Consider the following 72089-nt stretch of genomic DNA (forward strand, 5'->3'; position numbering starts at 1 on the left):
AGTTTTTTTAATGTTCCGTAATATCTAATTATAAATAATCTATTATAATCTTAGCGCCATCTACACGATCATTGTCAAAGTATCCGAAGTAAGAAATTGATATTTTATCAATAGAACATCAAAATGATTAGAAAAATCTTTAAAAAATCGATTACAATTTAATTACTTTTTTGCGTTGTAAATATTAAGCGATAACAATTAAATAATAAATTTAAAAATAACCGGTAAAAGTTGAATTAGTAACCGCTAGGAGCGACACCAGCGAAGCTCAGAGCGTATAGGCAATTTTGATGTAATGTCAAAAAATATAAAAATGGAATGTCAGTCAAGTTCAAGTAAAAGTTTTTGTAGATATTGTCCTTTAATTACGTTTGTAGAAAAAATATTGTATGATATGCGTGTTAAAAAGTACATTTTTAAGGCACTCATGTGAATTGCAGAATTCGCTTCGCTCATTCTGCAAACTTTCAAATGCTTGCCTTAAACGTGTACTTTTAACACTTATATCATAAATAACTATTTTAAAAAACAATGGATTATGAAAACAGTTAATTTTAATCCTATCGTTTTTCATACTGACATGACTGATCAATTTACGCCAGCCGTTTTTATAAATAATGAAACTCAAAATTTTTTTACATCTAAATCTCCAGTACTCCAGTCATTATTAAAAACCTTAGTATCAGACAACTAAAACAGCTTTTAAAAAATAAACATTGGAATGAAAATGTCAACAAAATAGATTCTCAAATTGCATAAGATACATTTATAAGTTAAATAATTAGATACAAGCAGAGCGGGCCCCTGCCTGGCCCGGGCCCTGGTTCCGCGGAATCCGCGGAACCATGCTCAGTACGCCACTGGTGGAATACATATCCTCTAGAAAGTGTCGTTCTTCTTTAGCGTTTCTTGCAACTTGTTAAGAAGGAAATGGAAGGATTTCGTGTCATTCGAAAATATCCGTAGAACTTGATTTCATTATCCATGACACGGGGAAACAGGGTATTAAATTCTCCCTCAATGGGTCTTGATTTCCATGCACTATCCACCCATATTCTCTTTCTTCGCCCCCTCAAAGTTTCCCCTTCATTTTCTTCCTCTAGAGCTGAGGCAAACATTGTCGAATCACGTTTCCGAAATTTTGAAAACATGATAGAGACAGAGAAACGCACCACGTTGAGAAGACTACGGCCGTCGTTCGGAACCACCGCACCGCATCCGTATCGCTGTCTCTGCTGGGTGCTGGCTCGGTGCGGTTATGTGTGTCCCGACCTTTATCCTACCTAGTACGGACTATTATTATATTAGTTGATATTTTTATTGTATATGTGTCCAAATCTTCAATTGTATTTTGTGTGTTGATGTCCAAGACTTGTTTCCTTAAGTTACTAGCGTAATTCTGGGTTTTCTACTGCTTACTATTATAATTTGATAATGATTCCATATACACGTTTGATTAAAATACACTAAGCATCAAAATTAACGCATCACCTTAAAAATGGGACATTTCTGATGTCTCGTATTTCCTAAACCTCTTGTCCGATTTTAGTGATTTTTTTAATATGTTATAGCTTTATTCTTCAAGAATATCGATGTAATAATATTGTTGCTAAACAGATAAGTGTCATTGTATACCGGGTGTAACAATGATGGTGTGTTTTTTCCTCCAAGTTTGGAACACCCTGTGGAATATTTTAGCGTATATAAAATATTTAAAATAAAAGTCAACTGTAGCCTTAGGCTTTCTTAACATTTTGCTTTTTGATTCATTCGCTTACATGGGATAATAAAAAAGTTAGGTACTTTAACAACTAGCAACGTTCTTCATCAATACAGGTTGTTTCTAAATAAGTGCGACAAACGTTAAGGGTCAATTCTGCATGAAAAAATAATGACCATTTGCTTTATAAACATATGTCCGAAAATGCTTCGGTTCCGAGATACGGGATGTTGCATGTTTTCTTACAAACTGACGATTTATTTATTGCTCTAAAACCGGTTGAGATATGCAAATGAAATTTGGTAGGTGTTAAGAGGTACCTACTTATTGAGCATTTTTTTGGCATACAATTAAAAATTTTATATTCACCATTGGCGTGCATACGGGTAATATGACCTGGTAATATGGCCCGTATGCACGCCAATGGTGAATATAAAATTCTTAGTTGTAAGTCAAAAAATGCGCAATAACTACCTCTTGAAACTTAATAAATTTCATTTGCATATCTCAACCGGTTTTAAAGCAATAAATAAATCGTCAGTTTGTAAGAAAAAATTCAACATCCCGTATTTCGGAAACGAACCATTTGCGGACATATGTTTATAACGCAAACGGTAATTATTTTTTCATGCAGAATTACCCCTTAAAGTTTGTCACACTTATTTAGAAACACCCTGTATTGATGAAGAACGTTGTTAGTTGTTAAAATACCTAACTTTTTTATTATCCAACATAAGCGAATGAATGAAAAAGCAAAATGTTAAGAAAGTCTAAGGCTACAGTTGAGTTTTAATTTCAATATTTTATATACGCTATTATATTCGACAGGGTGTTCCAAACTTTGAGGAAAAAACACGCTATCATTGTTACACCTGGTATACAATGACACTTATTGTTTAGCAACAATATTATTACATCGATATTCTTGAAGAATAAAGCTATAACATATTGAAAAAATTACTAAAATCGGACAACAGGTTTAGGAAATACGAGACATCAAAAATGTCCCATTTTTTAGATGGTGCGTTAATTTTGATGCTTAGTGTATTAAATGATATCTGTTTATTGAAATATATACTTTGGTTATATATTCCATATTTCATGACTACAAAAAATAAAAGTCACTAGAATTTGTATTAATTTTTAATGCAGGATCACCGTACAGTGGACATCTTTCTGAATCCGACGAAAATCCTAACAATTCCTCTCTATTAGAGGCAAGCAGTTTCCTGCAACACGCTTTAGATGGGAGAGGAGGAGACGAACGCGAAGCTTTAGCAGCAATGGCCGCTGCAGCAGCTGCCCATGCAATAGCTTCAGGACATTCGACAAGCCCAAGTAATCTTGGACGAGCCCGAAGCCCAAGTCCTAGCCCTACAATGATCAAGTAAGTCCAAAACAAATATATGCCAATAAAAAAGCTGACATGAATATTAATTTAGGTACAATTCAACAAAACGGTGCAACAAAACAAAATTGTTATTTGCAATAATAATGTCACGTCGAATATACACTCACCGGCACAACATTCCGCCACTAAAAATTTTTGATTAAGTTTGAAAATTTATAACTTTATTATTCGTACTCCGGTTTTTAAGGTTCTTGCATTAGTTTGTAGGTACATGTATTGATTTAGTTTGTTATTGTTATAAAAGAGATAATCTAAAAGCAAAATCTTAGTGATTTTAATAATAGCCAATAGTCACTCGAGCCCTCCGGGCTCTCGTGTCTATTGCCAGAAAACAAGTTTTCGAAAAATTGTCGCATTATTGTCAATTTTTATTCTCACTCGCTTGTGATATAAATGTTGATTATTTTTTAATGATTTTAACTTCCAATCGTATAGTAAGATTTTTGATCACGTGTTTAATTCTGTCCAATCAGATTATTATTTCATTGGTAATTTTCTACTGTAGAAAATTACAGTGAGAATTTTTTTAAGTAGATTGTTTCTGTTTAATTGCAACCAGTTTCCTAGTTTTGACAACTGCCACATTTAAGAAAATATCCATAATATACTTTAAGTTCTGCATCTAATGTCAAATTGTCACGAGGAGAACACAAATAGGCAAATTTAAGCGCTCGATTTACTTCGGTAAGATTATTTCATGAATAAAACTGTATTTATAAATAAATTAACTAATGTTTTATTAATATCTTCATCTAAATATTTGCTAAACTGTGCTTTTCACTTTGACAAGTTGAAAAATGTGTGTCACATTGATTGGCATCAATGTCACGGACTGTTTTTATATAAAGACTTGAATTTTATATGTAAGTATTAAAAATAATCTTACGAATATCACACGACAGTAAGAATAAATAAGAAAATAATGCTTCATTTTTAATCAAATTTGTTGTCATTGGGCAATAGCCACTCGAGCCCTGCGGGCTCTCGTGTCTATTGCCAGACAACAAATTTTCGAAAAACTGTCGCATTATTTTCAATTTATTCTCACTCTCTTGTGATATTATCAGAGACATGTAAAGAGAATAGACTTGGCTAGGGATATGCCACTCAATGCATCGAGGTGTAACGCCGACATAGGATTGAGTGGTCTAGCCATCTTTGTCAGTCACATGCGCGGGATCGTTTGGTTAAAAGAGATAGATAGACCACCGATCGACTGTTTACATGCTGTTTCCGCGTTACGCTTTTTTGGGGAGTATGCCGAGTCTAGGCTTAATATGTCAATGGATATTATACCCGAGAATTGGTTAAGAATGACAGAAGCACGTGACACTTGTATAAAGATTGTTTAAGAAAACTAGACGTGTACTTCAATTCATTTTTTAATTCTTCTTCTTCTTCTCATTTTTTGTGTAGACATAACATAACTTTGTCTGTTTTTTTAATGTGCCTCCAGTAAGTTGTCGTTCCATCGTTTTCGTGGTGTTCGTCTTTCTATTGGGGGGTATTCCTTCATAAATCTTCTAGTGAAAATACAAAGAGGGATATGGTAGGTAAGAAGAGTTTGTTTTTTTGCTGCATGCTCAAATCGGTGTAATCAACTTGAAATAACAGAGAAAGTGTCGATTTGATTTTAGGTGTATAATGATCCTAATAACTTTTGTAGTGCTTGAAAAGACCTTTAAAATGAGCAATACTAATTGTCGATTATATGCAAACTACGCGAGATATTCTGCAGAAAAGTTAATAACTAATGTATTTTAAGAAGAAATGAGAAGTATATTTAAACCCTCATCCATCAGAATTTAAATACATCGTTTTCCTTCTACAATACTTTCTATTATAGTGTTATTTCTATGTTTAAAAAGTTGGGCCGGATTAAAATGAATGGTTTTTGAAAAAAATAAGGTCAAATTATTATAAAGGTACTACCTGTTGCAAGATAATTCGGATCAAATTCCGACAAAATATATACGTTTTGTACATATTTTGTCGGAATTCCATCCGAATTATCTTGCAACGGATAGTAACTCGAAAAAGATAAGAGATACGAAAAAAAGATACCACACAAAACTGTAGAACTTTTTCACATAAAAATTTCTTTTTTATTTTTCATTACTGTAGCTCTTATCATTTTCAAGTTACATGGAGAAAAAGGAAGATTTTTAAGAAAATTTAAAAATGCGCTCTATAATTTGATCTTTTTTTTTCAAAAACCATTTATTTTAAACCCGTCCAACTTTTTGAACATATAAATAACACTATAATAAAAGGTATTGTAGAAGGAAAACCATGCATTTACATTTTGGTGGATGGGGGTTAAAATTACTTCTCATTTTTTCTTAAAATACATTAGTTATCAATTTTGTTTGCAGCATATCCCTCTTAGTTTTAATGTAATGGACCTTTAATATAGCTCATCTTAAAGGTCTCGTCAAGCACTACAAAAGGTATTCGAGCATTATACACCTAAAATCGACCGTTTCTCTGTTATTTCAAGTTGAATAGGTAGGTACACCAATTTGAGAATGTACCAAAAAACAAACTACTTTCATCTACCATATCTCGTTTCGTATTAAAACTAGAAGATTTATGAAGGCAAATGTCTCTTTGTTTTTTTATAACCTACAAAAATGTTTAATATAGTTTTTTTACTTAGATGCATAGTTTTTAAGGTATTCGCAAAAAACCGTTCGAAAAGGTATTATGTTTTAATGAATATGGCCAATTTTCAACCACGAATATCTCAAAAAGTATTGAGTTTTCAAAAAAAAATATAGAACAGTTTTTTCTGATGAACTGATGACTGTTTGATGTCTTTCCGATATTCTTATTTTTAAATTGTATGTGTATTTTTAATTGCAGATATATGAGACATGCAAGTTTGACTCCTTCTCCCGCCCCAGGAAGTGACCACCACCATTCCCACAGCGAGACAAATGGAAGTTCGGAGAGAGATCACGAAGAAGAGGAAGATCAGGTCGAAGATCTATCAATAAACAGAAAGGAGCAACACAGAGAAAGAGAATCGACAAGAGTAATAATGCCTCCTATGAATCAAGTGTCTGCAATAATGAAAAAGGAGGAACTACTAATAGACAGCCTCAAAGAAGAGGCACGGAGAGAAGTAACCTTAGACTGTGAAGGCGAATAATGTGTAATAAACAATGTCTGGACTCTATTGAGAAGTTTTAAAACCAGTGTTAAATTTTATGATATATAGTTTATTATTTTGAGAAATGCAACCTCGATTGACTGATGTTCAGTGCAATATGTTTTAATGCCGTACTCACTTTTTACTATTAGCTCTTAGAGTAGAAAATGTGAGGAATGAACTAAATGTGCTGGAGATATTGACATCGGTATTATGTGACATAAAAACAATGACAAGGGGTACATAATATCTGCATTTAAAGTATACAGCGTATATAAAATATACACATTTTATACAAATCAAAATTTAGTTGGAATTGATATAAAACTGTCGTTTTTTGAAAAATTCTATTTTGCAATTATACAGGGTGTCCAGAAACTCTACCGACAAACGAAGACAGAAGATTCCTCAGATAATTTTAAGACAATTTAACCAAATTAGCCTAGTCCTAAAATGCTTCCTAAGGGAGCTAGAGCTCTTTGAAGATGGCGTCTGGTATTTAGTTTTTCTTAAATACCTCCAGAACGCTTCTGGTTAGAAAAACGAAAATTGGTAAGCATTTTTTGATCTTTCAACGATAAATCTATTCCATTCATTGCGAATTTCTTGTACCGGTCATAGGCGTCCGTTTTGAGTAGGATAACGGTTATTTTATCGCGTAACATTTTTGTCTTTAAATTTTAAGCATTTTTGACTCTGGACTATTAAATTCTGAGGTATTTTAGTACTAAAAGGTACTCCTCTTTTAAGTCGGTGGAACACTCCATTTTCTAGAAAAATCGATTTGAAAATTTTTCGTCTCTTGAATTTGAAAAAAAAATCAAAAATTGTTTTAAAAACGGTGTGTTTGACCAACTTAAAGCAGGACTAACTTTTAGTACTAGAATACCTCAATTTAATAATCTAGTGACAAAAATGCTTAAAAATTAAAGACAAAAAAGTTATGTGATAAAATAACCGTTGATCTACCCAAAACCGATGCATATGACCGGTACCAGAAATTCTTAATTAATGAAATCGATTCATCTCTGGAATATAATTAAACGTACAAGTTTTCGTTTTTCTAAATAGTTTTTTTTTTATTTTTTTTGAAATTAAAAAAACGAAAAATTTTCAAATCGATTTTTCTAGAAAACGGTTTATCCTGTCGACCTTAAGAAAGAGTACCTTTTTGTACTAGAATACCTCACACTTTAATAATCCAGAGTCGAAAATGCTAAACAATTAAATACAAGAAAGTTATGCGATAAAGTAACCGTTGTCCTACCCAAAACGGACGCCTATGACCGGTACTAGAAATTCGCAATGGATGGAATCAATTTATCTCTGGCAGATTAATACGCATACCAACGTTTGTTTTTCTATGTGGAAGAGTTCCGGAGGTATTTAAGAAAAACTAATTACCAGACGCCATCTTCAAATAGCTCTAGCTCCCTTAGGAAGCATTTTCGGACTATGTGAATTGGGTTAAATTGTCTTAAAATTATCTGAGGAATCTCCTGTCTTCGTTTGTCGGTAGAGTTTCTGGACACCCTTTATAAGTAAAAATGTAAATTTAATGTACGCCCAGTTAACAACTATGTACATATCTCTTGTGCCTATAAACAAACTATTTATTATCACATCTACAAGTGAACAAATAAAAAAGTTTTCTACAATCGATAAAATCTACCTGAGGAGACCTATACTAAATTTACAATCAAGATACAGTAGAAATAAACAGACCAAGACACGTTAAATGCTACTAGGAGCACTCCCAAATCATAATTTACAATGTATATACATTGTAAATTCCAAATCATGATTAACACAGTTTATACATTGTAAATTATGATTCGGAAGTCCTCCTAGTAGCATTTACCCTGTCTTGGTTTGTTTATTTCTACTGCATCTTAATTTTAAATTTAGTATGTATAAAATAAATAAAATATTAACGAAATCAGTGTTTGCTGTAATCTAATTACAAACTGAACCAGTAGTTTAATAGTAGCTATTTTTGCTCAACTTATATTCTTATTGTAGTTTTTAGTCAGATCTCATTTTTTTTTAATTCTAGATGTTCTTTTTTCTACATTCTTTTTTTTTTTCGTTACATTGTAAGATTCAAATATTCTAAATATTTTACAACTATTCATATAATATTAAAAAATTTTAAGTTTACGTGGTTATTTTGGTTATATTTTATAATTACAATATCTTTAAATTGATGAGTTAGTACATTGTTTAATTTGTAATAAATCGCAGGTACAGAAAAACATATCAAAATAAAGCTAACATACTCAAAATTCTATTAAATTGTTTTGTATTTTTCAATTCAATTCGTCAAATACGTAAATATATTTTTGGCAATTGTTTGTGACCCCTTTTGTAAAGTGAATAGCTTTAACATGTTTATTCCTACTAGAAATTAAAAATAGAGCCTTACATACAGATTTTATTAATCGTGTGGAACTGTGGAAGTTAATAGATAAAAAATGTAACGACAATTATCGAGGCCCAACGTGAGACATGGCTCCAATATAAACGTATTCACCAACAATGCTTGCTACATAGTTCATGTATTAAACTGTTCACTTGAAAAGGATGCATTTGTATCAAAAGGCTACAAGACACTTTTGTTTTCGGTGTTTTATTTTTATATTAAGATTTTGTTGGAGTCTTTGTGCTACGTGTTCTAGAAAGCGCCTAAGAAGTATAAGTATTTTTGAAAATGTCACATATTTCCAGACTTTAGTAGTCCTCATATTTAACTAGTGTTTAACTGTAACGTGTGCCTACATGGAATGCTTGCAACGCATTGAGACCAGCTCATATTTTTGCTACAAGTTCCTCTGCATATAGAGAGCCCGACGATAATAAGACTGATAGATATTAACTAATATTTTTTTACATGAGACTGATGATTTAAAAATAATTAGACAAAGCAAAGAGGATGGTCGCATGCTTGAGCATATCATTTTGCGGGATGTCTTCCCTGCGTATAGACCAAATAAAAGAACATAATGTCCGTAGTTAAGACTTAAATATTAATTATAGGGTCATTCGTAAAATAAGGTTCCATATGCCACTGAGAAAGAGTGCGATGAGCTGAGAGAAATCTGGCAACACTGCCTTATATATCAACTCTCTCTCCCTCTCTTACACATTGCTCAGTGTTGACCTAGCAGACTTCGAAGATGGAGGCCACGGTCACTGTTAGCACCAATGTGAAATTTATTCTGTGATACGTTTTTTAAATGCAAAATTCATTTATTTCATCTATTGACACTCGTCAGTTAATTGAAGTTTATGGGTAAAAGTGCATATTGATTCAACATGTTTGCAACGAACGGAAATTCACGATGAAGATGGAAGCGGAAGGCCTTCCAGATTCATCGTGAATTTCCGTTCGTCCTTCACTGAATTCTCTACACCATTTGCGAACATGTTGAACAGATATGCACTTTTACGCATAAACTTTGATTAACTGACGATGAATGTCATTAGGTGAAATCCATTTTGCATTTAAAAAACATGCAAATAGCATACATTTCAAACAACCTCCAGCTTCGAAGGCGACACTGAGCAATGCAGCCAAGTGAAAGTGGTTTGGTGAGAGAGAGGGAGAGTTGATGTGAAAAGAGGTGTTGCCAGATTTCTTCCTTTCTCCACGGCATAGGGTACCTTATTTTTCGAATGACCCTCGTAATACCAATATTTTTTACGAAAACCCCTTACCAATTGAAAACAGCTGGAACCGTTCTTGAATTAGTAAAGGATTTTGCAGAAAAAAAAATTGAATTACTAAATTATATTAATGACTGGTCGCAGGGAACACATTTACCGGGTGTTATATCTTAAAAAAGATGTAAATATTTTTTTACTTTTATTAATTATTGCTGAGGGGCATTAAGCCAGAAATTTTAGAGGTACTGAATTTTTTTTAAGTAACGTATAACTCAAGATTTTTTCGTCAGCGTCCTACACATTATGATCTCAAATAGGATAAAAAATTATTAAATAATTATAGTTTATATTTTTGAAGTTCTTTTCGATGATTTCGATAAAACATAACGCCAGATTTAGAACTTAAAAACAAATATAATATACAAAAAATAATAGTGTCCATAAAAATAAAAAATTACCCTTACAATGTTATATTTATAAATATATTATAGAATAGGATGTATATTTTTTCCAATAAACTTGTTTATTTATCAGCCATATGATGGCTTTAGGAGTTTTATGATTTCCACTTAGTGGATTATGACTTTCTCGACATTCTCTATTGTAGCTTTACACAATTTAAATATTGCCATTTTGTATTTTTTTGAGGTCCTTTAATTTGTAGCTTGGCTGGTTTATGGTTTACTTGATGCTTATCCCAATTTGGCTGTCCAACACTAATACCATCTATACAGCAACTATAAGGGTTTAAGAGAATCAACTTAATTTTATAGTCCCGTTTAATCTTCCTATAACGTCTTTCATAGCGATGATTACGGAGATAATATATGGTCTTCATAAAAAGAACTTTACATAATGCTTTTTTCTTGTCAGAAAACTTGTATTAAATAAGAAAATAATGTATACTAATAAATTAGAATAAATTGGGATTCTTCTATGAATACTTTATTTTTATTACATAACACTTTTACATAACTTGTAAAAATTATAAACCAGGGTGCACTACTATGTTAGCTCGAAATTCAAAATTGTTCAAAGTATTCATCTTCCTAGTTCGCAAGTGTTCTGTTTGTTTTACTTGTCCATTGTCTTCGATATTCTATTGTATCGACCATTGGTGACATTTTTTGTATTTACAGTACAGATACATACGTGGAAACATTGTATAATAATACCCTTCTTATAAACTCTAAAATGGAGAAGAGTGAGAGATAAAAATTATTTTTAGTAAACGATATGTAGATTACATACGTGCCTTTTCAATGTAACATTCAGCCAGTGGCGGATCCAGAGAGGGGGTCACGGGGTCATGACCCCCCCCCGCAAAAGAAAAATAAATATCAATTCAATAATTCTAAACAAAAAGGAAAAAAAGAGCTGTCAAACAAAAAAAATTTAAGCCCCAAAAAAATTGAAAACCCACTTATCCTTGGTAAGACTAAGTGACCTTGCATAAGAGAAAAGCAATTAAATCACCCTCAAGATCCATAACCCCCCCCCCCAAATTCTGGATCCGCCACTGCATTCAGCTCTATGCTTTATGAAATCATCGAAAAGAACTACATACTAAACGTGTATCCAAGACTGACTAGAGTCTGGCTAAAGTTGGTACACAATAAATTTCACATTTTTATTTAAAAAAAAATATAGGTAAACTTAGTGTTTGGACCTGTAGAGAAATTATAAATTATGCATAGTTTAGTAGCGGACACCCAGTTTTTTATTAGAGGGTTGATTTCTAAATTCAGACCTCTATAATTTATATTTCTTGATCGGAAGTAGGTTCAATGTGATTACAATAAATTTATGTGGTTTTGGGGTTTTTTAGGAAACGTATTATATTTCAGTTACTATAGCGTAAGTGAAAATACATTTGTAAGATATTCAATCTGTTGGCTCAATTTTTAAGGCACCGGATAATTGTTAACAGATTTTTCGAGTTTATTGTGTCGTCAAGAGTGTTTTTGTTGCACTTTCGAGAATTTCATAGTTTTTAAATACCAAATATTTAATCAAACCAAATATATACCTACAGTCTTCTATATAAAGGTTAAAAACGAATTAGTAATTTGCCATAAATGGTAATTATAAAAATAAAGAGATTGATTATTTGTAGTGAGTCCCCTTGCGAAGGTAAAAGGTGCCCGCCAGCAAAACTAGCATAGGCACCCTTCGTTTTTTTTAATTAGTATTTTGTATAACACCAACAAAAAAAGCTTATTTTGGCGCTCCCAAAACAGAGGCGCCCTCCTGCAGTACATCCCTTGCAAGCCTGTTATCACCGGCCCTATATCTTACATATTTTCTGTAGCTATTCATTTTATTTGCAAATATAATAAACGTTGCTAACTTTATCAGCTCACTTGCCCTCGCTAACAGTGGCGGCTCGTAATTTTTACAATAGGGGAGGCTATACCTAACTGTAAAATATCTAGACAAATTTGCACTAGCAAAAAAAAAATCCGCTAAAAAAATCTAATTTAAGGCCCCATTTTTTTGACCATTTTTTATTTACATTTTATAATATCATCATAATTCACAATTTCATAATATCAATCATTTTGAAAATAGTTAGTCTAATTGTAAAAGTGTATTACCAAAGTTTGTGTCGTTTATTTGTTAACAATTATATCTCTGCAAGTAGATATGCATATCAAAATAAATACAGATTTGAAGTTTTGCAGTCCATACAGGTTGAAGGTTCACATTTTTTAAGATAACTGAATTTTTTTAATTCTAAAAGCGGCCTACTGCGAATCCCAAAATACGGTAAATTACCGATATTTTGCTTTGCATTACAGATATCGGAAAAAGTTATTTGAACAAGTTGTTTCAAATATTATTCTAATCCCACATACCAAAGTTCATCCCAAAATTCGCACTTTTAGTTTTTTCATTATTTGTAGTCAGGATCCTAAAATCGCAGAGGAGGCTGCTGGCCGAGTAGCCGCCTTTGCCGAATCTCCGGGCAGCGTGTGCGTTAAGCGATGATGCAGCTCTAAGGAGACCGGGTCTCTTTAAACTACCATCCTTAGGCTAAGGCTCCACGGGCGACAAATTTACGCTAGCAGTAGCCGTAAAACGAACTTAAGGTTCCGCGAAACGGAATAGGAATAGCCGAACTGAACCGACTACAGGACTTGTGCGTAGTCTGTTCAGTTCGGGTATTCCTATTCCGTTCCGCGGACCCTTCAGTTCGTTTTACGGCTACTGCTAGCGTAAATTTGTCGCCTGTGGAGCCTTAGCCTTAAACGCTGCTGGGCTGAGCTGAGCATTAGCGAGTGAGATTTTCCGGCCAGCAGCCTCCTCTGCGATTTTAGGATCCTGACTACAAATAATGAAAAAACTAAAAGTGCGAATTTTGTGATGAAATTTGGTATGTGGGGTTAGAATATTATTTGGAATAACTTGTTCAAATAACTGTTTCCGATATCTCTAACGCGAAGCAAAATAGCAAAGTAAACAAAACAGTGTGTGTAAAAAATTTGTGGGGAGGCTAAGCCTCCCTTGCCTCCTCTGACCAGCTGCCACTGCTCGCTAATAAACTACATTAGCGAATTTGGCCGTATTCCCGATTTCCTTAGATCCTCCTTCTTTCCTTCAATGATGTCGAAGGTTGTATTTTTGGTTTCTCGTAATAAGACCTTAATACTTAAGTAATAAGACTCGATTTCATTTGTCATTCTTTGGAGGACTTCGTTGTTCGGTTTATGACTGATCTATGATATCCTGAGCATTCATCGATAATACCTTTTCTTCTTTAAGCAGTGGCGGCTCGTGACCTCAGTATGCAGGTAGGCGACACATATACCTGTATATACTCTACTATACTCTACATATTATATACTCGTATACCTATATTTTAAGTGTGTCGCATTTAAGATGAAGACGCCCCTATATTGCGGCTATTAAAATAAATACAGATTTAAAATTTTGCAGTCAAGCAAGTGTGATGGTTCACATTTTTTAAGATAAATAGTCATAGTCAACTCAAATTTAAATTTTAACCGCTATCTACTGCGAATCTACAAACAGGGCGAATTTTCGATATTTTGCTTCGCGTTAGAGATATCGGAAAAAGTTATTTGGAAAAGTTGTTCCAAATATTGTTCTAACCCCACGTACCAATTTTCATGACAAAATTCGCACTTTTAGTTTTTTCAGTATTTGTAGTCAGGATCCGAAAACATACAATGGGCTATCCCGAGATGCAGCTCGAGACAACCATTGTCGAAGGCGCAAAAAAATGTAGCCTAACCTAGCCCCAAAAAGTTCCCGGAAATTCTCGTCCACTACGGCTAGACAAGCCACAGTTACAGCGCTGTGCTTAGCGTAAAGAATCAGAGACGCATATCATTATGTTCTGTTCTTTAGGCGTATTTGAAAAGTGCCTGACTATAGGGTAGTGCCATAATAGAAGTGAGTAGCACTACTACGAGGAGCGTACAATAATTACAAGTTCGAAGAGAAATTAAAAAGTAGCTTTTTTATTTTAGATACTTACCTATTGTGTCAAAATTTATAAATTACAATTTTGAAATAACTATCCATCCATCCAATGGCACTACAGCCCAAATCGAGCCTTGGCCTCCTTCAACAAGCTTCTCCAATCATTTTGATTTACCGCTGTTCTTTTCCATGAACGCGTTCCCAGGAAGTTCCTGGCATCCTCATCGACTTCGTCTTCCCATCTCTTTTTAGGTCTTCCAACAGATCTTTTTCCCTGCATTCTTGCATTTATCAATTTTCTGGGAATTCTATTCTCATGCATGCGGACCACGTGCCCTGCCACCGTAATCTCTGCAGTTTAGTGTATTGTGCTAGAGTTGGTTCGCTATATTGCTCGTATATTTCTCTATTATACCTAATTCGCCAGTTGTTATTTTCACTTATTGGGCCCAGTATCCTACGTAATATTTTTCTTTCAAACACATCTAATGCATTGGCAGATTTCTGTGTCACCACCCATGTTTCACATCCATAACTTACTATGGGCCTGATTATTGTTTTATAGACCCGGAGTTTTGTTTTCCGGTTTACGTCTCGCGATTTGAGTATGTGGCCCATCGCGAAATAGGCTTTATTTGCCAGCACAAGCCTTCTATTTATTTCCGGTTCTTCTTTATTGCTTGCGACCAGATCCATTCCCTACGTGAATCTATTCACATGTTCTATATCGTCAATAAAGTGTTGTTGCGCCGGTCTATTTGATCTGGTTTGTATGAGTAGGTTTGTTTTATTTGTATTTTTTACAATTTTGAAATAACTAATATATATTAATAAATAATTTATTATTGTATTGTACATTTGACGAGGTTAGGCGGTGCCTACCTTGCCTACCCCGATGGGCCGCCCCTGTCTTTAAGTACTGTGTCCAAATTTTAGGCGTTTGAAGCTTCCATAACAATTTGCCGATATCTTTATCGATCTTGCGAGGCATGTAATAATTCATCTGCTGATAAGGAAGTCCACTGACGAAGGTTTCGGAGCCACGAATATTTCTTCCTATCAATTCCTCTTTTTCCGTTGATCTTTCCGTTGAGTATTAACTGCAGTATCCTGTATCTGCTACCTCTCATTATATGCCCCAGATATTTCTTTTTTATCATCTTCATTAACTCACCTTCGCCTTGACCTACTTTGTTTAAGACTTTTCTGTTTGAAATGCGTTGGATCCATGATCACGAACATCTCGAAGACTTCTAATTTGTTCATCATGTTAAGCTTCATGATCCAGGTTTCACATCCATATAGTAATACAAGATACACATAACATTTTCAGGATCTTGATTCTTAGTTGTAAGTTCAGCTGAGAATTGTTCAGAATAGATCTTAGTTGGATAAATGCTCCTCTTGCAATTTCTATACCTACGAGTTTTAATTTCTTCATCTTGAATTATTGTCTCTTTTGTAAGTTACATATACAATCTATCTCTTTGTTTTCTCAGCAGATAAACTACACACATTTTTTTGATTTATTCTCCTCATTTAATTTTACACCCATTCCTGAGCAGGATCTTCACCACACTCTCTCAGGGCGTCGTTTATATATTTAAACAGAACCGGAGAAAGATTACATCCCCGTCGCAAGAAAGGAATTTTTTCGATCTGGTTCCTATTTCCTATTTTAATTTCTGATGTGGCTTGTTTGTACAGTTGCTTTACTGCTGAAATAGTCGTATTATATACCTATTGGATAATTTTATAGTGTTTGCCTTAGCTTTTTTACATGTCCTCTATCGTATGCTTTTGTTAGGCCAACAAAAAAGAGATGGATCTCTTGGTACCTTGATTCTTTTTTTTAGTCAGTCGAGTAATAGTAAAAATATGATTCAGACATGACCTCCCAGCTCGGAATCCTCCTTGTTTTCTATTTCATACGGTTCATACCCTTCTTCGATTATATTTTTTAGATTGTTTCTTTGTATAGTCGACTAAAGGTACTGGTCACCGAGATGCACCTGTAGTTTCCATAACAGCCTTTTGGGTCATTTTTGCGAATGGGCGTAATGCATGATTCTTTTCAACTCCTTGGAATTTTTCCCTGTTTATATATCTCATAAAAAATTATTCCAGATAGGACGTCAACTTGGGTATTCCATTCTTTAATAGATCTGCAACTATACATTCAGCTGCTTATTACATTATTGTTTTTCATGAATCTTCGTGCATTTTCTATCATTTCTGCTTTTACAATACTTTTCTCTTTCTTCTTAGAATTACTTTCACGTATTTATCAACCTACGTGTTGTTTGACGTAATATGTCCTCAGGGATTTTATTACTTTCCATGATTGTATTTAAAAAAAAATTCTTAACTATTCTTATTTTCTACAGTTTTTATTAATTTTGTTTTTACTTTTTTCCACAAAAATTATTACATATTATAATTATTATAAATAACATAATATATTCACGGGTTGACTTACTCAGTAAATGGGTTTTTAAATAACACCATAAGTATTTTCTGATCTTAGATGAACTAAGGAGAGATAATTAAAGAAACTACAAAAAATAAACATGAAAAATATTATAACTATTGTTATTTTCCTCTTATATATGAAAAAATGAAGATTGTAGGTATATACATGGTTTAAAATAAAGTTTTTCACAATTTTCTACATAGCACACCGCCATAGTTATTGTATAAAGTGGCCATTTTTAGCCATAGCTGTGATTTTCTAGACTGATTACTTCACGAGTTTTTCACTGATCAATAATAATTCACTCTGTATACATTTATTGTTTTGTTTTTCATGCAACGACTACATACTATTTATTATCAGAATAACGAAAACAGTAGCAAATAACGTCATGTGTTATATAGCTAAAAGTGTACATAGAAGCTAATGGTCGCATTCAGGAGACGAAAAAGTGAGAGAGCAGTTCCCGATGGAGCGGTAACAGTTGTGTTTCGTGTATCGCTAAATTCGTGAAAGCCTATCACTTTCTGTTATATGTCAGGTTATACCTATATATACTGTGCCTCTGCACAATAAATTGTATTTTACTTCATAATCATGGTCAAAGAATATGCATTGTTTACCGTCTGCGCTATTTTCCAATTGATAATTAGTACTTTGTGCCATCATTCAACAAGTCTATTGACAAATTCACAACGTTGGACGGACGTAGCGGAATTAAAATGAGCTCACTGTCATGGCGACCGTTCCGTAACACGTTCCGCAAGTAGCGCCTCAGTCAGAAAACGAATTTCCAACAGTTGCGGAACCGCTCCGTTACTTTTTTGACTCCTGAATGCGACAAATATTTTCATTTTTTTGCAGAAGAGTTCTGTGTAATTTTAGTAAAAAGGGCCAGATGATAAAAATATCCTCAGTTATCAACATTATTAGTTGAATATTTAAGCAATATAGGTATATTTAAAATTACTTTGTTTTGATCCTCACTACTGTCCAAACCTGGACGAAAATATCTCTACGTTTCTCTATTTATTTATAGAATGAAATAAAAAGACAGACGTACTCGCAATCATTTATTGTTAACTTCCGACGACCGGTTTTGCTCTCTATAATATGCAGAGCATCTTCAAGTCAACGGTTACAAGATCCTTTTGCATATTATAGAGAGCGAAACCGGTCGTCGGAAGTTAACAATAAATGATTGCGAGTAATACGTCTGTCTTTTTACTTCATTCAAAATGAACTTGCATATGCAATCCATTCAACATTATTTATTTATCATTCAATGTTTATCCTTTTATAATGTGGTATCAAATAGATCAAGTAGTTACCTTTATGTCGTTTTTTTCTTATCGTTCTCCAATAGTAATAGATACTGAATCATCCCTTTTTGTTTAGACAAAGATAATTATTCTTCATTTATAATTTTATTAGTTATAACCTATGTCTTTTTGGTCAACTGCCGAACATCAACCTTTCAGCCTACGGCCAGATGAGCGACAATTACAACGCTGTAAGAGCAGCATAATGAAGCTCTAAAAATGGGTCCTACACTGAATATAGTGGATTGCCAGACACAGCGCTGTAATATCGCTGCAGCGATCCACTATACTCACTGTAGGACCTATTTTTCGAGCTTCATTTTACTGCTTGTACAGCACTGTAATTGTCGCTCGTCTAGCCGTAGGCTCCCACTGAGCCGTAGGCTATACACTTCATACATTATGTATGATGAGCGCGCCAATAACCGGCAAAATAGCACAAAAGATGGAAAGCGTATTAAGTTGTGAGATAAAAAGAAATGAAACTAGTCAAGCTGGTAAATTTAGCGATATTAACCTATAAATTTACATTATATTGACTGTTTCCCACCTTTAGACGTATCGGACGAGTTTGGCAACTACCACTATCACAATGACAGTTTTAGTTGACATACTCCTCTGATACGTGTAAAGGTGGTAAACAATCAATATAATCTAAATTTATAGGTTAATATCGCTAAATTTCCCAGCGCCACTAGTTTCATTTCTTTTTATCTCACAATTTATACGTTTATACGTTTTTGACAATGTTCATGTTATATTCGAATTACTTAATTCTAGAAATATTTTTTCACCGTGTTTTTTTTTTTATTTTATTTATCTGTTCTGTGTTCTGTTCTTTTTGAAGGTTTTTTTTTCAAGTTTTAAAATATTTTCTTCTACAATATTGTTAGCAAAAGTATAACATTTACAGTAAACTATCGACACGGAGCTCTTCTGGAATATATGCACTGTTCTAGATTTTTTGTTCCTGTTTATTCCACCTCTATACCAGGCTAAGTGACTACAATAAAACTTAGCCTACTTACCACTTTTAGCAGCTCATTATATTACAAATAGTTTGAAACCAAAAGTGCAATTTATATATTGCTAACATTGTTAAACATGTTATTTATTTGTGTTTGCGTCATTTTATATAAGACTGAGATTTAAAAAAAGTTCGTAAAAATCATTAATATGTGATTTCCGAATTGTTACAGATTCACAAGACTAATGTTATAAATAAGATCGTCAAACGTGTACTTAACAAAGAGAATCAATATATAATTTATTATTACTGCCCATATTAACTCATTTATATTTTACTATCTACCAAACTATCTTTTTCTAGTAGACTCATGTAGAAATATTTTTTTAGACGTTTTCAATTATTTTTTTAGACGTTTTCAATTATTTTTTTTGCTGGTGTTTTCTCCAGTATTCGTTCATTTCTTAGGTTCATCTCTTCATCCCCATATAATATGCAGTTTATTTTATTATTGAACACCCATAGTTTACAGCTCTCTACTGATACGAATCCATACTCTCGTAACTTAATTATTTCTGTATTTTTATGTTCTGACTTTAGTTATATCCTTTATTTATTAGCAGACTGTTCAAATCGCGTCCATAAGTACTAAGTATTATCTTGTGTAATAATTAGTACCTACATCTGAAATTAAACCTACTTTATTACTTTAGACATCTTCATCGTAATTCTTGTTAACATTAACACTTTTTTCCTTATATTTATTATTTATATCTATTACTTATACTTTATACTTTATACAGTTATACATATCTTTGAAATCTGCAGTTTATCTAATAAATTTATTATAATATTCAATTATAATAGTACGTGAAGAAAAGTAGTATGAACCCATATAAAGGTAATGATTTTTACGAAAATAATAAAACACAACTACATGGACCAATTTGACAAAAATGTGCCTTTTCTAAACACTTTTCGACATTCCATTAGATTTTATTCCCTAATTTTCAAAAAAAATTCAAACGCAGAAAATCTTTGATTGACAGAGCAGTTGTGTTTACATTTTTAAATGCCATTTAATTTAAGACTGATTATTTGTTTGTTTATTGTTATTAAAATATTTTTAGAATTTTGTTATACAGGGTTGGTAACATTCAAGATCCATTTTATAAAATGCAATATATTATAAGAGATTCTGTTTTAAAGCGATTTGTATCTTTATTAATATTGGAATATTTGTAATCTCTCCGTCTATTACACAATGAAAATTTGGGCTGTGAAGAGTAAGTCCTAAAACCAAAAAAAGTTAAGTAAAGTTTTCCATTTTAGTGGGGACTTTCCATTTTTTAATTTAATTTTCCATTTCCAATAATCGTTTTTTCCGATTATAGCGCCATTTATCTATAATTTGAAAAATGTTTCGAATAAAAGTTGCTTATTTTTACGTAAAGAATCCAAATCTGGAATAAAAATTTAGGGCTCCTATTTAAGCTCCCCCCACCTCCGTGGGGGGTCGTGTTTGGTACCCTTCGATAGATTTTTCAAAAATATTGATTAAGTGTGTTTTGCAGTTTTTCGATTTAATGTTTATTTGCGAAATATCGCGGTATTTGTATTTAAAATGTTAAATTTACCCCCACCCTCTCCGTGGGAAGTCGTGTTCGGTATTATTAGATAGATTTTTGAAAAATATTGAAAAAATATTTTTTAATTTTTCGATCTAACGTTGATTTCGCGAATTATTCGTTTTTTTTTGTGAAACTTTTTAACTCGCCTATTTCCTTGCGCCCCTCTCAAATTGTCAGATTTTTTAAATATACACTGTTTTGCATGTCCTTAACTTACCTTATCTTAATCTGACAATTTCAAGTATTTTTAAGGATAGATTTTTTTTTCGGGTCCCCCTTAACGAACTCTCCTGTGTTAAGAGCTAATATATGGTAGAGGTACATCTGCAGGGCACCAGGTTTCTCCCCATATGATAATCTGACGCGCTCGAGTAACTGCAAAAATCCCCGCTTGGGCTCCCCTACCACTACAATATATTCCTGCTGCTAAATCTCAGTTGATCTCAATTATAATCATTCATACTATTTATTGCGTCGTATCAAAGTCATCTACTTTATTGTATCTGATTTTAATTCCACTTTGTAAATCTATCTTTATTAAAAAACTATTGTGTTAAGCTTTTTCACTATGTTATGTTCGGTTTTTCTTGTTATGCCATGCCATCGATTGTGTATAGTGATTTTTTTTCTATTTTGTGTTGTAATAATTATTAGTTTCTGGTTAATGAGTTTTTTAGTTTGGATCCTTTTTCAGTACTACAAACTAATCGCAGTTGGAGGGGATGATTTTTCAGAAGAGGTCAGAAGTTGTAGGTATTCCTTTTAATAGCAATGGGTTGTTTCGACGAAAGATTATTTGCCATCTTTTATACGTTCTGTATGTAGACGGCCGTCGCTCAGCGGCAAGATCATCATCATCAGTAGCTCGACAACCCTTTTTGGGTCCTGGCTTGTTCTAGGATTTTACGCCATTCTGTTCTGTTCCTTGTTCTTCCAGTTCTGTTCTTCAGCGGCAAGATACTGGCCTCATAAGCCAGAGCGCACGAGTTTGAATCTCGGAACCAACGACGACATTTTCATTTCCAAAAATACCCTTTCTTTTCTTATCGTGAGGCCTATTGTTTGCAGTGATATACAATTGTACATTATTATGTAGTTGTGATGTGTCAGCGTAAAACCTGTTCAATTATGTATGTGGTTTACCTTTTATAGAATAAGACAGCTTTTGATTTGTTACAAAGGATTTTAAGTCATAAGCCTTCTTATTCCATATCAGAGGAATGAGGAATCACCTATGTGATTGCAAGAGGCTTACGTAAGTCCATCCTAACAACTACTTTATCTCGTTTAAAAGATAAAAACTTCCAAAAGTGAGTCAAATTGAGTAAAATTTATAATTTTTCATGATTTTTTGTTTTCTGGATTATTCATTTAACCGTCAACAGTCTTTTAGATATCGGTATTAGAAATAGAGCAATTTTAATATTAATAAAGATATTATAACCGGTATATGAAAACGTTTCTGACAACTAGCCCTGTACATATACCTATTATATTATGATAATTTTAATTTTCCTACAAGAATAGCCCAAAGTGCTAACAAACTACCTCAAAATACCTACATTTTTATTTTAAACAAACTGTATATATCACAGAAAATTGTATATGTATTTAAGTATATATTTTACATTTATCTGTATTGTATAGAATTACCATATCAAAAAAGTTGTTACAGTTGTAGAAAAACTTTTAGGAAATGCAACGTTTGTATACAGAAAACCTACTAATAAATTTTACAGTATTATTTAATCATGATTCTGGATAGCTCGTTTATAGTAGTACCAGTTATCTAAGAGACTGATTAATATTCAGCTCAGTGGGGTGTCGAGGTGTGGAACTACATAAACAGGGAATAATTTCATAAAACAGGTAGATCCCTTGTTTATTGAGTTCCACACCTCGAACACTAGCACTCCGCTAAGCTGAATATTAATGAGTCTCTTAGATAACTGGTACTACTATACTATTTGTTACGGACAAGTTCCCAAAAGATAGCCCTCAATATTAATATATTTCTCACGTCACAAGTAGTCGTCATCACATTTCATAAAAATATATAACAATGAAAACATTAATACTTGTATTTAATAATAATTTTTCTACAACTGTATCATAGTCTACAGAAAATGATATTCCCATTTACTAAATTCACTTATATTAAAAGATACTTGACTTATCTTGTATATTATACTATTTGGTTTTATTTTCATAAAATATTGCGAAAGATTTTTTATCAAATAGGAATATTATTTTGGTGTGAACTATAAACTATATTTTTATTTTCAGAAATATACACATCGTACTGTTAAAAACGTGTTTTTTTATTATTTCATTATACATGTTTTATGTATATGTTACTTGTTAGATATAGTTCTATTTACTGATGGCACTGCACGTATGTAATGCATTTTTTAACTTTTAAGTGAAAATAAAATCTATATTCCAAGAATCGTTTCTTTCTAATAACTTTATGTCTGAACAAGGCCGGATTTAAGGGGGGCAGGCTGGGCAGCTAACCGGGGCCCCCACAAAGCCCTAAACATAACCCTAATAGCACACGACGTCCTTTGGACGTCCAAAATAGGTCCATTTTTGGTCCTTACGTCCATGGACTATAAACGGACGTCCTTTGGACGTCCCATTTTGGACGTCCTTCGGAAGGAATAAATATGGACGTCCTTTGGACGTCCGACGTTGGACGTCCTTCGGACGGAATAAATATGGACGTCCTTTGGACTTCCGACGTTGAACGTCCTTTGGACGTCCATACTGGACGAAATACGGACGTTTTATGAACGCGTATATATTATATTGGACACATCATACCAATTACGGGATCAAATAGCAAAATAATTCAATAAAATATTAACTTACGCGTTAACTTTACGTTAATGAAATACAGTCAAACCTGTCAGTAACGGCCACTAAAATGAAAGAACTATTGGCCGATATAGAAAGGTGGCCGTTATTGCCAGTTTTTGTAGTCTAGATATACAGTAAAACTTGTGTTACTGGCCACCTGTACTAACGGCCAGTTTAAATATTCCCCAAACCAATTATATCTAGACTACAAAAACTGGCAATACCGGTCACCTTTCTATATCGGCCAATAGCTTTTTCATTTTTAGTGGCCGTTACTGACAGGTTTTACTGTAATTGGTTTGGGGAATTTTTAAACTGACCGTTAGTACAGGTGGCCGGTGTTTGCAGGGGGCCGGTAACACAGGTTTTACTGTAGTTTAAATCGAAAAGATTAAATCTTAATTCAAAATTGTATATACAATTATTACAATTATAAACAAACTATATAGTTTAATATCCAAAAAATGTTTTTGATTTTATGTAATGTAATGAAAATCTTATTTGTAAATTATTGGTTACAATGTTTAACAATAGGAAATATTCAAGAATAAATAAAATAAAAGTTTAATCCTAACAACACAAAACATTCCAGGAATGTAGGTACTACCGTTCTATTCCGTGAACATCTATCTGATTAAATTATGGGTGGAAAGTTACCACAAGATTCTATGAACATAGTACAATGTCTTCCTGGAGGGGTAAAATTTTCCATTACAAGATTTTAAGAGAGGCCATTTATTGTACTGTTCAATTTGCGTTCATTTTCAAATTTGCCGCGCGAGTATCTATGTAGCGTCTCGTGGTCATTGGTCATCACTCATCACATTTCATTTTCATAACATAACCGATAACCTAAAAATTTAGTAAAAAAGCAAAAATTTTGATTGGAAAAAAATGCATCGATAAGGGGATGTGGGAAATGGAAATTAGTGGCTTTTTTGCTGTACTGTCTGCTAGTTTTTGCTCTGGGCACTGGCTAGATCTCTTGTTTAAACAATTTTGTAAGTATTATAAAATCCGTTTTCAATTTTCTTTATTCTTTATGAAACGAATCATTTATACATGCATATTATTACCTGTAAATAGGTACCTATTTCTTTTGATTTTTAATTGTAAAGAATAGAAAAATTACCGTTCATTTTAATTTTTTTTAGAATCAGCTGAAAGTGGCCTACAAAAAAAAACCAAGAAGGAAATGTATAGCCTTGTGGCTATGAAAGGCAAAAGAGAGATATAAAAAGTGTATTGGCTAGTTGGAAGAAAGTCCACATTGTCCATGCATAATAAGTTATTACATTATCAACAAATATCAAGAAGATAGCAGGGTCAGGAGCATCAACTTCATGAGTTCAAGAATATCGAGGAAATCCAGCTCCTCGATACTACTGGGCAAACTAGAAGATTGAAGAGGACAAATCCTTTTGAACTAGTTTGAGTGATAGGTGATAGTGAAAAACGGAGCATAGTGCTTGTGTGCTGTGCCTGTGTATATTAGAATAGTGCACGATCTTGTTAGATTAGATAAGAGACGCTATGGGGTAAGCTCTTCATTTTAAGAAACAGTAGTAATTTAGGCTAAATTAAAATTGCTCATTGGTCAGTTATGACCAGATTGTTTTTTTATGTTTGGCAAAAAGGACTTAAGTCAGAATTGCACATTGATAATGTTTTGATGATTTCTGGACCAGAAAAAAACTGTTGTAGATGTAAACTGTATGTACAGTAGAATCTACTACAGTACTGTAGAAATCATCAAAACATTATCGATGTGTAATTCTGACTTAAGCCCTTTTTCCCAAACATCAGAGAATTGTAATGTACAATAATTCTCCTATCTGCTTTTTCATGAATTTTGTAGGAGACGAAAAACCATTTTTAGGATCATCTGCTTTCACATGTTTTGTAGTAAATAGATAGTTGAATTTACTACAAAACATGTCAAAAAATATATGAAAACAGGAGGTGACTATAAAAAAAGTTTTTAGTCTCTCTTACAAAACTCATGAAAAAACAAATCGGAGGTATGTCACATCAGTGACTAAGAATGTCTAAAAAATATACTTTGATGTCCCAAGAACCAAATATAACCTACAGTCCATCTAATTTACTTACTGTTGCACGTCATTATCTACGCCAGAGATCTAAGTTGACATAGTTGCCAAAGTATAAAAAGATCCTGAATCCATTTTAAATCAAATATGTCACATAATTATTGTAAACGTGGATTATACAACAAAACAAACTAATATTCAATGTAAATAAGTAAAAACTTAAGAAATAGAGAACAAGAATTAAGTTATAATCTTTTAAGATTTGCAGTGCAAGAGTTTTTGCACTGCATTGTTAATAATTAAAAAACGGCTCCGAACTCTTGGCAAAAAGCCGGTAGGTTTCTTTGTATAAGTATGTCTACAATAACAACTAAAAAAGTTGTCAGATACCTCGATTATTCCAAGTCGTTATAAAATTAGGTGAAATTTATATTTTTATAGTAGAGGATCTTTTTATAGTAAAGTAAATAATAAAAACAGTAAATATAATAAATAAAACAGATACTTATAGTAAAGAATATAAACAAATATGAAGTGTCATCACCGTAACTGTCAAATAAATGTTACCAATTTATTCTAAAATGTCACCTTCGTTCGATTACAGTTACAGTGTGATCCGAACAAATCTGCTTCATAAAAACGCTTTATAATCCATTTATACAAATTAAATGAAACATATTATTGTGTATTTCTTTAGGTTAACATTAATAGAAATCTTCAAATATTATTTCTACGCGTATATAATAAAATATGTCTAGTGGCTGTAATTCCAGTGTACTCGGCAAAGTGATTCTAAAAAAGAACACACCTACCGCCTAAATATTTCGTGTTGGTATCATGCAACCTCACAGGCTACGACGCGGATGACGCGCAACAGTTAGTAAATTAGACGAAGTATGTAGATATATACAGGGTGTAACAAAAATACAGGTCATAAATTTAATCACATATTCTGGGACCAAAAATAGTTTGATTGGACCTAACTTACCTTAGTACAAATGTGCACACAAGAAAAGTTACAGCCCTTTGAAGTTATATATATATATATATATATAATAGCACCAAGGGTCTTAGAGGCCCATGGCTTGAAAAGTTTGTTTTTTTTCTTCATTTTCATGTTTCTTTATGTACTGAGATCTTCTCTGGCTTGATATGTGATTTTTCTCCATTCCTTCCTGTTATTCATTTTTCTTTTCTGACCCTGTAGCACCATTCTTTCCAAATCTTTTTCGACCTCTTGCTTCCATCTATTTTTCGGCCTTCCTCTTCTCTTTCTTGAAGCTGTAGTGTAGTTTAGTACCATTTTTGGAGTCCTCGTGTTTGGCATCCTTTCAATGTGACCTCGCCATCTAAGTCTCTGTGCCTTTATCATTCATTTGAAGTTACAAGATGAAGTGATTTTTTCCAATATATCGAAAACTATTAGAGATTTTTTATTGAAAATGGACATGTGGCATTATTATGGCAGCAGTATCTTACGAAAAAACTATAGTAAAATTTGGACACCCCATAAAAATTTTATGGGGGTTTTGTTCCTTTAAACCCCCAAACTTTTGTGCACGTTTCAATTTAATTATTATTGCAGTACCATTTAAACACAACGTTTTAAAAACTTTTTTGCCTCTTATTGCTTTTTCGAAAAGTCAATTTTTATCGAAATATTTTGAATATTTGTCAAATCCACCACATATTTGTATATGGTTAAGTACGATTATGGAGACTTGGTAATAATATGCAGACTTATTTATGCTTTACATTTTTAGGGATATTTTGAACCATATTAAAAAAGAAGCCAGATCTCGATAAAATGTGCCTTATCGAAAAAATACAAAGAGGCAAAAAAGTTTTAAAAACATTCTGTTTAACTAATGGTACCTCAGTAATAGTTTAATTGGAACGTACACAAACATTTGGGGGATTTAAAGGAACAAAACCCCCATAAAATTTTTATGTAGACATGTTAAAAAAGAAGTCGCAACTCGATAAAAACTGCCTTATCTGAAAAATACTAAGAAACAAAAATATTGAATTTAACTAATGGTACCACAATAATAAAATTGAATTGGAACATACACAAAAGTTTGGGAGGATCTAAGGGATCAAAACCCCCATAAAATTTTTATGGGGTGCACAAATTTCACCATAATTTTTCTTTAAGATATTCCTGCCATAATACTGCCACATGTCCATTTTCAATAAAAAATCGCTAATAGTTTTCGATATAATCGAAAAAATCGATTTTCATTTTGTAATTTCAAAGGGCTGTAACTTTTTTTATGTGCATATTTGTACTAAGGTAAGTTAGGTTCATTCAAACTATTTTTGGTCCCAGGATATGTGATTTAATTTATGACGTGTATTTTTGTTACACCCTGTATATACAGCCGATTACGCACCACCTTAAAAATTGGGCATTTTTGATGTCTCGAATTTCCTAAACCTGTTGTTGCATCTAAGTGATTTTTTTATAATATTCTAGCCTAGGCCCTAGGCTATAGGTTAAGTACCTCCTTATGCTTGTCATGCACGGGGAGCTATACTGTAATATATATTATATCACATCGCACTCTATAGTAATGAGTGAGCCTGCACACATGGAACCATTTGTTTTCTGTCTGCAGGCTCACTCATTACTATAGAGAGCGATATGATATAATGTACATATATTACAGCATAGCTCCCTGTGCATGACAAGCTTAAGGAGGTAACCTATAGCCTAGGCTATAATATTATAAAAAAATCACTTAGATGAAACAACAGGTTTAGGAAATACGAGACATAAAAAATACCCCATATTTAAGGTGGTGCGTTAATTTCTTGGAGAAGTGTATTGTAATTTAATGTAAATAATGTAATATCCAATAATTGTAATTTAATATAAGATGTAATATAAGTTCCTTAAAAAATATATTTTTTATTTCCCACGACATTAGATGGATGTTCGGCAGCAAGACATTGGACCAAACTGGGACGTCCTATGAAGGCCCAATTGACGTCCACCGAACGTCCCTTCGGATGTTAAGTGGACCTCCATTGGGCGTTTGGTAACGTAGCATTTGGACCAAAATTGGACGTCCTGTTAAGGTCCAATTCACGTCCCCTAGAACGTCCGGTTAAGGTCCAATTTACTTCCGATTAAGGTCCAATTTACGTCCGATTAAGGTCCCATTTACGTCCGATTAAGGTCCAATTTACGTCCTATTAAGGTCCAATTTACGTCCGATTAAGGTCCAATTTACGTCCGATTAAGGTCCAATTTACGTCCGATTAAGGTCCAATTTACGTCCGATTAAGGTCCCATTTACGTCCGATTAAGGTCCAATTTACGTCCTATTAAAGTCCAATTTACGTCCGGTTAAGGTCCAATTTACGCCCAATTAAGGTCCCATTAAGGTCCAATTTACGTCCTATTAAGGTCCAATTTACGTCCGATTAAGGTCCAATTTACGTCCGATTAAGGTTTAATGTATGTCCGATTAAGGTCCAATTTACGTCCGATTAAGGTCCAATTTATGTCCGATTAAGGTCCAATTTACGTCCGATTAAGGTCCAATTTACGTCCCCTAGGACGTCCGATCAAGGTCCAAATTACGTCCGATTAAGGTCCAATATACGTCCCCTCGGACCTTAGATGGACGTCCAATGGACGTTCGGTAGCGCGACATTTGGACCAAAATAGGACGTATAAAGGACGTTCCTCGGACGAAAACGGACGTCCAATGGACGTCCCTAAAGTCCGTGAAGGACGTCCAATGGACGTCCATTGGACGTCCTTGTGCTATTAGGGAAGAGATTCATTTAAACAGATATTGGCAGGAGATACAGGAACTCGACAAGTAAAAAATGAAGGAGCGTAGGAGTGATAATAATGCATTGTTCATGGTTATGTTTTTCACCTTCCACCGGGTGAGGTATTGCTTCGTTTGTAAATTCTTACCTAGTGTTCGTACACATTTTAGTCACAGAGGATTTTGTGATTGGAGACATGCAGATAGTAGTAGGCTTATGGATCAGGAAATGTCTAAAGCACACGAAAGAATTTGGTGTATTGATACTGAAATAGCAAAACAGACCGAAGAAATAAATAATTATTGGAAAATGGTAACTCAAAGACTAATTTTAATGTTATAATAGTTATTTATGAAACAGTTCGTGAAGTATGCTTTTTGCGAACGCACTCGATGTTTAGAGCACGAGTGACAACGGAGCGAGTGCTATACATTGCAAAAAGTACTTCACGCACAGATTCATACAATATTTTATCTATGATGAACAAATAAAAAAACTGTAACTCGTCGTCACTGGCATTTATTTCTATTCTACAATTTTAAGAACTTTTACATTTAAAAATTCTAACTTCTTTCAAACCAAAAAACTCAAAACTTTTGTCGTAATTTATTGCTCATTATGTCATCACCATGACAACGCGAAAGTTAAGGATATTTGATTATATGAAAGTGTGTCAAAAACAGTGCGAAAAAGTAAGTCCGATTTAAAATACATTGTTACTTCACGCACACTTTAAACACTTCACACACGTCTATCTATAATGACAGTTTTCACAAACTAAAAACTTATACATACCTAATATATAGAGTAGATAAAGTTTATTTGTGAACGAGATTTAGCATTTCACAGCGAATATGAGTTGTCGAGTTCATCACAAAATGAAAATTGATTGGGAATACGCCAGTTATTAGCTGAATATGATCCATTTTTGAAGCACCATATTTTAAAAAAATATTCAAATCCTGGAAGCGGACATGTCAACTATCTTTCATCAACCATATGTGATACAATTGTACATCCGATGGGTCAAAACGTATTAAATGAAATAGTTTCAAGGATTAAGAAGTAAAAATATTATTCAGTTCATACCAATCAATTAACTGTGATATTTCGTTACATAGAAGGTTTCACTCCTGTAGAAAGGTTTACCATATTTTTGCCAAATCGCGGTCATAAAGCAGAAGATATATTTAATTCTCTAATGAAATTTTTGCAAGCACATGATATCGATTTGAAAAACTGCAGGAGACCGTCCTACGTTAATGCGTCAATTATCATTGGAAAATACAATGGTGTTCAGGCTGAAATTATAGAACAAAAAGGTACGTATCCATACGTGGGTGCTCCGTGCTCGGTGTAGCTGCTCAAATGGATACGGCATGCGCTCCCCTACATATAAACCTCAAACCGGTTGAATCAAAGAGGGTGAGCGCCGTGTGGCGAGCACCAACGTACCCACTATGTGGAGCTGCTACACAGAGCACCCACGTAGGGGAATGGGGGCATGACGGGGCCGCGAGGTAAGACGGGGTACCGCACACAAACAAAAACTACACGTTGGTGAATAGCATGCAGTAACTCAATAGGAAGAGTCATTCGACTAACGATCACTGCAAGAGAAACCGTGAATGAGAGTGCACCCGTTTTTTGTTTATAAACGGAAAACTGTTTTAGCGCTCCGTTGATCTAATTTTGTGCAAGGACAACCATCGTTATTTTAAGGTAATTATGATCACCTCATTAATGTCTTTTTTATCGTTGTTTACTAGTATTCTTTTTTTTTGATAATGGCATATTGTTTGTGTGAATACGTTAAACATTTAATTAGTGAATTTTTTTTTGTTCAAAGTTACCTTTTGAGGCAAGATGGGGTATTGGGTGCGGGGTATGATGGGAAATTGGTGGTAAATCTGGGTTAATTTAAATTTCTTAATAAATAACATTGGATTATTGTTTTAGATAATACCATGGTACGTACTTAAAGAAAAAAACAAAAAGAGGAGAGTGGTCGAGAGATGCTATGAAAACAGCCATAGATAAAGTGACATCGTCAGAACATTGGAAAGGCTGCCAGATCTGTGGATGTTGAGCTCACAATGCTTGTGCTGGGGTGGACAATGAAGATCTGGAGCAAATACACATTTTTGTTTGTTTTGTGAGAATTAATTAGCATCACCATCATGCCCCAATTCCATTACCCCATCATACCCCATAGTATGGGGCAAAATGGTTTTTCATAAGGTTCTTATTAATGGCTAATTGTTGAAAAATTTGATAGGTTGATTTTCCAAAGATTGTACCAAATCATAGTTAGATTAATGACGTAACGCGCCATCAATTAGTAATAGTAATAAACATAGTAATTATGTTGTATTTTTGTTATTTTCCTTAGATACCCCATCATACCCCCCTTCCCCTATGGATACGTACCTTAGTATCTTGGAGTTGTGGATTCCCCGGGTCGCCCAGTCTCTAAATTTAGTTTCAAAAGCTGCAACTGAGTATTATCATGCAATAGCATAGCACAGAATTCTTTAATTTCTTAGCTATATGTATTTTTCAGTTCCTCTACATACAGATACAACTTAACAGAATGTTTAAAAGCTGCGTCTTTAAGCGACAGCAACGCAGACCGTGGCAAAAATATTATTGTTCCTAAAAGGGCAAATACTACTAGATGGTTATGAAGGTAATGCCGCAAAAGAACTAGTTAAATGTCATAATCAAATTAAAGGAGCATTATCCAAAATTTCGGAAGACTATGAGCAACAATTTATAACTCGTAGCATTGCAAATGGTTTGTACCTATAATCGAATGTGTTTATTGGAAACAGAGAGGATATTAGGGAGGACAAACAGCACAAGTCGTATTCTTCAAGATCCAAATATTGACCTTAATTCAGGAGTGGCAGCACTTAGATCAATTAAATAAATTATACAGTCAATAAGTGACAATTTCGAAATATATGCGAACATCAGAGAAGTTTAGAACTCAAAATTTTATCGCTATTATAGATCACTTCATTACCTCTTTAAGTCAAAGGCTTCCTGCATATGAATCAATTAATTCCAACTTTGGGTTTTTACATCATTTTGGAAAATTTGAAAATTTAGCTCTCAATGAAATTGAAGCTCACTCACTAAAGCTTACCAACATTTATAGCAATGATTTAGATGAAAATGTATGTGTCCATCTGGTACAGTTTGTAAGATTCTTCTATTAATTTAAAGAGGAAATCGTCTCATCAAATATAAGCCAATAACTTCAAATGTACCAATTGCTAAAAGAAAAGAATATGAATGATGCTTTTCCAAATGTTGAGGTGACACTTTGTTTTGTTTATATTTATTTCTGATGCGAACTAACTGCAGTGGTTAGAGATCATTCTCAAAATTTAAGTTAATTAAAAATCGACTTCGGTCTATGATGGGCCAAGAGTGTTTGAATCATCTCTCTACAATGAGCATTGGTCACGATGTCTTAATGCAACTAGATATGTCCCACATAATCAAAAAATTTTCTATTAAAATATCTCGAAAAGTTCCCGGACTTTAACCATACATCTTACTACATATTATTTTTAATATTTTACTGTAACAAGTTACAGCTCTTGTACTTTTTATTATTTAAAATTATATTTATAAAAGTAGATCAACATTTTTTTAATGGTAGGAGGTAGGGCCCCATACCAATTCTGTCCAGGGGCCCCCACTGCCCTAAATCCGGCTCTGTGTCTGAAGCAGAATACATATCACACCGCCGCTCAAATAGTGTCACAACTCAAAAAAAAAATAATAAAAACGGTTTTATTACACCAACAGTGTAAAACTACAAAATCAAACGGTGCCCCGAACATAAACAGTGTCACATATCGACTCGTGCAAGGCATTTGTCCATTTAAGATGTGTATAAAGCGTCGTTTGTCGAGTTAAGACAGTAAATATGTGATTATTTTGTTCAAAATATTCTGCGTATGTACTCAAGAAAAGTGACACATTTTATCACTTATTTATCTGTCTTTTTGCAGTATTTTTTGTTTAATGTTTTTACTTGTATTTAAAATTACATCAATAAAAAGTATAAGTCTGTTAACCAGCTAATAATAATGATATTATATTCTGTATTGCAAGAGCCACTTTTGGTAAATAATATTTCGTAAATTTTTCGTTATTTTATCCGTATAATGTCACAACTCAAAAAAAAAATTTTTAAATATTTTTAGCGAGATTAATAGACTATTTTGTAAAGCTTCAAAAACCTTTTTAACTGACTAAAATAGTTATTATACTAATTTTAATAGTTTTTGAATTAAACCCAGAAAAGTTCAAGCACAAATTTTAAACGTTGCTTTCTCGATACTTTGCTTTTTTGACTTATGACACTGTTTGAGCGGAGGTGCGTGATATTTTGAGCATAGTATAAAAACTGTATTCAAGTTAAGGTGACAGGATACATCCATCAGATAACGTACAAAAATTGAAATTAAGGAGACAAGTAGGTACCTAGATAAAGGTAACGCTAACTTGGAAGGCACTAATTTGTGAATTGCTACTTTTGTGATTGTAAAGGTAAACGTGGTACTGGTAAAAGAAGAACATCATGAGTGAAAAATCTAAGACAATTGTACGGAAACATCGACTACATCATTATTCAGAGCTGTTGACGATAAAGTCACGATAGCGAATAAGGTAGCCAACATGATATATCTAAGAAGAAGAAGCTAGCCAAAAATCTCCTCTTCCACTCGTATCGTTTGAACGGTCATACTTATAATAGTGAAATTTGGAGGCTTCTTTTCATGAGCATTTTTCAGTGCGTCACAAATGATAGAAAAAAAGGTAAGTCCGTGATAATATACATTTTAGTGACATGACGTTTTAGTTAAATCTGACAGTTGTCACATTTTATTTGCAACTTGGCATAAAATCAAATCAATTGTGTTTATTGCATTTATAAAATGGTATTTTCTTTGATTATTTTTATAGTCTTATAAATTGAACAGATTATATTCGTAGATATATTATATAATTCGTAAAAATTTTTTTTTCGATTATAGCGCCATCTATTGACAACTAGAATAAATGTTATAAATGTCACCGACGTGCGTTTTTTTCTGTCACATGCAATTTAATGCGTTAGAAAGAAATCGAAAAACTGTAACGCACTGAAAGATCCTCATGAGAAAAAGCATATCTCTTAAAAGATATTGAACATACCTATTCAATCATACTAATTTTGCTGGGTTTAAATTGATTTTGATGAATAAATTAAATACTAAAATTATAAAATAAAAATGTATACCATTTTTATTCAGTTGCAATGCGAAGGCAAAACAATCTTACTTTTCAATTAGAATACGGAGTGCAGTCCAGTCCCTTGAATCGCGATTTTCGGCTCTTATTGGAGCCTTCATCGGAAGGAACGTAGGCACTGTTCTCCATATTTTAACTGATTCGTATCGAGAGGTTTTCCCACCCACTGCAACTGAAGTGATGATAGTAGGTGGCTAGCGCCATCTGGCATTGAAAGACGAAGTAGTTTTCAATCCTAATAGTAAATTATTAATATTAAAAATATTACTAAAAGATTTTTAAATTGAAAACTTATTGGTACACTTTCCTGGTGACACCTCCAAGACTTCTACAATTTGCAAGTCAAATGGATGCTGCAGTGAAGACGAGAGGGAAGGAATTCTACACTATGCAATTCACATCCCCCGTCTGCAGCTGGTAAAGTTCCAACGGAAAAATGCACCTAGTTACTCTACGGAGTAATACGACTAATAAAATGTATACCATTTTTATTCAGTTGCAATGCGAAGGCAAAACAATCTTACTTTTCAATTAGAATACGGAGTGCAGTCCAGTCCCTTGAATCGCGATTTTTGGCTCTTATTGGAGCCTTCATCGGAAGGAACGTAGGCACTGTTCTCCATATTTTAACTGATTCGTATCGAGAGGTTTTCCCACCCACTGCAACTGAAGTGATGATAGTAGGTGGCTAGCGCCATCTGGCATTGAAAGACGAAGTAGTTTTCAATCCTAATAGTAAATTATTAATATTAAAAATATTACTAAAAGATTTTTAAATTGAAAACTTATTGGTACACTTTCCTGGTGACACCTCCAAGACTTCTACAATTTGCAAGTCAAATGGATGCTGCAGTGAAGACGAGAGGGAAGGAATTCTACACTATGCAATTCACATCCCCCGTCTGCAGCTGGTAAAGTTCCAACGGAAAAATGCACCTAGTTACTCTACGGAGTAATACGACTATAAAATAAAAATGTATACCATTTTTATTCAGTTGCAATGCGAAGGCAAAACAATCTTACTTTTTAATTAGAATACGGAGTGCAGTCCAGTCCCTTGAATCGCGATTTTCGGCTCTTATTGGAGCCTTCGACTAAAACTACTTCGACTAAAATTATAGTTTCGCATTTAATAAAGATTCTAACATCCGCTTTTGTTGTTTGTCAACAAAGTTGACATTTTTTCAATTCTCTATTTGCTTTTTTACTGTGGCTGGTTTCACCAACGACAAATAGCAGTTTATTCGATGAATAAAGTTATTGGACCAATAAAACTGACACATCTACGTTTCACGAATGTCAAAAGGGACCTATTTTATTTGTTTAATATTTGTTTATATCAAATAAATATTTTTTATTCTTCGACTAAATTGACAAGTTAACGTCGCCTTAAATATCTGTAACAAAGAAAATTCATCAGCTTAACTTTAAATTATCAAAACTGTATTGAAACACAATAAAAATATAATCGACTAATAAATTGATTTTAAAATTATCTTTGGCATAATCCATATAGGGTAGTCAATATATGTAGAACGAAAACATGCATTGTTTCGGAAAAATTCAAACAAGCTTATATTTTTCTAAAACTTTTTTGTTAGTTTATGATGAACCTGTGTACGAATTGTCTCAAACCGGGACACTTCTACAAGCGGTGTAGACAATCAACATGTAAAAGGTGTTTTTCTAAGCACCACACGTATTTGCACCCCGATAGGTCAAGCGAGCGAAACACACATTCAATGCAACAACCTGTAGTAAAAGCGAGCGAAAATCAAGCGGTAGATGATATACAAGGCACTCTAAATACTACCAATTGGACAGCTTCTGCTGTTAGCAGTAAGCTTAGCCCGGAACAAAGCATATTATCTACAGTATTGGTCAATATTGTCGATGGCCAAGGCAACTCATACGCGGTACGAGCGCTACTGGACTGCGGCTCGCAGAGTTTATTCATCACGGAAAATTTATGCGATAGACTTCGAATTAAACGAAGCAGAGTAGACATCTATGTCTTAGGAATAAACAACGCGTCATCTTCCGTTCGTTTCAGGTGCGCAATAAACGTACAATCCCGTAGCAACACGAACTTTTGTACAATGCTAAACTATTTCGTAATTCCAGAAATTACAGGCTTCATACCAGCGGTTAAAATAGATATTAGCGATCTAGGAATACCCAGCCATTTGCAGTTAGCGGATGATTACTTTAATAGCAGCCATTTAATAAAATATGGCTCCTTATTGAGTTACAGGGTATTTTATTTAAAAATTTTAAAATTTTTTTGCTCAGTATTTTAAAAATTTTCGACGTATCCTTTTCATTCTTGCTAAAAAGTGTAAGTACTATACACCCTATGAAATTATGTTACAGGTTTCCGGCTATTACCAGATGCGTACGATAGGGGAAAGCAAATGGTTGACTCTTCCCAAATTCTACGTCACTGGCGAAATTGCCATTTTAGCGCAATTTTTAGATTCTCCAATACTCTCTATGTAAATAACTCACTCTTCACTCGTAACGATAAAGTCATTAGTTTTCGAGATATTTGAAGTTAAACAGACAACGGCACATTTATTTTGATTAATGTTTTGTGCCGCTTAATTTTTAATTTCAAATATCTCGAAAGCTAATGATTTTATCGTTAAGACTGAAGAGTATATTATTCATTCTTAAAGATAAAATCATTAGTTTTCTAGATATTTGAAACTAAAAATTAAGGCACAATATATTAATCAAAATAACTAAATAACTGTGCCGTTCCGTGTTTAACTTCAAATATCTCGAAAACTAATAACTTTATCGTTACGAGTAAAGAGAATATTATTTACATAGAGAGTATTGGAGAATCTAAAAATTGTGCTAAAATGGCAATTTTACCAGTGACGTAGAATTTGGAAAGGGTCAACCATTTACTGTTCCTTGTCGTACGCCTCTGGTAATAGCCGGAAACTTGTATTTAACATAATTTCATATGGTGTACAGTACTTACATTTTCTACCAAGTATGAACAGGATACGTCGAATAGTTTTAAAATACTGAGCAAAAATATATTTTTTTAATTTTTAAATAAAACACCTTGTAATTCAATAAGGAGCCATATTTAATTTAAGCGATTTTGGTTCAATCTTAATATTTTGAGGTCTAGAATCTACAACTCAGAGATTGGACATTCTTAATGAAACTCACTCTAATAAGCAAAACTAAATCTTTTAAAGTTAAATTGAAAATTGAATGTATCACAACACATTTATCGAAAACATACATAAAATAAAAGTAATGAAGTTTTACACAGATTTATATTCTTTTGGTAACAACCGCGTTTTTGCAATTGAAAATATAGTAACATTTAATAAACAAATTAAATATCTCATAAATTATTAAATATTTTTTAACCAATGTTTTTTTGCCTAATACTGGTAACATAGCGCAACTTCTTCTATTAAATATAGTAATTTATAGTGCTTATTTATAACGCAAACAATATTTTTTTGCAAATTTGATTTTTAAAGTTTATAATAAAATTATTTAAATAAATAGGGGGTCAAATTGAATTTAGTAAGTCTTAGGTAAAAGATTTGTCCTTCAGCTTTGTAGAAAAAAAATCCTAAAAACCTTCATTAAAATGTAAATTACCTCAGCAGTTAAAAAAGTAAATATTGTGCAAAAATTACCCCTTTTTAATTATTTAAACAATGATGCTAAACCTGTATTCACCTAAACTTTGATATAAAATTTATTCCAACCTGTACGGAATTACATTTTGATTTTTTTTTATTTTATTAGGCTAGTCGGCAAAGCTGTTAAGTTAAGAGGTACCTGGTACCCGGTATCCTGGTATGCACGTCATCTCCTGGAGTTTTATGGAAATTCAATATGAAAATCATTTAAACTCGTTATTCCGAGGTTTTGAGGTCTGTGAAGACGAATATTGATTGCTTCGACGATGCTGTACGAGGTACCTGGTGTCGGGTATCTATGTCATCTCCGGGAATTTTATGAAAATTCGTTACGAAAAAGTTGAAATTTATTACCTTCCGGTTTTTGAGGTTGCTCAACACGAATATATTCCATGGAAGATGCTGTACAAGGTACCTGTTGCCCGGTATCTATGTCATCTCCTGGAGTTTTATGGAAATTCGTTATAAAATTCAACAGTGATTAAGTTATTTTAATTTAGAGCGCAAATTATGAAAAAAAAAGTAATTCGAAAGTTTTTTTCACTACCTATTAATAGCGACCTCAGAAAATCCGAAATACCTAATAAATTTCAACTCTGTATTTTCATAACGAATTTTCATAAAACTCCAGGAGATGACCTTTTACAGCTTCCCCGATCCTATATTCCTGTTCAGCGACATAAAAAACCGCCGAATATGAAAATTGACCTCATTTACATGATTTTATTTTTGAACACTTTGAGATGCACATTGGAGAAGCATTTTGTGTCTACAACAATGCAATTTTTATTTGTCCCTCATGGCAAGTGTTCAAAAATTTTCCTGAAGCTCTCCAAAATCGAATGTACTTAAAAGGTTTGATAACGATCCGTCTTACTTTAAAAAAGTTAGGGGTTTAGGCGATTTGAGTGCTTTATTTCCTCGTCTAGAGCAGGGGTCACCAATTAGTTTCCCCGAGGGTCCGTTTCGAAAACCTATGACACTTCCGGGGTCCGGATTTAATGCTGTTTGTGTCTGGTTGTTCTGATTGGGTTTCTTTGCAGATTCTTGTTAAAAAATATCCCCTATAAACAAATCAGAAGGGTGCCGTGAATTTTTGAGCAGAAATTGTTTACAATTTTTTTAACAAATTCAAAACATCACCTTTTTTGCCTCCTAAAATATGTTTTTAGCATTTTTGGGTCATCTTAAACAAAAAAGATCTTCTGTCATTTTATTAAAACTTAAAGAGTTGTCAAGCATCGAAAATGCGTATTTTCTCATTTTTCAGATTTTAAATCGCTTATAACTCAAAAACTATCAACTTTTCAGAAATATGACAAGAGACATTTTTTGTTTAGAATCACCCAAGAAACCTAAAAATATATTTTTCAAGGCAAAAAGATAATTTTAAATTTGTTTAAAAAAATTGTTTCTTTCGGCACCTTCTGATTTGTTTAAAGGGGACATTTTTGAAAAGGAATCCGCAAAGAAATCGAGTCAGAAACATTTTTGATAGGAAAGTGGCCTCACATATGGACTAATATGGAAAGAAAAACTATTAATATCTGATTGTTTTTTGGTCACTGCCACTGCCACTGTAGACTTAAAGCTTTCTTGGTACAGTAAATAAAATAATATAAATTCATTGTGTATTAATTTGATGTTATTATCAGTACAAAATGGTAATTAACATGCTATATTTTCTACATTAGTTTCAATGCACAGCTGAAAAGTAATCCCACTTAACAAATTTATAGTAGAGAGAAGAAATGGATATAAAAAAACGTACATGACAATTTTATATTACAGTTTACTTAAATTCAAAGAGAGAAAACGACATTTTTGTTATGTACAACCTGTATGAAGTTTCTAGTGAGTTTAGTGCAACTGATTCTCATTATGGAGTTGAGATATTCATCTGTTAGCTGAGATCTGTACCGTTTTTTAATAAAGTTCATTCTTGATAAAGCGGCTTCGCACACATAAGTTGAGCCAAACATAGTATACAATTTCATGGTCAAACACTAGGTACATTCTGAATTTAATGTCGGTCCGCACAAAACTTGCCCACGGTCCGGAGTCCGGATGCGGACCGCGGTCCGCCAATTGGTGACCCCTGGTCTAGAGAACCTAAATTCAGGTTCAAACCTTATTTTATCAGTTCCCAAAAAGTATTTTGGGAATTTGATGAAGCGTTTATACAGGATGGACGATCAGGCTGCGGTGTGTGTGTGTATAAGAGAGAGAAACAAGATTTATGCCACAGTTTTGTTCCTAGTTTGAATTCTTATTGTACAAATATGAGCGCCTGTCCGATTAAGGCCCCCGACATGAAAGGCGCATAACGCGCGTTTTGATAACGCTCGACTACAACTAAGTACATTACATACATTTTACTTGAGACCGTTCATATGCTAATGCGCGTTGGCATGTGAATAGTCTCAAATAAAATGTATGTATTAGTTGTAATCGCGCGTTATCGCTGTCATTTGAACCGGCTCTAAGGCCCCGTTCTCATGACAGATAGACCGGTATATTTAGACTCAAAAATAGGAGTGAGGCTACAATAATTACCATCAAGCTGAAAATTGGCAGGATTTTTCAAAATACCATCATAAATGAAATCTAAAAAGTCCTCATACAATTTTACGCGGGGTCAAAGGTCACCAAATATGGTTTTTAGCGATTTTCAGCGAAACGGTAAGTTTTATCGTAAAATTAGCTCTAACAAAAATTGTAGGTTAGATAATTATCTATAAAAAATATCTTAATAGTTTTTTTTCCTAAGAGCCACTGTTTTTGAGATACAACGATTCAAAGAGTTGAAAGACTACTTAATAATCGTCATAATATATGTATGTATTAGTACACCAGGTACAGTAGGAAAAATGAAAGAATACCCATGAACGAACATATGATAAAACACGCTGTATTTTCCTGTCACCGTGTCACACAAATTGGCCAGCGCAAGTACATGTAATAATTATTGTTACATGTACTTGCACTGGACAATTTTCGTTGTGACACGGTGACAGGAAAATACAGCGTGCTTTATATGTTCATTCATGGGTATTCTTTCATTTTTCCGACTGTATATACATCACTGAAGCTGTAATACAAGTGAACATAATATTCTATCGGTCAACTTAACTTATATTACACATAATAATATAAGATTATAAATATGATAATGTTTCTACTATACAGCTTGCGATCTACCGAGGGATGCAATGTATAAGCTGTATTATATTACAGTGCCAACAAAAAAATATTTAAAAAGTGAATGTAACGCGAAAATAATAAGAATTATTTGAATTTTACGGCTTAATCCCAAGAAAAATAGTAAATTGGACCGCGTTATGTAATAGCGGATTAAGCGCCAAAATGTAGTTTTGAGATAAATCGGTTTAAAGATTTTAAATTTGTTTTTGGTACTATTTCTAAAATATAGTACTGACATGTTTCATATTTAATATATTAATGCAAATGTAAATAGACTTTTACATGTGTTTAAAATTTTTTAAAAATAATTTATATTTTAAAAGTTATTCGATCAAATGTCGCTTAATTCGTTAATGATTTTTTAAGATATGCATGAGTTAAGATCCGAATACCGGATTAAGCGACATATTTGGCGCTTAATCTGATGTTACCTGACAAAGGATGTCTTTTAATTGGATATCTTAAACGTTAGTAAATATGTTATGTTTTGTAATAAAGAATTAACCGACTATTCATGGAGCTTGATTCGTTATTACACTTACAAAGATGCGGATTTTTGTTTATGACAATGGATTATGTACCATCATTGGCATTTAGTTCGATATTACAAATCCTAGTGTGAGATTTTTTTTAATAAAATAAAAAATGTCGCTTAATACAGGCATTAAAAAACAGCTTTTTTTTAATTTTTTTACAAAAAACATATTTTTATACATAGATTTGCACCCTAGCTGCAAGATGGCACTATTATCTCGATTTTGGACTTTTGGCGGTTAATCCGTTATTACATAACGCGGTCCAATTGATATGACAAAGTATTAACTTATAATAATTCTTTTTATTTATGCGCCTTAGTTCAATTTGTAAAGATGGGTTTTGTCGGAATAAACACGTTCGTCGGCTAATCTAATCACCCTACCTATTCTTTTCTCAGAAGGGTTTGAACATAATAATGAAAGACAACTTTATAATGATTTTACGAGAAATATTAAAGCTGCAGAACAACGTCGTAGAACTTCAGCAACATCTTCATCTTCTAATATTTTATTTGATCAATCTATGACAGTATCTACCACTCAACAGAAATTTCTTGCAAATACTCACAACAAATCTCGGTTCATTTCAATGCTGAAAGATGTTTATTGCTGGAAATATATCGGTAAAACAAGCTAATAATGATGCTGACGTAATGATAATTGAAACAGCCATAGAGCAATTCAATTTAACAAATACAACTATTGTTGTAGGGGAAGATGTAGACTTGCTCGTATTACTCACTGGTAGAACTTCAATCGAAAAAACTACCTTTTTTTTAAAACCTGGAAAAGCTCAACACCAATTGGAAATATATTCATCGAACAGTTTATCTACTTTTGCAAAATGTCAAAATCATATACTATTTTTACACGCAATAACTGGCTGTGATACGACATCTGCATTTTTCAGGAGGGGTAAAACCACTGTTTTTAAAATGTTTGAAAAACAAGATTTACTTGAATGTGCTGAAGTTTAAAAAAAACTAATTCAACTATACAAGAAGTTATTTCCAAAGGAATTAGCTTTCTTCTCTCCATGTATGGAGCGCCTAAGAAAACTACGTGCTTAGATAAGTTTCGATATGCATGTTTTTTTTTTTAAAAGTACTCGAAACAAAAAACAAGTGCAGTTATCTTGTCTTCAATCTCGGCGGCTGCTCATCAACATCTTTTTCGGGTATATTACCAAGTTCAAGTGTGGCTTGGTTATCAGCTAGATCCAAAAGACTGGGGATGGAAATTAGTCGACAGTTCATTAGAACCAATTTAAACTTTACTCCCCCCTGCGACGGAAAAACTCAACACAATTTATTGCAACTGTAATAAGGGATGTAGCGCTAAATGTGGTTGCAAAAAAGTTGGACTGTTTTGTTCGGTAGCATGCACTAATTGTCAAAACCAGTCGTGCTCCAATGTTGAATCACCAACAATTGAGGATTCATTTGATTCTATCGAGGAGCCATGCGATATGTCATTATTGGGACAATTTACTTGCACCCAGGATGAACAAGAAGAAGAAGAAGAAGGATAAGAAGAAGAAGAAGAAGAAGAAGAAGCACTAGAAGATGAAGAAGAGAAAGAAGAACAATAAGAAGAACAAGGGAAGCAGAAGTATTAGAAAATTATGAACCAGTTTGATAAATTTCCCTTTTTTTGAATTTATACCGCTTTATATAACTTTTATCATTTTAACCCTTGCCAATATCAATTATTAAATAGCTTTAAATTAAACAGAATCATAACAGATCCGTGGAATATGCCTACTGGCGAAACCACGTTAAAAAAACGCACTAAGTACACTACCTCAAAGGTGGTGTGGAAACGTGTGCGCATATTATGACGAGTACCACTTTTTGAATCGTTATATCTCAAAAACGGTGGCTCTAAGGAAAAAAAGTAATAAGACATTTTTTATAGATAATTATCTAATCTACATTTTTTGTTACAACTAATTTTATGATAAAACTTGCCGTTTCGCTGAAAATCGCTAAAAACCATATTTGGTGACCTTTGACCCCGCGTAAAATTTTTAGCACGGGTCGGATTTATGAGGACTTTTTAGATTTCATTTATGATGGTATTTTAAACAATCCTACCAATTTTCAGCTTGATGGTAATTTTTGTAGCCTCAGATGCGTAAGTTGACCGGAGTAAGAGAACGTTAGGGCGCTTAGCGCTTATGGCGCGTTTTGATAAATTTACATTTACAACTACATAGGTAAATTTTACGTGATACTTAGCACTTCATTAAAAAATAAAAAGTTATTTTTCAAAATAAAATAAGCTAAAAATATTTATCTGGAGCTTATCTGAAAACATCTCATGGGAATATTAATTTTTTGAACAAATCCGAGTTCTTCGCCTTTCTAATCATTTTTTATGACAGACTAAAATTAGTTTTTATATTGTTGTGACATCTAGTAATTATGGATTAAAGTGAAAAGAATATTTTTTGAGTTTTCTATCATTTACTCCTAATTGGACATCTAGTAGCCGTTTTTATAAAATGGGAAGAGTCTTTTACAGTTTTTCTATCTTTTCTCACAACTCATCGAAAGCCAACTCATCGAGTCGCAACTCCCATACACCCAAAACGCATATCCACCAAATCGTATACATACCAACTCGCATACGTTTTTTATATCGACTAGTGAGAACAATAGTGGCGAAACTCGAAAATTAACGTTTTTGAGTTAAGTCCATCAATAGACATCTAAATATGCCCTCTTTTATGTGCAATATCGGCTAACAATTATATAATTTCCTTATTACTAGAGGGCGCCTACAAGTCTTTATGGTATTGTGAATTTGTCAAATATTTTGATGCATTAACGACGAAAGCACACCAAACTTTATATCAATACTGGCGAATCTGTAATTACGCCGTGCCTACATGTATTTGAAATATTAGATATTTTATTAAAGATAGTAGTACACTTCGCGTCAAAAAAAACTGGTACAACTCTTATAACCAAAAATCGTGTTTTTCAAGTTGTGTAAGTTGATCTTCTCACAAGTGTCATTCTAATTTCTAGGGTAACGTTGCCAGTTCAACGAAAATATTATATCAAACTAGGAAAAAACGGGGCCGTGCGACAGACCGCATTTTTTAATATACTAAAAACTAAAACAATTGTAATTTTCCGTCATCTCAATTAAGTATCCATACATTGATTCGTATTTTATTATAATTTATGAAAATATTTCAATTCAAAAATAATCATAGATAATAAATCTTGACATGACTAAATTATTATGTTTAATGTCAAATCGAGAGGTGTGATTGGTTTCTCGTAAATTATAGGACAAAACTGCATTAAGTTGTGTAGAATAAATAAAACACACTGGAAAAATTAAAAATTAAATTTGAAATTAATACAAAATGAATAACTTTTACAGTGAACAAGTGTGGAATTTAAATATATTATGTATTACAATTCGAAATTACATTTTAAACGTTATTTTTTTGTATTTAGATTTAGCTCAATTCCGTTATCTGTGATGGCAACAACAAAGTGATTCACGAACAATAATTGTCAATCTGAACACAGGTTTACATTGGGAAAAAAAAGTGTACCAGTTTTATATGACGCGAAGTGTACAATGTGCAATAGTGGCGAATGAGCACTTTTGTCTGTGTGGTAGTGTGGTCGTTTTTGCTTTTGTGTTTTTTTTTATAAAACTTCTTACAGAGAAACTCAGTTTCAATCGTTCTTACGTACTTAGAAATAGCAAATCAAGAAAGCGTGTATCCACTTTGGATCAGTATTGTTTAATTCCACACTATCGAGAACCAATATTCATTTCTAAAAAGAAGTCTTACAAAATAAATCAATTCCTTCTACCCACAATCATTTCTTTAGTAGTTTGAAATACGAAACATACGTGAGTGAAATGATGAATTTAATTTTACTATTCATAGTTCTTTTGCTTACTTTTTATCTTTTATCATGTTTATCGTTTTCATAATTATTACTTAAGATCTTATTTTGTTAGTTTTCTATTGTACTTTAGTTTAATTTTGCGCATAACTGGTGTGTACAATAAAATATTTTATTTGATGCGTTTAATTTATTTTTAAAAGTAAATTTTTTAATTATTTAAAACAGAAACTAAACTGTTGTAGTATAGTAGTATTAAAGTATAGTGGCCAAACATCAAATTAAACATCTTCGATAATGCAATAATGGCGTAACGCAGAAAAAAAATCAAAAATAAATACAATATCCATCTTTTCTTTAAATAAAATTACTTCTATTAATTGGGTTACATATCTAGCAAGCACATTATTAGAAAAAATTTGCAAAATGGATTACCTTTAAGTCAGTTAGGTTACCTATACTGTTTAGCAATTTCATCAAAACTTCAAATACGATTATCTCTAAAGGAAGGAAGGAAGGAAGCTCTCAGACCAAATGCAACACATACAATAAAATTCATACGTAAAATGTTGGACAGTTCATAATAGCGTACATCTGTTTATACTCAACAGAGATAACGTCCCATAACACATTTTATCATTATGTAGAATACAGGAGCGTGCTAATTTTGGAACTTCCGAATATCAATCAGTATTTGAAAAATGTCTTCAAGCGAAAAAGATGTTATTGTAGCTTGGCAATTTTTAAGAAGATGTCAGAGAAAAGAAAGAAAAATGCGTCGATGACGCACCCACTGAATGCATTTAACATTATTCATAGTCCAGCAATTGTTTTACATGAACAGACATGAACATTTTTGCTAGGAGTGTTTTTTTTTGATAAAATTACTTACTTTTTGAGTTATTTGCAAGAAACCGTATAAAAATGTGTTTTTTTTAATGAATATATTTACTCTCAAAAACTCGAAAAGTTTTAACTTAGTGAAAAAATGCTGTAGAACAAAAATTGCTTAAAATTACGTAGTTTATCCATTTCCGGCCTTATTTTGAACGTATAATTTTCACCCTCGGGAAGGGATGAAACTCGCCCCACATGCTACCTACTTACATATGTCTATGCCAGATTTTCATGTTATTTTAAAGGGTTCTTTACAAATTTATAGGTGTTGCAATATTTTACCGTCAGCATTAACTTCAAAAATATCACAAATTTTTATTTATATAAAAATTGTTTTTTTTATATTATTAAAGAAAGAAATATGAACATAAACATGGAGAAAACAAAGATAATGGTCATGGGAAATGAGGATAAACAAGTAAATATAGAGATAAATAACCAGAAATTAGAACAAGTAACAACATATAAATACCTGGGTGTGAAAATATAAAATGGAGGAAGATCAGAAGAAGATGAAAGTCAACGAAAGGATAACCATGCCGTTCAGAATCTACTACAGCTTAAACAGAGCATTCATTGGAAAAAAGGAGTAAGCAGCAGGATGAGGCAAGGATGAGGCAAGATGAGGACAATGATAGAGGTATATAAAACGATCTTCAGGCCAATCCTTACCTATGGTAATGACAGCTGGGTGCTAACACAATCATCGAAAAGTAGAATAAACTCAATGGACATGAAGTACCCAAGAAAAGTAAAAGGAATTAGAAGACGCGATAGAATAAGAAACAGCATTGTAAGAGAAGAACACAACTGGGACTGAAGCGAAGCGAAGGGCTAAGAATAAACAAGAGTGGAGACGATTTGTATATGATATAGATACATGAAATGTATTTTTTAAACACCTTGCACCGTTAAGTAGAAAGATTTAGATTATGTTATTATGAACATATAAAATTATTTACGACTTGGACTAAAGAAAAATGGGATCTGTGTAACAATTTAATAAATTTAAATTATACTAGAAAATAACATGTTTTTTTTTCTCTGATTCTGGCCTTGATTTAGAACTAGAACCTTTAGCCACGTAATTGGATAACTTATCACTAACTCAGATGTAATGTGTAGTGTGTGTGTTGAGTAAGTGTCTTGTTACTTTGTAAAGTCGACGCCATTGTCTTTGCAAAGAGACGCTAATTGTATCCGAACGTCTGCGGTCGAACATAGTTAGAATCTCTAAAAAAATGATTTGTCAAAAAACTGTAAATAGGTATTAATCTGTAAACATTAGATATAGATAGATAAGTCAACAAGCACGTTTATCCTTTTAAGACTTTTTTACGTTTATTTTGTAAGTAAACAAATCATTGTAAAAAATTGAATTAAATAAACGTATTATTATCTCAAAATTTAAATAAATTTATCCTATTATCCCTAATTATATTCTACGCCCTAATTCCAAACACACACATTTGCACATCTGGGCACTCTTTACTGCCCTTTTCTTGAGAATCCGATCGCCCTTGCATCGGAATTCTAGGAATTTTAGTTTAAGTGCGTTCAAGGGATGCCTGTTAACCGTTGAAACATATTAGACCAGACTGTGTCATCGTCCCCGTGAGGTAAATTATTCCGATTCGTTTTTTTGTACAAACCTACTCAAAAACAGGTCCTTATAACAAATCCACAGGGTGGCGGGAAGTGGCGCGGTCGGAAAATTGTTTAAATAATTTTTTAAAACAAATTCAAAAAATCAATTTTTTCACTTCGTAGGTGACTCAATCAATTTTTCTAGACTCTTTGGGTCATTATAAGCAAAAAAGGTCGGTTGTATTTTTCTCTAAAATTGATTGTTGTCGAGTTATACGCGATTTAAAAGTTAAAATACGAGAGAAAATGGCCATTTTTAAGGCTTAATAACTCGGTTAATAGTACATTGTGTACCTAGTAGGAAAAGCTTAACATTCCCGGACGATGTAAAGATTGCTGTCGAGGCGCAAGCCGAGATAAGGGAATACAGTGTCCGGGAATGTTGCTTTTCCTGCAAGGTATACATACTATTTTTTCGAAAATCTAACATTTAAATTATATTAAAATAAATATGTTAAAATTTTCAAATAGACATATTCTGACTCAAATATTCGTGATGCCACCAAGTACATGTTTTGTAACTATAGAAACAAAAATATTGAATTGTCAAATTTGACGTATTTGCTTATTTTTGACAGTACTTATAATAAATTTGTTCTGAATCTGATCTAAGGAAAAAATATTTTTCTATGGATGTTATACAATGTGCAACTTCTCTCACTACTTACATACATTCAAAATGAACAATTTCTCATGCAGTGAGAAAAGTCGGCCATTGCAGTGGGAAATATTTTTTCTCACGGGTTCTCGTACGGTTTTCCATATCGTCGTCTTAATACTATAACTTGATAACACGAAATTAGTAGTTTTGAGATAAACGAGTTTAAAGATTTTAAAGATATTTGTGCTGCTACCATGATGTTGGTAAATACGGAATTCCCTCTGCGGCTCTCAAATACTGTTCCTTAACTTTTTGGCAACTGATCTATTTAGGAATACTTTGTTTTCCAATATGGAAAAAACCATGAAAAATTAAAGTTATCAACTTTTAGCACTACCATAATGTTAACATTTGGTAATGTCGCATGTTGTGTCAAGTTGCATATAAGTGAACTCTTTAACACAACTAATATTTTATACATTATTTTGTTGAAAATTAGCCCCCTGCCATGGGGGTTACCAGATCTGCTAACAATTCTTGCATTAAAATGAACCGAATAAACAGATAGCAATTATGTGGTAAGCTCAATGGTTTCAGAAAAAACATGTGCTACAACTAGATAACTCGAGTTATCTAGTTATAGCATTCAGTGTATGTCGTATTCACGATTATTTCGATTAAATAATAGCTTGATAACTTATCTTTGTCAACTTTTAGCACTGAATGTTAGGGGCATTTGAGTTTTATCAACTTTCGTCAATCATAAATAAATACTTAACCCGTTTGGAGCGAGCTATCAAGTTTTTACACAATATGGAGGCAAATAAAATACATCTTGTGAACTAGTTATCTCAAAAACATCAATTTTGGAGTTATTAAGTTATAGTACTAAGGCGACGATATATGATCGCCGTTTCCATGGTAACATGCACAATACAAGCACAATTTAATATTGTCAAATAAAATGTGTTGGAGCAAAACTTACCAGGAATTACCTTTCAAAACTGTTCGAAAATAACTGTTAATTAGAATTTTAAATAAATAAGGTAAGTATATAAATTTTAAGAATATTAAGTAACTACATGTATATGTATTTTATTTCAATTTATGTATATAATATACGTAAAAGCACCTAAATGATTCAATTTTGAAGTTTAAACTCATGACGTCATGACACAACCGCATCCATAGAAAAAGTACAGTATACAACACATGAGAAAATGACATATTTCTCCCTGTTGTACAATATACTATTCCTTATGTATAGTAAGGAATAGCTATTTGTATAACAAGGGAGGAAAGTGCTACTTTTCCTCCCGAGAATGAAGTTTACTGCCCGACGCGTAGCGGAGGGCAATAATCATTCAAGGGAGGAAAAGGCACTTTACTCCCATGTTATACATATGGGTTTTCCACCTTTCTCAAATTACAAGTCATTTTTTCATTTCTACTTAATTTATTTATGTAACTAACGAACAAAATTTATTAAAACTAAAACTAACAAGTAGGTACAATATAACTGTCAAATATAAGTCAAATTATTAATGTAAACATTGTTAAATCAAAATAACAATTTACTGTTTTTTACCATTCTGCAAACTACTGGGTGTTTTATAAATAAACGTTAAAATGTATAGATACTTAAGTATTAAAAAAAGATATTGCACAGGGCGTCAATAAGTTATAGTTCATGAATGAAATACTATGACGTCACTTTTACTTTTCCTCCCTAGGGAGGAAAAGTACAACTTTGCTCCCTACAATCAGGTCCGGAAAAGTATACTTTCGGTAGAGGTGGGTGGAAAATAACATTTCCGTACAGTTATTTTTCATTTCCAGGCAATGGCTAAGTATAAGGAAATATCGAACGTTTCTTTCAAAAATATCTAAATTTCTGACCGATTTTCGGAAAAAATTATTACTATGAAAGTTAGAAAGTGAAAAAATAAAAGTTTAAAGTCCCCCTACATGATCCTGAAAAAATTTGTGTCATTAATTTATTACTAAGTTGTTATTTTTAATTATTAACAATGAGCGCTGAAAGCGTATTTAGGCGGCTGTCAATGTGAGTGCAAAAGAGATGCACCATTCCGGCAGTCCAATGGTGCATCTTACTCGCACCCACATTGATGGCCGCCTCAATACGCTGTTAGCGCTCATTGTTAATAATTAAAAATAACAGCTTTTTAATACATTAATATCACAAATTTCTTCAGGATCATGTAAGGGGGCTTTAAACTTTGATTTAGTCACTTTCTGACTTTCATAATAATAATTTTTAACAGAGTTAAAGCCTTGAAAATAACTATTTTCGCGTTTTTCAAATTTTAAATCGCGTATAACTCGACAACAATTAATTCTAGAGAAAAATCATAAGAGATTTTTTTGCTCATAATGTCCCAAAGAATCTAAAAAAATTGGTACTAAGTGAAAAAATTGATTTTTTAAATTTGTTTAAAAAAATTGTTTAAACAATTATCCGACCGCGGCACCTCCCGGCACCGTGTATTTGTTATAAGGACCTTTATTTAAGTAAAAACGTTTGTGCAAAAAAAGACGGATCGAAATAATTTACCTAACGGGGGCGACGATATAGTCTGGACTATATGGGATGTTGCGTGTTACATATATCGATCGGATATCGCTTTTGGTTTGCGAGCTTCCTAAATGTTCATTTTGAAGTTTCGTCACTATTGTTCTCACCAGGCGATATACCAACTACTCATATACAGTCCGTCTAATTTACTTCCCGTTGCACGTCATTATCTACGCCAGAGATCTAAGTTGACATAGTTGCCAAAGTATAAAAAAATCCTGAATCTATTTTAAATCAAATAGATCACATTATTGTAAACGTGGATTATACAACAAAACAAATTAATATTCAATGTAGATAAATAAAAACTAGAAATAGAGATTAAGAATTAAGTTATAATCTTTCGTTAAAGTAAATAATAAAAACAGTAAATATAATAAAACAAATACTTATAGTAAAGAATACAAGAATAAAAAACCGCTAAACGCCGTAAAAATGAGTGGCGCATAAAATATTCCAGCTACAAAAGATCTGATATGAATGTTACGTGGCGCGAAAATGGATTTTCATTTGATGCAAAACAAAATTCTAGTTTTATTTTAAAAGATTTTTCCATAATATTTGCTAAATTTGAAGTAAACGCGCCACAAAAGAGTAACTTTGATACAGTTTGAATTTTGAAACTCTTTTGTGGCGCGTTTACTTCAAATTTAGCAAATATTATGGAAAAATATTTTAAAATAAAACTAGAATTTTGTTTTGCATCAAATGAAAATCCATTTTCGCGCCACGTAACATTCATATCAGATCTTTTGTAGCTGGAATATTTTATGCGCCACTCATTTTTACGGCGTTTAGCGGTTTTTTATTCTTGTATCAGGAGTTTTTCAAAGTTAGTTATAAATTAAATGTATGAAGTTGAATGCAATGTTCCTTTATTACACGTCAAGCTTTATAAATGGTCACCTTTGTTGCATTATCTCCCAAATGATCTAGTGTCCATCGAATGTACACTAGATTTTTTCTATTCGAAATAGATTGAAAAAAAATATATTGAGATGGCAGGTAAATGAAGTCGGATTGCCCGTTGCCAGATCAAATTTAGCGTCGTAACCACATAAACCCATTTAGCCTACATAAACCATTTGGGGAATAATCGTTAATTGGATTATACTTTTGTATCTTAATAACTTCTAAACGGCTTAACCGATTTTAATCAGTAAACATGAGTTTGAAACGTATTGACCAGTAGTAACTGATGGATCTAAGGTCAAGTATGATAACTGAAGCTATTACAGCAATCATTGAGCTTGAGAAACCGTTTTTCCCACAGGAAATAGATTTTATCATATTTATGAAGCCTATAACCTAAAAATTCGAATTTTCCCGGATATGAGGTATACACCGTTAGATTAGTCTTGAGTCCTTCTACAAACGCTAAGTTATTGGCGCAATAGGGATGTTCACAAAAAATTAAAAAGTCATTTCAAACATGTAAAACGATTAAGAAACACCCTAGGAATAATTGTCCAAAATTTCAACAAAATTGAAAAAGTCTTTCTATAAAAAATCTTTACTAGAAATCTAACATTATTTTAAATTTCAAGAACGCTTCTCTATTGGCCTGACGTCACTAGTTGCATACCCCAAGCGCGCGCCATTCTCATAGTTTTATTGTTTACCTGTTTGATATTTCAGGTCATTTTATTTTGTTCTCTTCTTGTTTTATCAGGGTTAAAGTGGAGTTTTATAGTGAATTTGTTTAGTTTAAAGTGGATAGACTGTTTGTAAGAACATATTTTGGGTGGTACAAAAATAAACAAATAAAATGGAAGAAGGTTTTCAGAAAGCCGATTCGTATAAACTACTGACTGTAGTGTAGATGTAACAATGGTGTATGATTTATTGGCATCTTGTAAAAAAATAAATCTACCACAGCTTTACTGAGTATATATTCCATATAATTGTCCATGTCTTCTTTAAGCTAAAAAAATAAATGCTTAATACTCCACAAAAAAATAGAGAAAGTTGTATGCATGCATTGTACGCATGCATATTGTATACATACATTGGCTGGTTATTACCTTACCTTGGTTAGGTGTATTAAAACTATTTTTATTCTTCTTCATGTGCCTTGTCCGTTGTGGACGTTGGCTATCATCATGGCAATTTTAATTTCATTTGCGGCGTTTCTGAATAACTCGATCGACTTTTGTCCAAATCATTGGAGTAAGTTTTTAAGTCATGAGTGTCTTTTCTTCCGGGTCCGCGTTTGCTCTCTATTTTACCTTGCGTTATCAGTTGAAGTATACGATATTTATCATGCCTCATGAGATGACCGAAATATTTAAGATTTCGTTTCTTAATTGTAAAAGAGATTTCTTTTTGTTTTCCCATTCGATGCAATACCTGTACGTTGGTGTGGGTCGCCAGGATATTTTGAGGATACGTGGGTACACACACATTCGAATGCCTCTAGCTTTTTCATTAACGTTTCCATTATTGTCCAGGCCTCTGCGCCATATAGCAAGACCGGAAATAATAACATTTTAGCAGCCGCATTTTTAGTGAAAGAGATATTATATGTCGCAATGGGTGAAAATATTTCTCATGCATGTTGTTAAATGTTACTCTGTCCTTTTCAACTCTAGATCTTATTTCGGTTGTTTCGTATTTAGAGTTGACAAGAGTTCCAAGGTAAAAAATATTTTTGAACTTGGGTATTATACATTTTCGTTTCAACCAATCTTTTCACTAAATTATTAATGATTTTAATATAATATAAAGTCATACCTACATCCACATGTAGTTATTTCAAGGTTTACTTTTACTGTCTGTATTATTAGAGTCTCGTTTTTAGGAATATCCCAGTTTAAGGAATACAAATTTGAGGTCCCGAAACTTTTTCATTTACTCCTTAAGGGGGTAGGTGCAAAATCTTGGTCTAATGCTATTTAAATTCATTAATTTTTTTCGAATTCTGAGAAAACTAATAAGTATTTTTGAAAAATGTACATGCAGAAAGAACAATTACATTATTACCAAGGGCCGAAAGTCTCTGGAAAACTTGTATAGTGTTTATTTTATTAAGTTAGTTCTATAAGTTAGTTATTTTAAGTTATAGCTGCAACAAACCATTTCTTTTTCTGTTTTAAATTGGCTGGAACGGTCTTAAAAATCTTGTCAGAACTGTTTTTTTGATGTATTTACACACCCAGGAACAAAACACCACTTATTTGGCTTCATTTTTAATAATCAAGTACGTAAAAAACTGCGCACATTCAAATACACTTCGTAAATAAGTATACAAAACTAGTCGTCGATCAAAGACGTTACGACTGCTGACGTCACAGACCGTAGCCTCGCTGCAGGGTACCGTTTTTCTAGCCTCCAAGAAAATCAACATTATGAACTCATTTATCTTAAAAAATATACATTTTTAAACAGTTTTATAATTGTTACGTTTTTATATACCTTGTAATCTATTGAATTTAACTATATTTAAAAATTAGTGAACATGCCTATTCGTAGGTTGAAATGTTGAGTAATTGTCGAAAAACCAAAATTTTCAAAGTTTAGTTTTTCAGTTTTTCGGCTATACTGATCCGTGTGTATGTCTGATCCTGACGGCTTAAACACTATTTGAAAGCTTAAGTCAACATTATTGATTTGATGTATTTGCGGTTCTCCTGCCTCTTCTTGATCCGAATATATATACCCCCAAAAAATATGCCGTTTTGAACCTACCGTCCTATAGCTGGCTTATGGGTGGTCAAAAGTCACAAACTATACCGGTTCTAAATCGGCCTTGACCCCTCTTTAAACACAGAGAAAAAATATCAAATCAGTTTAACTTTCAAACACACCTACATACATATCCACAAACATTTTCCCTTTTTTAAATAAAAATTGAGTCACATTTCTAAGCTCTATAACTTTTGAATGGTATAACCGATTTTCAAAATTAGACATGCGTTGGAAATGTAATGATCAGTTCTATTAGAAGCTGCAAAGGTTGGACTTAAATTTTTAAACTTTTTGGGAGTTTTGGGGACGAGAACGAAAAACAGACCCTAAATAGGAAGGGCCGTAAAATCTACACCCTTGGACCAAAATCGATGGTTGACATATAAATGGGTGAGTCTTTTTCTGAACTTTAAGATGGAAGTTGGCCCAATTTTCGATTCAGTCAGATTTAGAAAATCGAAATTTTTGTGTATATATAGTGTCGCGTGTAGGGGGGTGTGGGTGTGCGCCACTGGCGAGAACTGCCGTTCTCTGGTAATGTTCAAAATTAGACATTCGTTGGAAAGGTAATGATCAGTACTGTTAGAAGCCGCAAAGGTCGGACTTAAATTTTCGAAGTTTTTGGGAGTTTTGGGGATCAGAACGAAAAACAGACCCTAAATAGGAAGGGCCGTAAAATCGACACCCTTGGACCAAAATGGATGGTTGACATATGAATGGGTGAGTATTTTTCTGAACTTGAAGATGGGAGCTGGCACAATTTTCAATTCAGTCAGATTTAGAAAATTGAAAATTTCATGTATATAATAGTGTCGCGTGTAGGGGGGTGTATTTCTACGCCACTGGCGAGAACTGCCGTTATCTGGTAATCTTTTCGATATAAAACTAACAGCTTCGATAACTAATAAATCGAAAACTATTAATTTTATCAAAAAAATCTATAATGAACATTTTTTGGTAGTAATTAATATTTTTACCAGCATTTGCGGTCAAAATATAAAAAAATTTCCACCTTCGAGATGAGGTGGCAACCACCTCATGGTAAAATCGTCTTTCGGCATCATATAGATTTTGATCCTTGGACTATCCGCTACTTATTGTCAAATTTTCAAGCAAATCTATCCATTCTGTAAAAATTGCGAAGTGAAAAATTTCAGTTCCTGGACTAATTATACTTTTGGAGCTCTATAACTTCTGAACGGCTTACCTGATATTGATCAATAAACATGAATTTGAAACGTATTGACAAGTAGTATCTGATGCATCCAAGATCGAGTATGATAACTGAACGTATTACAGGAATTATTGAGCTTGAAAAACCGTTTTTCCCATAAGAAATAGATTTGATCATACTTATGAAGCCTATAACTTAAAAATTCGAATTTTCCCAGATATAAGGTATATACCGTTAGAAGCGTCCTGAGTCCTTCTACAAACGCTCAGTTATTGGCGCAATTCGTAGGTTGAAATTTTGAGTAATTGTCGAAAAACCAAAATTTTCAAAGTTTCATTTTTCAGTTTTTTAGCTATGGTGAGCAGTGTGTATGTCTCAGCTTGATCGCTTAGGCGCCATTTGAAAGCTTAACTCAATCCTATTGATTTGGTGTATTTACGGTTTTCCTGTCTTTCCTTGAACCTAAGATATATACGCCCAAAAAATATGCTATTTTGTATCTACCTAGCCCTCTAGCTGACTTACGGGTAGTCAGAAGTCAAAAATTAGACCGGTTATGAATCGGCCCTCACACCCTCTTGAAACACAGAAAAAAAAATTCAGATCGGTTTAACTTTTCCACACACATACATACATACATACATACATACATACATATCCACAAACATTTTCCATTTTTTAAATAAAAATTGAGTCATATTTCTGAGCTCGATAACTTTTGAATGGTATAACCGATTTTCAAAATTAAACATGCGTTGGAAAGATAATGATATGTGCTATCAGAAGCCGCAAAGGTCGGGCTTAAATTTTTGAAATTTTTGGGAGTTTTGGGGACGAGAACGAAAAACAGGCTTTAAATGGGAAGGGCCGTAAAATCCACACCCTTCGACCAAAATGGAGAAGTAACATATGGATGGACGAGTCTTTTCCTAAACTTTAAGATGGGATTTGGCCCAATTTTCAATTCAGTCAGGTTTAGAAAATCGAAAATTTCGTGTATATATAGTGTCGCATGTAGGGGCGTTGTGCGCCACTGGTGAGAACTGCCGTTCTTTGTGGATAAACAAATATGAAGTGTCATCACCGCAACTGTCAAATAAATGTTACCAATTTATTCTAAAACGTCACCTTCGTTCGATTACCGTTATAGTGTGTTCCGAGCAAATGTGCTTCATGAAAACGCCTTATAATCCATTTATACAAATTAAATGAAACATATTATTGTATATTTCTTTAGGTTAACATTAATAGAAATAAAAGAAAAGGAATGCTTTTATTTAGCAGATGCCGCTAGGCACCTACTACCATCTCGTCAGTTGCGGTGGGAGATGGATATCTCAAAGATTTTTACCTGGGCCAGAGAAAAGCAGCCTATGCACAAGGTTCATAGATAGGGGTTAGGTTATCTCATAACTATGTGGGCGGAAGCGAGAGGGAGGGGAATGCCTACGTCACTCGTACGACAAAGTCAAGTTTGACAGTTGTGTGTAGTTATATTTCCGTATATTTTTGTGGAATTTTCTTATAATATCGTTTATTTGTTTAATATTTGTTGAGTTTTTAAGCATATAAGGACTATATTACTATAATTACTTATTTGGGTCCTAAACAAAGGCAGTAATGACTTGTGAAGTGTGTTTTCGTAACCGTGTAAGGTTAGTTTAACAATTATAATATTACACATAATAATATGTAGTTTTGTATGTTATAATAATAAAACATTTTTTAGATGAGTGGTGGTAACATTTGTAGCATAGCTATATGTAAAAGCAACTCCAAAATTCCTGAACCAGATGGAAACAAAATAATGTTTTTGGACATTTCCCAAATACCTTAACATTATCAAACAATAACGGATAATAAAATGTTACAAGATAAATGGGCCTCTAAACATAAGAAAATAGGTAGCAAACATTTCCTCGTGTCTGAATATGTTAATATTATGTTACGTCTTTTTTATATTTTATCCTAATAATAAATTATTTATATTATTCGTTCTTTTGTTGTTGCATACCACCAAAAATGATAAAAGTGCTGCACATTCCACGAAAAACATAATAAGTAAGTACCTACATATTAGTATTTTTGATTTTAAACTTTTTCTTCTATTTTTTTGGATTTTTGTGCTAATTAAATTGTTTTCTCCATTTAAAACACACATAATAAGTGTTAAATGAATTCTAGTTTTTTGTTAGCAGACTATTGATTTTTAAGGGAAAAATTGATATAATTACCAATATAAGAACCACTTAATATACCTATACCCAAGAAAATCTCAAAATATATTGCAAAACCTAAGTTTTTGAAACTTTTATTAGCATTGACTCTTATGACAATTTTAAAATTGTCGTACGGATGACGTATTCCCGCCTTTAAAAAGCCAGCCTTTGATTGGTCTACAGTTATGAGACAACCTACACCCTAATCTATTAACCTTGGCCTATGCAGTCTCTGATGAACCTCTAACAAGAGGTGAAATCGTCGATAAGAGTGCTGGCTGCACTCTCTGATCTGAATAAAAATTAAGACAGTTTTGGTTTCGCACCGCAACTGAATGAACAAAAATGGTATACATTTTTATTTTTATTATTATTAATAGAAATCTTCAAATATTATTTCTACGCGTATATAATAAAATATGTCTAGTGGCTGTAATTACATTGTACTAGGCAAAATGATTCTAAGAAAGAACACACCTACCGCCTAAATATTTCGTGTTGGTATCATGTGACGTCACAGGCTATGACGCGGAAGACGTGCAACGGTAAGTAAATTAGACGAAGTATACATAAATACCAACTCGCATAAATACTAATTCAGGGCGCATATTATGTTTTGAGATGGACGTTGAGAGGTGACTCATATTTTTTTGCAGAAATTGCTTGAAATTAACTCATATAATAATAATTGAGTTATCCTCCTACTCAAAAAGGTCCGGAACATTGTTTAAATAATCAAAATGTCCAAAAATGAAGGAAAAATTCGATTTTTTTCTTCGTTTTTTGATTATAACTTTAAAAGTATTCACTTCCCAGAAAATTTATATCGACATAGATGTTGCGTAATTAAATTTCCCACAATATACGATTGGTTAAATAATTTAAAAATTGTGCCCCTTGTTGTAAAATAGCAATAATTGCAAAAAAAAACATAAAAACAAGTATTCCCATTTTACGTATTTCAACAATCCATGCTACACTTAGGACCTTCATATTTTATCCAGAACCTAACTGTATGATATAACAAAGCAATACTGTAAATTTCATTAAAATCGTTTCAATAAATTTTGCAAAATAAATTTTTCAATCCAGCTTTCGCAAAAAAAATTATTTTTTCAAAATGTTGCAGGATTGAAAATAAAGCAGATAGCAAGTTGAAATTTTTTACATATAGAAGAATACCGTACCTTTCATTTGCAATTTGCAAAATTAAAATCAGTTAACTACCACGGCGTCAGGAATTTTTTTAAATAAACAATAATTTTTAGTGCTACGCGCATAGGACAGCGGTGTTCGATTCACACAAGTTGATTTCCACCAAAATGTCTTCCAATCTTTATCTAATACACTAAGCATCAAAATTAACGCACCACCTTAAAAATGGGACATTTTTGATTAGGCCTTGGGCCCGCATATACAATTATTATTTATGACCACACCGTTGAAACTTTTTGTACTTGTTATTTGGGTGGAGTCGGACAAATTTTGAGCTTGGCGCATTATGGTAGTGGGGCGTTTGTCTGTCAAGCGGTGACGAAGTTGTCAACTTTATGCAAGAAAAAAATTTATTACCACATTGGTCATTCTATTTTAATCAATGGATTTTATCATATAAACAACGAAAACAATTTTGTCGGACAAAAATATTGGGGCATACGACGCGTCGGACACGCTAAATATGTCAAATTTATGAAAATAATAAATTTATTACCACATGGATAATTTTAACGGTATCTACCATAAAGCATTTTTACAATAATGTGGTAACCTTGTCGGACAATTTTCACGGGGCATATGCGCAGTCGGACGCGCCGAAGATGTCAATTTCCTGAAATTTTTTTATTTACAACCATTTTTCCGACAACATTAGTAGGTTATAAGTAATTATATTCTTAATCAAAAAATCAAAGTGTCGGACAAAAATATTGGGGCAACTCGACAGTCGGACAAAAAATTTAATTTTTATTAGTAAACTATACTTCCCAATAATGCTGGGTTCGTGCATCCCTTATTTTACAACCATTTTTCCGACAAAAGTAGTAGGTTACAAGTAATTATATTCTTAAACAAAAAATGTAATTGTCTGACAAAAATGTTGGGGCAAACGAACAGAAAACTTAATTCTTTTAGGCTATCGACGAGGAGGTATTATCAAAAAAAAAAAAAATTAAAACAGAGTTTCTCGGTTACTTTTGAATCGATTTAGCTGAAAATTGGTACACACACTAAGTAAAGCATTTAAAAGGGTATGACGTAGGTCGGAACCCAAAATTTTCTTAAAAAATTTTCCGACAAGAGGGAAAATTTTAGAAAAATTGTGATCTGATAATGTGTGTATATACTCCTTGAACAACGACAAACATCGTTCTGTATTTTTTTCTCGAATTAAAAAAAAAATTTCAGCACATGTATCAGGTTATAAGTAGTTATATTCCAAATCAAAAAATCTAAGTGCCCGACATAAATAGTGGGGCACATCCAAAGTCGGACAAAAAATTTAATTTTTATTAATAAACTATACTTTTAAAATATTCTGGGTTCGTGCATCCCTTATCTTTACAACCATTTTTCCGACAAAAGTAGTAGGATACAAGTAATTATACTCTTAAACAAAAAATGTAATTGTCTGACAAAAATGTTGGGGCAAACGAACAGGAAACTTAATTCTTTTAGGCTATAAACGAGGAGGTATTATCCAAAAATATTTTAAAACAGTTTTTCTCTTTTATTTTTGAATCGATTTAGCTGAAAATTGGTACACACACCAAGTAAAACATTTAAAAAGGTATGACGTAGAGCTGTACCCAAAGTTTTCCAAAAAAAAATTTCGGACAAGAGGGAAAATTTTAGAAAAATTGTGATCTGATATTTGCGTACATACTCCTTGAACAACGACAAACATCGTTCTGTAGTTTTTTTTCTCGAAATAAAAAAAAATTTCCGACACAAGTATCAGGTTATAAGTAGTTATATTCCAAATCAAAAAATCTAAGTGTCCGACAAAAATATTGGGGCAAATCCAAAGTCGGGCAAAAAATTTAATTTTTATTAATAAACTGTCTTTTAAAGAATACTGGGTTCGTGCAACCCTTACCTTTAAAACCATTTTTCCGACAACATTAGTAGGTTATAAGTAATTATATTCTTAATCAAAAAATCAAAGTGTCCGACAAAAATATTGGGGCAACTCGACAGTCGGACAAAAAATTTTATTTTTATTAGTAAACTATACTTCCAAATTATGCTGGGTTCGTGCATCCCTTATCTTTACAACCATTTTTCCGACAAAAGTTGTAGGTTACAAGTAATTATATTCTAAAACAAAAAATGTAATTGTCTGACAAAAATGTTGGGGCAAACGAACAGAAAACTTAATTCTTTTAGGCTATCGACGGGGAGGTATTATCAAAAAAAATTTTTAAAACAATGTTTCACGGTTACTTTTGAATCGATTTAGCTGAAAATTGGTACACACTAAGTAAAGCATTTAAAAGGGTATGACGTAGGTCGGAACCCAAAATTTTCTTAAAAAATTTTCCGACAAGAGGGAAAATTTTAGAAAAATTGTGATCTGATAATTTGTGTACATACTCCTTGAACAACGACAAACATCGTTCTGTATTTTTTTTCTGGAATTAAAAAAAAATTTCAGCACATGTATCAGGTTTTACGTAGTTATATTAAAAAATCAAAAAATCTAAGTGCCCGACATAAATAGTGGGGCACATCCAAAATCGGACAAAAAATTTAATTTTTATTAATAAACTATACTTTTAAACTATTCTGGGTCCGTGCATCCCTTATCTTTACAACCATTTTTCCGACAAAAGTAGTAGGATACAAGTAATTATACTCTTAAACAAAAAATGTAATTGTCTGACAAAAATGTTGGGGCAAACGAACAGGAAACTTAACTCTTTTAGGCTATGGACGAGGAGGTATTATCCAAAAATATTTTAAAACAGTTTTTCTCGGTTATTTTTGAATCGATTTAGCTGAAAATTGGTACACACACTAAGTAAAATATTTAAAAGGGTATGACGTAGAGCTGTACCCAAAATTTTCCCAAAAAAATTTCGGACAAGAGGGAAAATTTTAGAAAAATTGTGATCTGATATTTGCGTACATACTCCTTGAACAACGACAAACATCGTTCTGTAGTTTTTTTTCTCGAAATAAAAAAAAAATTTCCGACACAAGTATCAGGTTATAAGTAGTTATATTCCAAATCAAAAAATTTAAGTGTCCGACAAAAATATTGGGGCAAATCCAAAGTCGGGCAAAAAATTTAATTTTTATTGATAAACTATACTTTTAAATTATGCTGGGTTCGTGTACCCCTTATCTTTACAACCATTTTTCCGACAAAGGTAGTAAGTTACAAGTAATTATATTCTTAAACAAAAAATGTAATTGTTTGACAAAAATCTTGGGGCAAACGAACAGAAAACTTAATTCTTTTAGGCTATCGACGAGAAAGTAATATCAAAAAATTTTAAAAGAGCTTTCCCGGTCATTTTTGAATCGATTTAGCTCAAAATTGGTACACACACTAAGTAAAACATTTAAAAGGGTATGACGTAGAGATGTACCCAAAATTTTCTTAAAAAACTTTCCGACAAGAGGGAAAATTTTAGAGAAATTGTGATCTGATATTTGCTTACATACTCCTTGAACAACGACAAACATCGTTCTGTATTTTTTTTTCCAATTAAAAAAATTTCCGACACAAGTATAAGGTTATAAGTAGTTATATTGTAAATAAAAAAATCTAAGTGTCCGACAAAAATATTGGGTCAAATCCAAAGTCGGACAAAAAATTTAATTTTTATTAATAAACTGTCTTTTAAAAAATACTGGGTTCGTGCAACCCTTACCTTTAAAACCATTTTTCCGACAACATTAGTAGGTTATAAGTAATTATATTCTTAATCAAAAAATCAAAGTGTCGGACAAAAATATTGGGGCAACTCGACAGTCGGACAAAAAATTTAATTTTTATTAGTAAACTATACTTTCAAATTATGCTGGGTTCGTGCATCCCTTATCTTTACAACCATTTTTCCGACAAAAGTAGTAGGTTACAAGTAATTATATTAAACAAAAAATGTAATTGTCTGACCAAAATGTTGGGGCAAACGAACAGGAAACTTAATTCTTTTAGGCTATGGACGAGGAGGTATTATCCAAAAATATTTTAAAACAGTTTTTCTCGGTTCTTTTTGAATCGACTTAGCTGAAAATTGGTACACACACTAAGTAAAACATTTAAAAGGGTATGGCGTAGAGTTGTACCCAAAATTTTCCCAAAAAAATTTCGGACAAGAGTTAAAATTTTAGAAAAATTGTGATCTGATATTTGCGTACATACTCCTTGAACAACGACAAACATCGTTCTGTAGTTTTTTTTCTCGAAATAAAAAAAAATTTCCGATATAAGTATCAGGTTATAAGTAGTTATATTCCAAATCAAAAAATCTAAGTGTCGGACAAAAATATTGGGGCAAATCCAAAGTCGGACAAAAAATTTAATTTTTATTGATAAACTATACTTTTAAATTATGCTGGGTTCGTGTATCCCTTATCTTTACAACCATTTTTCCGACAAAGGTAGTAAGTTACAAATAATTATATTCTTAAACAAAAAATGTAATTGTCTGACAAAAATGTTGGGGCAAACGAACAGAAAACTTAATTCTTTTAGGCTATCGACGAGGAGGTATTATCAAAAAAAAATTTGAAAACAGTGTTTCTCGGTTACTTTTGAATCGATTTAGCTGAAAATTGGTACACACTAAGTAAACCATTTAAAAGGGTATGACGTAGAGCTGTACCCAAAATTTTCCCAAAACAATTTCCGACAAGAGGGAAAATTTTAGAAAAATTGTGATCTGATAATTTGTGTACATACTCCTTGAACAACGACAAACATCGTTCTCTATTTTTTTCTGGAATTAAAAAAAAATTTCAGCACATGTATCAGGTTTTAAGTAGTTATATTAAAAAATCAAAAAAATCTAAGTGTCCGACATAAATAGTGGGGCAAATCCAAAATCGGACAAAAAATTTAATTTTTATTAATAAACTATACTTTTAAACTATTCTGGCTTCGTGCATCCCTTATCTTTACAACCATTTTTCCGACAAAAGTAGTAAGTTACAAGTAATTATACTCTTGAACAAAAAATGTAATTGTCTGACAAAAGTGTTGGGGCAAACGAACAGGAAACTTAATTCTTTTAGGCTATGGACGAGGAGGTATTATCCAAAAATATTTTAAAACAGTTTTCTCGGTAATTTTTGAATCGATTTAGCTGAAAATTGGTACAAACACTAAGTAAAACATTTAAAAGGGTATGACGTAGAGCTGTACCCAAAATTTTCCCAAAAAAATTTCCGACAAGAGGGAAAATTTTAGAAAAATTGTGATATGATATTTGCGTACATACTCTTTGAACAACGACAATCATGGTTCTGTAGTTTTTTTTCTCGAAATAAAAAAAATTTCCGACACAAGTATCAGGTTATAAGTAGTTATATTACAAATAAAAAAATCTAAGTGTCCGACAAAAATATTGGGGCAAATCCAAATTCGTACAAAAAAATTAATTTTTATTGATAAACTATACTTTTAAACTATGCTGGGTTCGTGTATCCCTTATCTTTACCACCATTTTTCCGACAAAAGTAGTAAGTTACAAGTAATTATACTCTTAAACAAAAAATGTAATTGTCTGACAAAAATCATGGGGCAAACGAACAGAAAACTTAATTCTTTTAGGCTATCGACGAGAAGGTATTATCAAAAAAATTTTTAAAACAGTTTTCTTGGTTATTTTTGAATCGATTTAGTTCAAAATTGGTACACACACTAAGTAAAACATTTAAAATGGTAGACGCAGGAGCTGTACTCAAAATTTTTCCAAAAAAATTTCCGACAAGAGGGAAACTTTTAGAAAAATTTTGATCTGATATTTGCGTACATACTCCTTGAACAACGACAAACATAGTTCTGTAGTTTTTTTTCTCGAAATAAAAAAAATTTCCGACACAAATCGGGTTATAAGTAGTTATATTCCAAATCAAAAAATCTAAGTGTCGGACAAAAATATTGGAGCAAATCCAAAGTCGGACAAAAAATTTTATGTTTATTAATAAACTATACTTTTAAATTATGCTGGGTTCGTGCATCCCTTATATTTACAACCATTTTTCCGACAAAGTAGTAAGTTACAACTAATTATATTCTTAACCAAAACATGTAACTGTCTGACAAAAATGTTGGGGCAAACGAACAGAAAACTTCATTATTTTAGGCTATCGACGAGGAGGTATTATCAAAAAAAATTTTAAAACAGTTTTTCTCGGTTATTTTTAGATCGATTTAGCTGAAAATTGTTACACACATTAAGTAAAAAATTTAAAAGGGTATGACTTGGAGAATGGAGAAGAAGACACAATGATGAACTCCAGACAATATACGGAGATGAAAACATAGTACGCTACATTAAATCAAACAGAATACGATGGGCGGGTCACGTACTAAGATCAAGTGACGAAAGACTTCTAAACGCCACATTCTGGGAAAGGCCCGATGGAAAAAGGTCAGTTGGTCGCCCAAGAAAGGGACGGAAGGACGCAGTAGCCAGTGATCTACGCAAAATGGGAGTACAGCAATAGGAAATAGCTGCTCAGGACCGACAACAATGGAGGAAAATAGTAAACGCGGCCAAGACTCACATAGAGTTGTAGAGCCAAATGATGATGATGATGATGATGACTTAGAGTTGTACCCAAAATTAATTTTGGGTATTTACTACAGTTACATTATTAACTACATTTTTTAACTACAGTTAAGAATTTAATATTCACCATTGTCGCGCATACGGGTAATATGAGCCGAGAAATACGTAATTTAATATGAAGTCAAAAATGTATAAAAATTAATTTTTTTTTTAAATTGTACCAAAACGCCCCATTATTTTTGTCCGACAAGTGATCCAATATGCATTACACATGGTAAAAAAACAGTACAAAATAAAAATAACATCTGTGGTAATAAATAAAAAATTTTCAGGAAATTGACATTTTCAGCGCGTCCGACTGCGCATATGCCCCGTGAAAATTGTCCGACAAGGTTACCACATTATTGAAAAAAGGTTTTATGGTAGATTTCGTTAAAATTAGCTATGTGGTAATAAATTTATTATTTTCATAAATTTTAAGTTATTTTTCGGGTGTAACTACAATGATATTATGCTAAAAATGATGGTGTATCGCATATTTAAAATGCGTTTATCTCGAAAACGGTTGAGTTTAGGAAGATGAAAGAAGTATACCTTTTTTAAGTAAAACTAATAGGAAAATAAAAATTTTAATGTCAAAATTATACAGAGTGAGGGATAAAAAAAATTGAACGTCATAAATGAGTGCTGAAAGGCATATGTGGCGCCCTCTGGGCAATGCATAATTTTTGGTAAGGAATATAGATTTCTCGACCCAAGAAACCCCCAGATATAAAATTTCATGTTGTTATCTCATACCTATCAGGAAATATTCAATAATAAATAAAAAAAAAGTTTAACTTTGACACCCTGTATCTCGGCTATTATAAACTTTGTACTAAGGTAAGTTAGCTTAAATCGGCCTATTTTAACCTCAGGGACCTAAAGTTAAGCTATGGCCCATTCTTTACCAAACACCCTGTATGCATAAAAATTACTTTTTATTTTAATTGTACCAAAACGCCCCATTATTTTTGTCCGACAAGTGATCCAATATGCATTACACATGTAAAAGAACAGTACAAAATAAAAACGACATCTGTGGTAATAAATAAAAAATTTTCAGGAAATTGACATCTTCGGCGCGTCCGACTGCGCATATGCCCCGTGAAAATTGTCCGACAAGGTTACCACATTATTGTAAAAAGGTTTTATGATAGATACCGTTAAAATTATCGATGTGGTAATAAATTTATTATTTTCATAAATTTTACATATTTAGCGTGGCCGACGCGTCATATGCCCCAATATTTTTGTCCGACAAAATTGTTTTCGTTGTTTATATGACAAAATCCATGGATTAAAATAGAATGACCAATGTGGTAATAAATTTTTTTCTTGCATAAAATTGACAACTTCGTCACCGCTTGACAGATAAACGCCCCACTACCATAATGCGCCAAGCTCAAAATTTGTCCGACTCCACCCAAATAACAAGTACAAAAAGTTTCAACGGTGTGGTCATAAATAATAATTGTATATGCGGGCCCAAGGCCTAGATGTCTTGTGTTTCCTATAGTGTTTTTTCTAATATGTTATAGCTTTATTCTTCAAGAATATCGATGTAATAATATTGTTCCTAAACAGATAAGTGTCATTGTATACCAGGTGTAACAATGATAGTGTGTTTTTTCCTCAAAGTTTGGAACACCCTGTGGAATATATTGAAATTAAAACTGAACTGTAGCCTTAGGCTTTCTTAACATTATGCTTTTTGCTTCATTCGCTTATGTTGGATAATAAAAAAGTTATATAGGTACTTTAACAACTAGCAACTTTCGATCTTCATCAATACAGGGTGTTTCTAAATAAGTGCGACAAACTTTAAGGAGTAATTCTGCATTAAAAAATAATGACCGTTTGTTTTATAAACATATGTCCGCATCCGCAAATGCTTCGTTTCCGAGATACGGGATGTTGAATTTTTTCTTACAAACTGACGATTTATTTATTGCTCTAAAACTGGTTGACATATGCAAATGAAATTTGGTAGGTTTTAAGAGGTAGTTATTGCGCATTTTTTTGGCATACAATTAAGAATTTTATATTCACCATTGGCGTGCATACGGGTAACATGATCGGGTAATATGACCCGTATGCACGCCAATGGTGAATATAAAATTCTTAATTGTATGTCAAAAACTGCGCAATAACTACCTCTTAAAGCTTACTAAATTTTATATGCATATCTCAACCGGTTTTAGAGCAATAAATAAATCGTCAGTTTGTAAGAAAAAATTCAACATCCCGTATCTCGTAAACGAAGCATTTGCGGACATATGTTTATCAAGAAAATGGTCATTATTTTTCATGCAGAATTACCCCTTAAAGTTTGTCGCACTTATTATTTAGAAACACCCTGTATTGATGAATAATATGGCTAATTGTTAAAGTACTTAACTTTTTTATTATCCAACATAAGCGAATGAATCAAAAAGCAAAATGTTAAGATAACCTAAGGTTCCAGTTGAGTTTTAATTTCAATATTTTATATACGCTAGAATATTCCACAGGGTGTTCCAAACTTTGAGGAAAAAACACACTATAATTGAAGACATGAGATGATAAAGGTGCCATGTCCACTTTTTCAGATATTGAGTAATTGAAGGAAACGCGTTTTCACTTATATATTTTTTTTAATAAATTTTATAAAAATTACCAATATCTTATTAGATTAGAATCGTTTTGTACTTTTTTATATAATATTTTTTGTTTTTCTAGAATTTAAACTTTTTTAGTAATTTTAATTTTAATGGACATAGCACCTTAATCAACCAACATTTTATGCAGATGTTGGTATAAACTTGAGTAGAGAAAGGTGTTATGTCACCTATGTTGTATTTAAATTTAAAAAAAAATAATAAAAAAAACTATTAAATAATCTGGAAATTAAATTTTATTTGCAGATTAACAAAAGCAAAGTAAGATACATTAAAAATTTATAAACAAAGACACAGAAACATTTAAATTTAACATGAATTACGTTTTTTCTTAGGGTTTTTCAAACATTCTTCTAAAACAGTATCATAATACCATTTATACTCTGCTGGAATAAACTTAAGTTGATCTTGTAGATTTGAAATTTTTTCAGAAGTCAAACCACCGCATTTAGGTAACTTTTGTAAAACAACTTGATTACTTTGTACTATCAGTTCTCTTTTTTTTTTGTAAGTCAACTTCCATAAATGGGGTAAACGGATCTAAACTAGTTTTGTAAAAGTATTTTCCAAAACAACTTACTCTTAGCCACTTCACTTTATCTCGAAAATTTATTTTTTGGTCAAGACTATTAGTGAGTCTTTTGTTTAAATGAAGTTTTGCAGGTAGAGTTTCAAAGCAATAAAAAAAATGTTCCATGTTAAGGCATACACTTTGTTTGGTACTCGCAGATCTAATAATTTCCCGATATTGGTCTGGTATATAAATATTCTGATGTTTTCTAAGAACCTTTTCTATTCTTCCAAAGTCTCTGTCAGAGTCAAGGTAACTGTGACCAAGTTCGGGAAATTTATGGTCAATGATCTTAAATATTTTATTTAATATTAGGTATTGAAAAAGGTACATTTACTTGGGTCATGAAATTAGAATTGGCAGAGATAACCAAACATGCGAAATAAAAAGAAGATTAACTCTTGCTTGGGCAGCCTACGGAGCTCTGAGAGACATATTTAGGAGCAGTATACCGATCGGTTTAAAAAGACAAGTGTTTGACCAATGTGTGCTACCGGTAATGACATATGGAGCAGAGACACTGACTCTAACCAAGGCAACAGCGTCGAAAATGCGGGTTGCTCAAAGGCGCATGGAAAGATCCATGCTGGGCGTAACTCTACGGGATAAAATAAGAAATGAAGATCTCAGACAAACAACCGGTATCGCAGATGTTGTAGAACGTATCACCAGGCTCAAATGGAACTGGGCAGGACACGTCGCCAGGCTGAAAGATTCAAGATGGGCACGAAAGCTGATGGAGTGGAGACCAAGAGAAGATAAACGAAGTAGAGGAAGGCCGCCTACACGATGGACAGATGATATCAGGCGGATTAGTAAAAACTGGCAAAAATCAGCACAAAACCGTGAAGTGTGGAAACAATTGGGGGAGACCTATGTCCAGCAGTGGACGTGAATTGGTTGGATGATGATGATGACGATTGAAAAAGGTTAATAATGGAGAAGTTTTTGTTTTGTCCCCCACATTGATCTGACCAAGTTATTAAATGATCAATTTGGGGATTTTCTTCTTTAAGAAGCAGACAAAATCGTAGCAAACAACTTGCTATTTCATTACTTCCCCTATTGGCAATATCCTCAGTCCATGTAAAAAAATAGGACTTATGACCAGAACTGGTTAAACAGTGGACTCCAAAGTTGTATAGCCACATTTGTCTTAAGTAAAAAGATTTTGACGTTGATAGCTTTGGCAAAGGCATCGTTTGTTGAAGATCCATTGTTATGTAACATTTTTATTTGGAAATTTTTACTGCTTCGCGGCCAACTTTCTGCTGCGCAAAAGCAAGTTGAAAATTATTCGAGTGCTCTAAAGAGTTCTCTCCAGCATCGCATAAACTGCAAGTATCACTTTTTGGTACACCAAAAGATAAGTTAAACCTTGTTTCAAATATATGTCTGTAAAAAGAGGCCTTTACGAAATATTTAGTTTCGAGCTTTTTTGTTTGACAATCCTCTATATACAGTTGATGAAGTCGGTTAATATTTAGTAAAGGGGAAAGGTATTTTTTATGTGGGTTTTTAGTCCTAGAATAATGAGATTCTTCTGAAGGAAACTGCTTGATATGATTTTCAATGCAGTTTATTACTTCATCGGATATTTTTTTTGGATTTTTGTGATGCCCTTGCTTATGTGGTGAGGTCATTACCTGGCCAGATTTTAAGTCATTTAGAGCTTTAAAGACTTTTTTTCGTCCAATTCGGTATAAAGAGCAGAAAGCATCTTTACACACTAGTGTATTTTCTTTATCACACGTAATAAAATATTTAAAGCTGTAAGCTTTCGTTTTTATATTTTTACGAGGGCGGTGACGATTAACTTCCTGCATCTTAATACTTTTAAAAATTAAAATATTTTTGGAATTTGTATCTAGCTTATAAAATTTTCTTAGAATTTCTTCTCTGCTTGCAATACTAAACTTCTCAGTACAGTTTAGTCTACATTTTTCTTTACACAGTAAATCTCTTTTAATTGTTTTTTCTTCCATCACTTTACCAGTCTTTTGAGAAATATATTCTTTACCTTGTTGTCTTAACCTTGCAGCTTTATTTCGTTTCCAATTATCAGGTTTCCGGACTCTTTTTTTAGTTATTTTTAAAACTGGTTTAACAATTTCTCTTCTACTTATTTCATCGGCAGTAACATG

At 32.7% G+C, this 72089-nt stretch overlaps 1 protein-coding gene and 1 long non-coding RNA gene across 2 annotated transcripts in view; both read left to right on the plus strand.

Annotated features, from left to right (window-relative positions):
• Nucleotides 1-12785, plus strand: part of LOC126884467 (uncharacterized) — a 19700-nt gene extending 6915 nt beyond the window's left edge. The window contains exons 3-4 of the mRNA XM_050650403.1: nucleotides 2873-3107; nucleotides 5997-12785. Of these exons, the coding sequence (XP_050506360.1) occupies nucleotides 2873-3107; nucleotides 5997-6285 (524 nt within the window). The 3' untranslated portion in view covers nucleotides 6286-12785. The remainder of the gene's footprint in view (nucleotides 1-2872; nucleotides 3108-5996) is intronic.
• An 11672-nt stretch (nucleotides 12786-24457) lies between these two features.
• Nucleotides 24458-27176, plus strand: LOC126884468 (uncharacterized). Its single transcript, XR_007698054.1, has 2 exons — nucleotides 24458-24656; nucleotides 24810-27176. It is a non-coding gene; the product is annotated as an uncharacterized LOC126884468 (long non-coding RNA).
• Nucleotides 27177-72089: the final 44913 nt, after the last annotated feature.

The sequence above is a fragment of the Diabrotica virgifera genome, chromosome 5, assembly GCF_917563875.1.
Source record: "Diabrotica virgifera virgifera chromosome 5, PGI_DIABVI_V3a".
Lineage (NCBI taxonomy): Eukaryota > Metazoa > Arthropoda > Insecta > Coleoptera > Chrysomelidae > Diabrotica > Diabrotica virgifera.